General features: G+C 38.8%; 6 protein-coding genes across 7 annotated transcripts; 5 read left to right on the top strand and 1 right to left on the bottom strand.

The window, feature by feature from the left end:
• The first annotated feature begins 1,899 nt into the window (after positions 1–1,899).
• Positions 1,900–5,452, top strand: LOC137885356 (GTPase IMAP family member 9-like). The gene is made up of 2 exons (XM_068727582.1): positions 1,900–1,988; positions 3,062–5,452. Exons 1-2 carry the CDS (start codon positions 1,973–1,975, stop codon positions 4,123–4,125), a joined length of 1,080 nt encoding a protein of 359 aa, XP_068583683.1. The 5' UTR covers positions 1,900–1,972; the 3' UTR covers positions 4,126–5,452.
• Positions 5,453–12,717: 7,265 nt separating this feature from the next.
• Positions 12,718–16,270, top strand: LOC137885377 (GTPase IMAP family member 9-like). Its single transcript, XM_068727614.1, has 2 exons — positions 12,718–12,806; positions 13,880–16,270. The coding sequence occupies exons 1-2, from the start codon at positions 12,791–12,793 to the stop codon at positions 14,941–14,943; spliced, it is 1,080 nt and encodes a 359-aa protein (XP_068583715.1). The 5' UTR covers positions 12,718–12,790; the 3' UTR covers positions 14,944–16,270.
• A 7,253-nt stretch (positions 16,271–23,523) lies between these two features.
• LOC137885348 (GTPase IMAP family member 9-like) lies at positions 23,524–27,076 on the top strand. Its single transcript, XM_068727572.1, has 2 exons — positions 23,524–23,612; positions 24,686–27,076. The coding sequence occupies exons 1-2, from the start codon at positions 23,597–23,599 to the stop codon at positions 25,747–25,749; spliced, it is 1,080 nt and encodes a 359-aa protein (XP_068583673.1). The 5' UTR covers positions 23,524–23,596; the 3' UTR covers positions 25,750–27,076.
• A 7,291-nt stretch (positions 27,077–34,367) lies between these two features.
• On the top strand, positions 34,368–37,919 carry LOC137885361 (GTPase IMAP family member 9-like). Its single transcript, XM_068727586.1, has 2 exons — positions 34,368–34,456; positions 35,530–37,919. The coding sequence occupies exons 1-2, from the start codon at positions 34,441–34,443 to the stop codon at positions 36,591–36,593; spliced, it is 1,080 nt and encodes a 359-aa protein (XP_068583687.1). The 5' UTR covers positions 34,368–34,440; the 3' UTR covers positions 36,594–37,919.
• Positions 37,920–38,127: 208 nt separating this feature from the next.
• Positions 38,128–47,559, top strand: LOC137885263 (adipose secreted signaling protein). 2 transcript variants are annotated; one of them, XM_068727454.1, is made up of 6 exons: positions 38,128–38,301; positions 39,920–39,992; positions 40,775–40,911; positions 41,252–41,405; positions 43,662–43,787; positions 44,458–47,559. In XM_068727454.1, the coding sequence occupies exons 2-6, from the start codon at positions 39,974–39,976 to the stop codon at positions 44,556–44,558; spliced, it is 537 nt and encodes a 178-aa protein (XP_068583555.1). In that variant the 5' UTR covers positions 38,128–38,301; positions 39,920–39,973; the 3' UTR covers positions 44,559–47,559. The 2 variants fall into 2 exon arrangements, with proteins under 2 accessions (XP_068583555.1, XP_068583556.1); XM_068727455.1 differs by having other exon boundaries at positions 39,915–39,992.
• A 991-nt stretch (positions 47,560–48,550) lies between these two features.
• On the bottom strand, positions 48,551–64,577 carry btr01 (bloodthirsty-related gene family, member 1). The gene is made up of 11 exons (XM_068727028.1): positions 64,433–64,577; positions 58,791–59,310; positions 55,781–55,961; positions 55,336–55,431; positions 54,746–54,835; positions 54,448–54,591; positions 52,986–53,133; positions 52,637–52,681; positions 52,475–52,501; positions 52,185–52,360; positions 48,551–50,083 (listed from the first exon to the last, which is right to left on the bottom strand). The coding sequence occupies exons 2-11, from the start codon at positions 59,297–59,299 to the stop codon at positions 49,715–49,717; spliced, it is 1,785 nt and encodes a 594-aa protein (XP_068583129.1). The 5' UTR covers positions 59,300–59,310; positions 64,433–64,577; the 3' UTR covers positions 48,551–49,714.
• Between the last annotated feature and the right edge of the window lie 7,512 nt (positions 64,578–72,089).

Raw genomic sequence — 72,089 nt, 5'->3', positions numbered from 1 at the left:
GTGATGTGTACATATATACATATACAGTATATATAAATACACACACACATATATATATATATATACATACATACATATATAAACATATATATTTTTATATATTTATATATATTTAAGACGCTGGGATTCAAAGCGTGTTGTTTTATCTATGCTTGTCTTTTGGTTTTGCACCTTCAAAACCTCCAGAGCACATATACCACACATCCAGCTTGCATTGTCGATATTGCTAACTTAAACACTCCTGAGCCAGTTTGGGACAAATATTATTTCTATGAATGGATCCAGTCTTTGAGGGTATGATCTTCTGTGCATATGTATATGCAGTCACTTACGACTGGGAAAACTAAATCCCTTTTGAAATAACAAACAGGTACATGTGTCTATGCAATAGGATACATTTGAGGCTGAAGTCCAATGTGCTTTTTCAAGGTCTCTTTATCTAAATGAGGCTCTAAGTCAAAGTACCAGCACTGAAAGCTGATGAGAGCATCTTTAATATCTGTAAGCTTGAAATGAAAGAAATGAAAAAAGCTCCATAATGGTCTCATGTTGAAATATAGACCGAATAGAGTTCTGCTCAGGCTAAAGGCGGTAAAAGCTTGAATGAGGATAATGTACTTTACAAAAGCTTATGAGTATGTAGAGCATTCTTATGAGTATCTAGAGCATTAATTACACAGTTAAAACGGGTGATATGAAAATTATAATTCATTCATTCATTTATTCTTCCACACAGAACAAGATAATGAGGAGCTGAGTATAATGATGGTGGGGAAGACTGAAATTGGGAAGAGTGCCATTGGAAACACCATTCTGGGACGAAAGTGCTTTAAATCGAAGTTCAGTGGAACGTCTATGACTGTAAACTGTTCCAAGGCCGAAGCTGAGTACAATGTCAGAGCAATATGTCCTCCGTGTGAATGTGTTGAATTGACTAAACCTTAAGCACTAACGCACCAAAGCACTAAAGAACCTAAAGATTTACTGTCTTGTAAGTCTCTCTTTTTCTCTTTTCTCAAATTTGAACAGTAATTTCTAATCATCTCTATTGATGCACTTTCTGGTTAATGTGGTTAATACATTTTGAAAGGCACTTTGAATTGTCTTTGTGTATAGTATGTCATATTAAAATTAACTTGCCTCACAATGTCTTACAGCCCTGCCCTATGAATCATGTCATTCTTGTTAATCGTTGTATAATTTATTACATAAGTCGATGAACAAGTTAAAGTCCAAAATATCACGTGGAATTTCAGAGAACTGCTGCCTTTTCCTGTGCCGCTTTAAAGAAGTGCTGCCATTTCTTGTAAATGCTCAGGGAGGGGTGACCAATGTTTGTTCAGGTAACGGCTGAATTCAAACAGAAAATACAAGTCAAACAACAGTGGGAACTTGTAAAAGAAAGTTAAGTTATAGGAAATACTGTGACAAATAAGCCAGCATGTGGTCATCGAGAAACACTTTTCTACACACAAGTTCCATATTTATCTGGGATATAGTAAATCATTATCATGACTGTATGCATAGTTAAATTATTGTCTTTTTTCTCAATATTCATGGATGTGTTTTGCAAAGGGATCAAGGTTTAAAACATTTGAAAGTACTCTTTAAAAAGTATACTACACTAAAGCTCTAGTAATAACTTAATGTGTTATTTGTTAGGCTTATAGTAATACTAAGGCTTATAGTAATACTATATTGATTAATTCATCTAGAATAACTAATGTCTCTTGCTTTCTTTGTTAAGACAAGACTACGTATACTTATCCAAAATGATTAAAGACAATATTGTATTTAGCATATTCTTATTTATTAAAAATCATTCCATAACCGAAACCTCCATAAAAAGCTTTAGTTTCCCTTTCTATTTGGGAGTGTGGTTTAGTACATATAGGGTTGTTCTAACAGAGGAGACACATTCTGAACTGTCTGAACTTCAGCTGCAGTATCTACTCCACTCTTTAACCCAAACATGGCCATAAACCTAGGTAAGTCAGAAACTGTATCTATGTTTTAAAGTACAATAATTGTTTGGTGATATAGCAGTGCTCACTGCTGAATCTAATTTTATGAAATGTTCCTCTGTACCTCCTATAAACTAATACTGTGTTAGACTTACTTGGAGGAACTGCAAATATAGTTTTCTGACTTTAGTACCAAGAATATAACTTCATTTAAATTCTGGAATTCTTCTTTTCCCTTAAAATCATGATTTCGTCATTACTAGAAAATTAAAAAAAAATGTTATCCATAGTTAAGTCACATGAATGCAGTTTTTGTTCTTAAGAATCTGAGTCAAAAGTTGATTTGTTCTGTTTTTTGGTAGGGAGGTTGAATTGTCTTTTGAAGGGAGGTTCATTACATTACATTATGGTCATTTAGCAGATGCTTTTAACCAAAGTGATGTACAATTCAGTATCTATCTACACACCGTAGACGCAGCTATGGGAGCAATTTTGGGGTTAAGTGTCTTGCTCAAGGACACATTGACATGAGACTAGTGGAGCAGGCGCCAAGGATTGAACCACTGACCCTCTGATTGAAAGGTGGCCCTGCTCTCCACTTAGCCACGGTCACCCCCCCCGGTTAAGTTGAGCTTTTTCTTTGACTTATTAAGTGATGTGACTGACAAACAATTTTATTAGTAACATTTTTATTTTATCAAGAATTTTTTTTTTTATTTTTAAAATCTTAGACACCCTCAAAGAAATGTGTCAGTCTGGATATGTGGACAGGTTTCCACCTTGCAGTTCCACTTTCAGCTGACAGAGGGGGTAGTTTAAAAGACCTGCTGTCTCTTCCTGTAAGTGATGAACTGAACAGTATATGGAAGCCACATTAGATGATGGAGAGAAAGCCAGATGAGAACATTTATTTGTCTCAAATGAAAGTCTGCAACAAATGTTGGAAATTGGAACCTGCAACAAACTCCTTTATTGGCTCTGTCAAAGCAGCAGAATGGATTCTTCTGTTCTCCTATATATGTACAAGTTGCATTGAGTACAACGTGTGTACAACCTGATGTAGAGTCTTATTCAGTGTCACTCATTCTTCTACACAGGAAGCAGCAGAAAAAATGATGAGGAGCTGAGGATAGTGATGGTGGGGAAGACTGGAATTGGGAAGAGTGCCACTGGAAACACCATTCTGGGACGAAATTGCTTTGAATCAAAGTTCAGTGGAAAGTCTATGACTGTAGACTGTTCCAAGGGCGAAGCTGTGGTGGGGGGACAAAGGGTTGCTGTTATCGACACCCCAGGCCTCTTTGACACCAGGTTTGACAAGGATAAAACATCTAAAGATCTCAGCCAGTGCATCTCTTATGCTGCTCCTGGACCGCATGTGTTCCTGGTGGTCATCAGGCTGGGCAGATACACTGAAGAGGAAAAGCAGACAGTGCAGAAAATTCAAGAAATCTTTGGCCAGACTGCAGACACATACAGCATGGTCCTCTTTACTCATGGTGACAACCTTGAAGACACATCTATTGAGGACTTCTTGAAGGATTGTTCAGACCTGCAGGAACTTGTAGACAGATGTAATGGCCAGTACCATGTCTTCAATAATAAGCTGGAGGGTCGCTTTCAGGTCACTGAGCTGCTCCAGAAGATCAGAAATGTAGCCCAGAAGAACGGAGGAAGCCACTACACCAACGAGATGTTCCAAGAGGCAGAAAGGGCAATCGAAAAGGAGCAACAACGCATCCTCAAAGAGAAAGAAGAGCAAATACACAAAGAGAAAGAGAAACTGGAGAGGAAAATACAGGAAAAATATGAAGAAGAGATGAAGAAAATTAATAAACAACTCCAGGCTGAGAGAGAGAGGGAGAGAAAAAAGGGAGAGGAGGAAATCAAGAGGAAGAAGCAGATGATGGATGATGACAGAGTGAGGGAGATGAAAGAGAGAGAAGCAGAGAGAAAGAGAGATAGAGAGGAGAGAGAAAAGGAGATGGCAAACATGATGAATAAAATGAAGGAACAGCGTGACAGAGAACTGAGAAAAGAAAGAGAAAAGTTGCAGGCAAAGCATGAGAAAGAGGCCAGAGAGGAAGCTGAGGAGAATAATTCATTTATTGATGACATAATTAACGGAATCAAAAATGCTTGGAACAGTCTCTGGTCTTGATTTCTTAGGCCGTTAAACTACAGAGTAACCCTCCAGAAGCTAACACATACAGGAATATATGAAACAAAAATGATTTCATCCACATAACTATAATCTACATTTCCCTTTTTTAATTATCAGAATGAATGATAATGAAGATAATGTTGTCAAGCTAAGTCACACATGATTTTTTTGAATGTGGTTTTAGGAGGTAAGAAATACGCATATTAACTTAATTATTTAAAAGATCATATCAAAACTGAAGTAACAGTCAAAGCATTCTTTTCACAAGTTATGTAAAGCTGTAAGTGTTCATATGCTAAACTGATCTAGTAATAAACATTATATAATAAACAATGTGGCTCAGTAGGAGCTCTGCACAAACTTATGAATTAAAAAGTATAAATTAGGTCTAATTAGACTGTTCACACAGGAACTTTAACTAAGCCCCGTTTCCTCTAAAATCATATCTTAAATTAGACAAATTGTCTCATGAATGTGATTTGAAGTTGTCCCGTGAATGAGATTTTGAAGGGTTTTAATTTTGAAATGCTACATCAGAATGTCCTGGCTCTCTCTGAGTCACACCTTGAGGTGGTCTGCTATTAAGGCACTTTTGCATTGGCTTCACTTTTCAGAACCGGAGGTTGCTGCCTGGTCTTGCTTTTTTTCTTTTTTTTCTCCACAGACTTAAAGAGGTGAAGTCCTGCCCCTTCTGGTAGACCACAATGGGACCTTATTTAGGAAAAAGTATGTATGTAGTCAATGGCAAGAGTAAAATGAGGATTTGATCCTCTTTGAATTGTGCCATGAATTACAAATATGTTTGACTATTGTAAAAATATTGAAGGACAAGACTGTAAAAAAAGTAATTAGAATGACAAACACAAAATGCAACATGGAAAGTAACAAAAAGCAAACACGGAAATTGATGATTATTCTGATTTCATGAAAACTGAACAAATGCTGATTATGGGTTATGTACGTTTTAATCAAAAAAAATGAAAATACAGAAATACCATTCGTTTTTTTGTTTTATATAATGCATAGACTGTATAAGGAGATGCAGAGTAAACGTGTTCACCCTTTCTACCAGTAGATGGCAGTATAAGTGTTAGATGGCAGTATTTAGTTGTGTCTTTATTAATTATCAAGGTTATTGATACAGATGTATTTAATGCTGTTTATTTGATCTGATACTTGATATTGATGGCTAATTTGCAACCTAGTTTTGTACATCATGTATTTACTTGTTATTGTTATGTCATTTTAGAACCAAACATTCCTACATGGAAGAGTGAGCATGTGTTGATCATGAGGCAATAAATAATGACAATTGAACAATAAAGAGACGTTTGGTTTGTTCCTTTTAAACACTAAGCATAATTTACCTCATTGATTTATTTGTCACACTTAAATCCTGAATCGAATGGTTGAACAGAGGTCAAAGATATAACGTTGGTCAAAAGCTGTGGTACAAATAAAATTATTTCACTCTAGACACGGATGCCATGCGCGTGTCCGCCGAGAAAACACATGCCCGCGCAAAAGAAAGACGTCTGAGCCTTCTCTCCGATTGGTCAGCGCAGTGACCTTCATTGTGGCAGCGCTTCAGCGGGACAGATCTTGGTGCTGTGAGGGGACAGACGGCGTGTCCCCATGGTTTTATGAAAAGATGAATGTATTCATGTAGAGAGGCTCCTCCAACGTCCGGCACATCGAACTCAGCGGTACGTATTGGCCATATGATTGATCTCATTTCACTGCACCTTTGAGAGACGCTCGTGTGTCTGTGCTTTGACCGGTCGAGACACTTTCATATTTTTGTCAGTGCGTACCAGTATGGCTCATTCTAACATTATGCGACCACGCCTTAAGTGCGATGTGCTCAAACAGGTCACGTGCAGTTGAGAAGGAGGGATGCTCGTGCGTTGTGAGCAGAGGTGTAGCCATGAAGGAGACATCCTCCTCGCTAAACTGTAGACTATGAAGGGACTCTGTTTGAGGCCCAGGCCCCTTACTTTGGTCCAAGTGAATTAGGAGTGTTCATGTCATTTATTTTCATAGTGGTTAAAACAATCACAAATGTAAGGAGAACAAGAAAAGCTGTCAGTGATATGTATTGACATAAAATGTTCACAAATACCTTTTGGAGCTAGAAGTACCATTATATGAAAAAAATCTTAACTTGATAAAGAATGCATTATTGCAGGATCTAAATGGCATTTCATCCCATATGCTATTTACAAAATAAGAGGTTTGTCTTTCTTATTACAGTTCCTCACCATCTAGTCACCCACAGACTGTAAGCTAAAAATGATTTCACATCATAAAGACATCATTTTCTATTTTCTTTTAAAAACTTAACAAGAACAACCATTATCTGATCTGTTGACCATGAGCAGTTAAGGACTTGCTTTAGGACACCTTCAGTGTGGCAATGAGCAAGTGATGCTCTTTCACTTTCCTGACCTCTGATTCTGTAAAGTGAAGCCGATGCTTGATGTATTAAACTTGCATTCTCTCTACTGACCATCAGGGGGCGACTCCTCTGGTTCTATAGAAGTCTATGAGAAAATGATTACTTCTCACTTGATTTATTACCTCAGTAAACATTGTAAACATGAGTTTTTACCAGTGACGTGCGGTGAGATTCGTGGCTGGTGAGGCACTGACACTACATAAGTCAGATTTACAAATATATGAACCCAATAGAGAAGCTTAAATCACCATTCAATTGGCAGGTTGCACATTGACTACTGGTTGTTTTTCATATCAGCATTCTTTACACACACATAGGTAAGGTACATATTTGATTCCACTGGGAGCGTTTCAGTAGCGGAGGCCCACTACTGATGGAAACACTGCACTGGTTCTATGTGGAGAGAACAGTTAGGCACCGTGTGGCTGCAGGGCCATTAACACATGTAAAAACATTGTTTTCGATTCTATTTAATTGACTAACAGTAGCTACAGGGGCAATATTTATACAATTAATAAAGATGATTTACTTCCTACATTTTTATAGCAGTTGACCTGCATGTGTGTGTGTCTGTGTGTGTGTGTGTGTGTGTGTGTGTGTGTGTGTGTGTGTGTGTGTGTGTGTGTGTGTGAGAGAGAGAGAAAGAGAGAATGAGAGAGAAAGAAGCTGATATCTGTTGCTTTGGGGGATTTAAAGGAAGAAATGGTTGTCATTTAAATTCTTTATTTTTGCACTTCAGTTTGCAGCACTTTCCTTTTACTTAACGGTGCTTTATTTAAATCTGTCCTACTGGTGTTTGTAATGTGTGTGTGTGTGTGTGTGTGTGTGTGTGTGTGTGTGTGTGTGTGTGTGTGTGTGTGTGTGTGTGTGTGCTTCTGGCCCAACAAACTACACACCTTTCATCCTTTGACACCCACTCCCCCTCACATGTACCTTGTGTGTTTACATGTGCATTTTGATGACACAGATGTAACTTAAAAGTGGTATGTGAAGCAGGTATGCATATTTATTGTACAGATCATTCCACACACTGTGTGTGTATGTGCTTTTGAACAAAGGGTAGAGTGACAGATACTTGCAGGATAACTTTTTCATCCCGTCATTTCTGATGTTAAACCAATTCTCGCTTCATTTCCATGTTATGTTCTTCTATACAGCGGGGAACCTACGGGCAATAATCTGGTAATAAACAAATATGGTTGTGCACAATCTTCTGTGCTGTTTGTATTTTATTCATCCATGCCACATATCTACCAAAAATCACAACATACACCTGAACTGTAACTCATAAGCCAGATAAATGTGTGAATAAAATATGTTTTTGATCAGTTTCAGGTATTGGCATGAAAAAATGAAAAAAATGTCTTCTTCTTTTCATCAAACAACACACCCTTTGGGCCCTTTCATATGGAAAACACCACCAACAATAATAGGATTGTATTAAGATTCAAAAAATAAATTGTGTTACCATGACAACTTTACCAACTTTTTAAAATCTTAATAATAAATAAACTAAATGTAGGTATATTTTGATGGTGGTAGCTGGATAAAAAATTACAGAATCGCTGCAGTGTTCTCAAAATGACAAAGTACAGTTATTTTTTTTTGGAAACATAGAGTACATGCCATGCTTTAGAGAATCAAAGCTTAACAGAAGCGGTGAGAAAATGTGTGCTCCAGCAGGCACTTTAGTCTACACACAGTCTACCGTCATTCCTAGTGATCATTAGCTCTAGCAACTCTCATTTCTACTGTCAGGAGCTGATACCACTAAGACCTATTTCTAAGATATGACTTGTGATCTTTTCTACCCTCATTCAAAGCCGCCAGCAGCTCTGCAGCCACGTAACACGTAACAGCTGTACACATAACAATTTGAAATTTGTCTACAGGTTTACAAATCCAACATAAAAAAACAATATTTAGCAACAAGCAAAAAATGAATTAATGTTTAGATAGGGCATTCCTTGACATTTTAAAGAAGTCGTTCTGGTTATTAAAATGTAATTCTGCTCATGGAAAAATATATTCATCATTTATATCTTTTTTACTGTCTCTAATATTGTCCAAAGACCCTGTTCCAAAGTCTGTCCCACCATTCTCACATGGTGTTAAAACATGACTTCAACGGCTTAACAGTGCAGCAACATCTGTACATTTAGGCCGTCACACCCCCGCTTTAACTGAAGTTTCAGTTTCATTGTGATGTCCACTGTATAAATATTTAGTAGGTGTGGTTTGCTGAATAGAGCCATGACAAAGAGAAGCAGCAGAAAGACTCTGAACTGGAGCAGTGCCTGCACTCTGTAGCCCAAACATGGCCTACAATACTACCATGATATCACTACTGTCATTTTCAGGTACATACTCTTATCTTTGGGTCAGCTAGAACATGCTTTAATGTTCCAAGGACACATTTTTGCCCCCTGCTGTCTGAAATGCTCTGTTTTAGTCTTTAAGGTACATTTGTGAGAGAGCCCACAGAGCCCAAGAAGAAAACATTGTTTTTAGAGAAACAGAGGTAACGTGTTAGCATGTAGCAGAGTATATGTCATGTTAACACTTACAGTAACTATCAGGATTTTGGGGGTGGAAGGTACAACATGAAATAATAGGAAATGTGAAATATTAGTCAAGTAATTCTTTGTGGAAAAGAGACAAACTTACAAAAGTAATCAAAGTTGAGTAAAGTGACGACTGTCCCCATGTGTTATCCTGACTTCTCATCATTACTGTATGTCAGTGACACTAATCATGATGAGACAGTAGACTTTATCCTGTGTCAACATAACTGAAAGTGGAATTACTGATCTTACAACGTAACTTACTGACTTCCATGTCAGCAGCTACTCTGAGGACTGTAGTCCATGTTTCACAGAGTAATTTAGATCTTTTCACTTGAAGTTTGGACTTGTCAGTTGTTGCTAGGCTTGGGGAGTACCGAATTATATGGAACGCCAGTACATGATTAGGATACAAAAAATCTGTTACAGTAACAGAAAAAAAACGTAATCAGATTACCAATACATTTGGTAAAAATGGGGATAACAATTTCAAAAATTAAAAAAATAGAGGTGGGTGGTGTGACCCATGTTATCACAAAGCAGGATGGTTTGCACACTTTTAATTACATTTCTTTTTGCTGAGAAGTATCCCAGCTCATTTCTATCGTAGGAAATGAGCCTTTCATCAACAACATTTATGCGGTCAAATAGAGACAGACTAGCAGCAATCTAACATCTCTAAAAAAAATGATCTTGCCAATTTTTCAATCATAGACAGACATTCAAAGCTTCTTTCGAAAATTTAAATTAAAGGCTTTAAATGGGGGGGGGGGGGGGGGGGGGAGGCCTTTGGTACAGCTCTACAAATTAGCATTAAATGGATGCTGCTGCTGATGTTAACATCCAGCAACACTAGTGGGCCAAATGATTCAAGAGCTTGAATGGTGACAACATTTTCACAGCTGGAAGGCAGAACTTGTACTGTACTGTGTTGTTGAAATGAAATTTCAGCATGATTTTTTCTTTTCTCTTTATTTACATTTTTGGTATTGATAAAATCCCCAAATTACGGAGATAATCAGATAACATTACTAGTATATTGTGATACTTGGATCAGGTAATTGATTAAATTTTTCAACAGGTAATTTGTAATTGTATTGGAATACACTTTAAAGTAATCCATCGAACCCCGGTTATTACCATATTTATGCTGTGTAATGTTTGTCAAACTCACAGATATATGTTTGATAACCTTTCAAAATTCTGTAGAGAATATTGTATAATTCATATTTTCATCGATCAACATATAATAAAGTTTGAATGTAAAACAGAGAAATGTTTTGTGTTACTTACAGTCACTATTTACTACCTGTTGTAAAGGGTTAGGTTTTCATAGTCAGGATGTAAATTGTTGTTTTTTTACCCTCCTATCAATTATGTTTTTCATATCACCTGTTTTAACTGTGTAATTACAGAAAGCCTTTTTGAAGGAACATGTTATATTTCTCTAACACCACAGGAGCCTTTAAACATTTAAAAATGACCAAAACCTTTAAAAAAAAAAAAGCTCTTTATTCATAGTAATGAAAAAAATAAAGTATAAATTGGGTGTACATAATCAACAAAGCAGCAAAGTCATAACTTTTAGATAAACTCTTATGGGACTCTCAGGTCACAGTGGTCCAGGAACACCTCAAACAGGAGCATAATCACACAGATTCAATGTGATGTGTACATATATACATATACAGTATATATAAATACACACACACATATATATATATATATATATACATACATACATATATAAACATATATATTTTTATATATTTATATATATTTAAGACGCTGGGATTCAAAGCGTGTTGTTTTATCTATGCTTGTCTTTTGGTTTTGCACCTTCAAAACCTCCAGAGCACATATACCACACATCCAGCTTGCATTGTCGATATTGCTAACTTAAACACTCCTGAGCCAGTTTGGGACAAATATTATTTCTATGAATGGATCCAGTCTTTGAGGGTATGATCTTCTGTGCATATGTATATGCAGTCACTTACGACTGGGAAAACTAAATCCCTTTTGAAATAACAAACAGGTACATGTGTCTATGCAATAGGATACATTTGAGGCTGAAGTCCAATGTGCTTTTTCAAGGTCTCTTTATCTAAATGAGGCTCTAAGTCAAAGTACCAGCACTGAAAGCTGATGAGAGCATCTTTAATATCTGTAAGCTTGAAATGAAAGAAATGAAAAAAGCTCCATAATGGTCTCATGTTGAAATATAGACCGAATAGAGTTCTGCTCAGGCTAAAGGCGGTAAAAGCTTGAATGAGGATAATGTACTTTACAAAAGCTTATGAGTATGTAGAGCATTCTTATGAGTATCTAGAGCATTAATTACACAGTTAAAACGGGTGATATGAAAATTATAATTCATTCATTCATTTATTCTTCCACACAGAACAAGATAATGAGGAGCTGAGTATAATGATGGTGGGGAAGACTGAAATTGGGAAGAGTGCCATTGGAAACACCATTCTGGGACGAAAGTGCTTTAAATCGAAGTTCAGTGGAACGTCTATGACTGTAAACTGTTCCAAGGCCGAAGCTGAGTACAATGTCAGAGCAATATGTCCTCCGTGTGAATGTGTTGAATTGACTAAACCTTAAGCACTAACGCACCAAAGCACTAAAGAACCTAAAGATTTACTGTCTTGTAAGTCTCTCTTTTTCTCTTTTCTCAAATTTGAACAGTAATTTCTAATCATCTCTATTGATGCACTTTCTGGTTAATGTGGTTAATACATTTTGAAAGGCACTTTGAATTGTCTTTGTGTATAGTATGTCATATTAAAATTAACTTGCCTCACAATGTCTTACAGCCCTGCCCTATGAATCATGTCATTCTTGTTAATCGTTGTATAATTTATTACATAAGTCGATGAACAAGTTAAAGTCCAAAATATCACGTGGAATTTCAGAGAACTGCTGCCTTTTCCTGTGCCGCTTTAAAGAAGTGCTGCCATTTCTTGTAAATGCTCAGGGAGGGGTGACCAATGTTTGTTCAGGTAACGGCTGAATTCAAACAGAAAATACAAGTCAAACAACAGTGGGAACTTGTAAAAGAAAGTTAAGTTATAGGAAATACTGTGACAAATAAGCCAGCATGTGGTCATCGAGAAACACTTTTCTACACACAAGTTCCATATTTATCTGGGATATAGTAAATCATTATCATGACTGTATGCATAGTTAAATTATTGTCTTTTTTCTCAATATTCATGGATGTGTTTTGCAAAGGGATCAAGGTTTAAAACATTTGAAAGTACTCTTTAAAAAGTATACTACACTAAAGCTCTAGTAATAACTTAATGTGTTATTTGTTAGGCTTATAGTAATACTAAGGCTTATAGTAATACTATATTGATTAATTCATCTAGAATAACTAATGTCTCTTGCTTTCTTTGTTAAGACAAGATTACGTATACTTATCCAAAATGATTAAAGACAATATTGTATTTAGCATATTCTTATTTATTAAAAATCATTCCATAACCGAAACCTCCATAAAAAGCTTTAGTTTCCCTTTCTATTTGGGAGTGTGGTTTAGTACATATAGGGTTGTTCTAACAGAGGAGACACATTCTGAACTGTCTGAACTTCAGCTGCAGTATCTACTCCACTCTTTAACCCAAACATGGCCATAAACCTAGGTAACTCAGAAACTGTATCTATGTTTTAAAGTACAATAATTGTTTGGTGATATAGCAGTGCTCACTGCTGAATCTAATTTTATGAAATGTTCCTCTGTACCTCCTATAAACTAATACTGTGTTAGACTTACTTGGAGGAACTGCAAATATAGTTTTCTGACTTTAGTACCAAGAATATAACTTCATTTAAATTCTGGAATTCTTCTTTTCCCTTAAAATCATGATTTCGTCATTACTAGAAAATTAAAAAAAAATGTTATCCATAGTTAAGTCACATGAATGCAGTTTTTGTTCTTAAGAATCCGAGTCAAAAGTTGATTTGTTCTGTTTTTTGGTAGGGAGGTTGAATTGTCTTTTGAAGGGAGGTTCATTACATTACATTATGGTCATTTAGCAGATGCTTTTAACCAAAGTGATGTACAATTCAGTATCTATCTACACACTGTAGATGCAGCTATGGGAGCAATTTTGGGGTTAAGTGTCTTGCTCAAGGACACATTGACATGAGACTAGTGGAGCAGGTGCCAAGGATTGAACCACTGACCCTCTGATTGAAGGGTGGCCCTGCTCTCCACTTAGCCACGGTCACCCCCCCCGGTTAAGTTGAGCTTTTTCTTTGACTTATTAAGTGATGTGACTGACAAACAATTTTATTAGTAACATTTTTATTTTATCAAGAATTTTTTTTTTTATTTTTAAAATCTTAGACACCCTCAAAGAAATGTGTCAGTCTGGATATGTGGACAGGTTTCCACCTTGCAGTTCCACTTTCAGCTGACAGAGGGGGTAGTTTAAAAGACCTGCTGTCTCTTCCTGTAAGTGATGAACTGAACAGTATATGGAAGCCACATTAGATGATGGAGAGAAAGCCAGATGAGAACATTTATTTGTCTCAAATGAAAGTCTGCAACAAATGTTGGAAATTGGAACCTGCAACAAACTCCTTTATTGGCTCTGTCAAAGCAGCAGAATGGATTCTTCTGTTCTCCTATATATGTACAAGTTGCATTGAGTACAACGTGTGTACAACCTGATGTAGAGTCTTATTCAGTGTCACTCATTCTTCTACACAGGAAGCAGCAGAAAAAATGATGAGGAGCTGAGGATAGTGATGGTGGGGAAGACTGGAATTGGGAAGAGTGCCACTGGAAACACCATTCTGGGACGAAATTGCTTTGAATCAAAGTTCAGTGGAAAGTCTATGACTGTAGACTGTTCCAAGGGCGAAGCTGTGGTGGGGGGACAAAGGGTTGCTGTTATCGACACCCCAGGCCTCTTTGACACCAGGTTTGACAAGGATAAAACATCTAAAGATCTCAGCCAGTGCATCTCTTATGCTGCTCCTGGACCGCATGTGTTCCTGGTGGTCATCAGGCTGGGCAGATACACTGAAGAGGAAAAGCAGACAGTGCAGAAAATTCAAGAAATCTTTGGCCAGACTGCAGACACATACAGCATGGTCCTCTTTACTCATGGTGACAACCTTGAAGACACATCTATTGAGGACTTCTTGAAGGATTGTTCAGACCTGCAGGAACTTGTAGACAGATGTAATGGCCAGTACCATGTCTTCAATAATAAGCTGGAGGGTCGCTTTCAGGTCACTGAGCTGCTCCAGAAGATCAGAAATGTAGCCCAGAAGAACGGAGGAAGCCACTACACCAACGAGATGTTCCAAGAGGCAGAAAGGGCAATCGAAAAGGAGCAACAACGCATCCTCAAAGAGAAAGAAGAGCAAATACACAAAGAGAAAGAGAAACTGGAGAGGAAAATACAGGAAAAATATGAAGAAGAGATGAAGAAAATTAATAAACAACTCCAGGCTGAGAGAGAGAGGGAGAGAAAAAAGGGAGAGGAGGAAATCAAGAGGAAGAAGCAGATGATGGATGATGACAGAGTGAGGGAGATGAAAGAGAGAGAAGCAGAGAGAAAGAGAGATAGAGAGGAGAGAGAAAAGGAGATGGCAAACATGATGAATAAAATGAAGGAACAGCGTGACAGAGAACTGAGAAAAGAAAGAGAAAAGTTGCAGGCAAAGCATGAGAAAGAGGCCAGAGAGGAAGCTGAGGAGAATAATTCATTTATTGATGACATAATTAACGGAATCAAAAATGCTTGGAACAGTCTCTGGTCTTGATTTCTTAAGCCGTTAAACTACAGAGTAACCCTCCAGAAGCTAACACATACAGGAATATATGAAACAAAAATGATTTCATCCACATAACTATAATCTACATTTCCCTTTTTTAATTATCAGAATGAATGATAATGAAGATAATGTTGTCAAGCTAAGTCACACATGATTTTTTTGAATGTGGTTTTGGGAGGTAAGAAATACGCATATTAACTTAATTATTTAAAAGATCATATCAAAACTGAAGTAACAGTCAAAGCATTCTTTTCACAAGTTATGTAAAGCTGTAAGTGTTCATATGCTAAACTGATCTAGTAATAAACATTATATAATAAACAATGTGGCTCAGTAGGAGCTCTGCACAAACTTATGAATTAAAAAGTATAAATTAGGTCTAATTAGACTGTTCACACAGGAACTTTAACTAAGCCCCGTTTCCTCTAAAATCATATCTTAAATTAGACAAATTGTCTCATGAATGTGATTTGAAGTTGTCCCGTGAATGAGATTTTGAAGGGTTTTAATTTTGAAATGCTACATCAGAATGTCCTGGCTCTCTCTGAGTCACACCTTGAGGTGGTCTGCTATTAAGGCACTTTTGCATTGGCTTCACTTTTCAGAACCGGAGGTTGCTGCCTGGTCTTGCTTTTTTTCTTTTTTTTCTCCACAGACTTAAAGAGGTGAAGTCCTGCCCCTTCTGGTAGACCACAATGGGACCTTATTTAGGAAAAAGTATGTATGTAGTCAATGGCAAGAGTAAAATGAGGATTTGATCCTCTTTGAATTGTGCCATGAATTACAAATATGTTTGACTATTGTAAAAATATTGAAGGACAAGACTGTAAAAAAAGTAATTAGAATGACAAACACAAAATGCAACATGGAAAGTAACAAAAAGCAAACACGGAAATTGATGATTATTCTGATTTCATGAAAACTGAACAAATGCTGATTATGGGTTATGTACGTTTTAATCGAAAAAAATGAAAATACAGAAATACCATTCGTTTTTTTGTTTTATATAATGCATAGACTGTATAAGGAGATGCAGAGTAAACGTGTTCACCCTTTCTACCAGTAGATGGCAGTATAAGTGTTAGATGGCAGTATTTAGTTGTGTCTTTATTAATTATCAAGGTTATTGATACAGATGTATTTAATGCTGTTTATTTGATCTGATACTTGATATTGATGGCTAATTTGCAACCTAGTTTTGTACATCATGTATTTACTTGTTATTGTTATGTCATTTTAGAACCAAACATTCCTACATGGAAGAGTGAGCATGTGTTGATCATGAGGCAATAAATAATGACAATTGAACAATAAAGAGACGTTTGGTTTGTTCCTTTTAAACACTAAGCATAATTTACCTCATTGATTTATTTGTCACACTTAAATCCTGAATCGAATGGTTGAACAGAGGTCAAAGATATAACGTTGGTCAAAAGCTGTGGTACAAATAAAATTATTTCACTCTAGACACGGATGCCATGCGCGTGTCCGCCGAGAAAACACATGCCCGCGCAAAAGAAAGACGTCTGAGCCTTCTCTCCGATTGGTCAGCGCAGTGACCTTCATTGTGGCAGCGCTTCAGCGGGACAGATCTTGGTGCTGTGAGGGGACAGACGGCGTGTCCCCATGGTTTTATGAAAAGATGAATGTATTCATGTAGAGAGGCTCCTCCAACGTCCGGCACATCGAACTCAGCGGTACGTATTGGCCATATGATTGATCTCATTTCACTGCACCTTTGAGAGACGCTCGTGTGTCTGTGCTTTGACCGGTCGAGACACTTTCATATTTTTGTCAGTGCGTACCAGTATGGCTCATTCTAACATTATGCGACCACGCCTTAAGTGCGATGTGCTCAAACAGGTCACGTGCAGTTGAGAAGGAGGGATGCTCGTGCGTTGTGAGCAGAGGTGTAGCCATGAAGGAGACATCCTCCTCGCTAAACTGTAGACTATGAAGGGACTCTGTTTGAGGCCCAGGCCCCTTACTTTGGTCCAAGTGAATTAGGAGTGTTCATGTCATTTATTTTCATAGTGGTTAAAACAATCACAAATGTAAGGAGAACAAGAAAAGCTGTCAGTGATATGTATTGACATAAAATGTTCACAAATACCTTTTGGAGCTAGAAGTACCATTATATGAAAAAAATCTTAACTTGATAAAGAATGCATTATTGCAGGATCTAAATGGCATTTCATCCCATATGCTATTTACAAAATAAGAGGTTTGTCTTTCTTATTACAGTTCCTCACCATCTAGTCACCCACAGACTGTAAGCTAAAAATGATTTCACATCATAAAGACATCATTTTCTATTTTCTTTTAAAAACTTAACAAGAACAACCATTATCTGATCTGTTGACCATGAGCAGTTAAGGACTTGCTTTAGGACACCTTCAGTGTGGCAATGAGCAAGTGATGCTCTTTCACTTTCCTGACCTCTGATTCTGTAAAGTGAAGCCGATGCTTGATGTATTAAACTTGCATTCTCTCTACTGACCATCAGGGGGCGACTCCTCTGGTTCTATAGAAGTCTATGAGAAAATGATTACTTCTCACTTGATTTATTACCTCAGTAAACATTGTAAACATGAGTTTTTACCAGTGACGTGCGGTGAGATTCGTGGCTGGTGAGGCACTGACACTACATAAGTCAGATTTACAAATATATGAACCCAATAGAGAAGCTTAAATCACCATTCAATTGGCAGGTTGCACATTGACTACTGGTTGTTTTTCATATCAGCATTCTTTACACACACATAGGTAAGGTACATATTTGATTCCACTGGGAGCGTTTCAGTAGCGGAGGCCCACTACTGATGGAAACACTGCACTGGTTCTATGTGGAGAGAACAGTTAGGCACCGTGTGGCTGCAGGGCCATTAACACATGTAAAAACATTGTTTTCGATTCTATTTAATTGACTAACAGTAGCTACAGGGGCAATATTTATACAATTAATAAAGATGATTTACTTCCTACATTTTTATAGCAGTTGACCTGCATGTGTGTGTGTCTGTGTGTGTGTGTGTGTGTGTGTGTGTGTGTGTGTGTGTGTGTGTGTGTGTGTGTGTGTGAGAGAGAGAGAAAGAGAGAATGAGAGAGAAAGAAGCTGATATCTGTTGCTTTGGGGGATTTAAAGGAAGAAATGGTTGTCATTTAAATTCTTTATTTTTGCACTTCAGTTTGCAGCACTTTCCTTTTACTTAACGGTGCTTTATTTAAATCTGTCCTACTGGTGTTTGTAATGTGTGTGTGTGTGTGTGTGTGTGTGTGTGTGTGTGTGTGTGTGTGTGTGTGTGTGTGTGCTTCTGGCCCAACAAACTACACACCTTTCATCCTTTGACACCCACTCCCCCTCACATGTACCTTGTGTGTTTACATGTGCATTTTGATGACACAGATGTAACTTAAAAGTGGTATGTGAAGCAGGTATGCATATTTATTGTACAGATCATTCCACACACTGTGTGTGTATGTGCTTTTGAACAAAGGGTAGAGTGACAGATACTTGCAGGATAACTTTTTCATCCCGTCATTTCTGATGTTAAACCAATTCTCGCTTCATTTCCATGTTATGTTCTTCTATACAGCGGGGAACCTACGGGCAATAATCTGGTAATAAACAAATATGGTTGTGCACAATCTTCTGTGCTGTTTGTATTTTATTCATCCATGCCACATATCTACCAAAAATCACAACATACACCTGAACTGTAACTCATAAGCCAGATAAATGTGTGAATAAAATATGTTTTTGATCAGTTTCAGGTATTGGCATGAAAAAATGAAAAAAATGTCTTCTTCTTTTCATCAAACAACACACCCTTTGGGCCCTTTCATATGGAAAACACCACCAACAATAATAGGATTGTATTAAGATTCAAAAAATAAATTGTGTTACCATGACAACTTTACCAACTTTTTAAAATCTTAATAATAAATAAACTAAATGTAGGTATATTTTGATGGTGGTAGCTGGATAAAAAATTACAGAATCGCTGCAGTGTTCTCAAAATGACAAAGTACAGTTATTTTTTTTTGGAAACATAGAGTACATGCCATGCTTTAGAGAATCAAAGCTTAACAGAAGCGGTGAGAAAATGTGTGCTCCAGCAGGCACTTTAGTCTACACACAGTCTACCGTCATTCCTAGTGATCATTAGCTCTAGCAACTCTCATTTCTACTGTCAGGAGCTGATACCACTAAGACCTATTTCTAAGATATGACTTGTGATCTTTTCTACCCTCATTCAAAGCCGCCAGCAGCTCTGCAGCCACGTAACACGTAACAGCTGTACACATAACAATTTGAAATTTGTCTACAGGTTTACAAATCCAACATAAAAAAACAATATTTAGCAACAAGCAAAAAATGAATTAATGTTTAGATAGGGCATTCCTTGACATTTTAAAGAAGTCGTTCTGGTTATTAAAATGTAATTCTGCTCATGGAAAAATATATTCATCATTTATATCTTTTTTACTGTCTCTAATATTGTCCAAAGACCCTGTTCCAAAGTCTGTCCCACCATTCTCACATGGTGTTAAAACATGACTTCAACGGCTTAACAGTGCAGCAACATCTGTACATTTAGGCCGTCACACCCCCGCTTTAACTGAAGTTTCAGTTTCACTGTGATGTCCACTGTATAAATATTTAGTAGGTGTGGTTTGCTGAATAGAGCCATGACAAAGAGAAGCAGCAGAAAGACTCTGAACTGGAGCAGTGCCTGCACTCTGTAGCCCAAACATGGCCTACAATACTACCATGATATCACTACTGTCATTTTCAGGTACATACTCTTATCTTTGGGTCAGCTAGAACATGCTTTAATGTTCCAAGGACACATTTTTGCCCCCTGCTGTCTGAAATGCTCTGTTTTAGTCTTTAAGGTACATTTGTGAGAGAGCCCACAGAGCCCAAGAAGAAAACATTGTTTTTAGAGAAACAGAGGTAACGTGTTAGCATGTAGCAGAGTATATGTCATGTTAACACTTACAGTAACTATCAGGATTTTGGGGGTGGAAGGTACAACATGAAATAATAGGAAATGTGAAATATTAGTCAAGTAATTCTTTGTGGAAAAGAGACAAACTTACAAAAGTAATCAAAGTTGAGTAAAGTGACGACTGTCCCCATGTGTTATCCTGACTTCTCATCATTACTGTATGTCAGTGACACTAATCATGATGAGACAGTAGACTTTATCCTGTGTCAACATAACTGAAAGTGGAATTACTGATCTTACAACGTAACTTACTGACTTCCATGTCAGCAGCTACTCTGAGGACTGTAGTCCATGTTTCACAGAGTAATTTAGATCTTTTCACTTGAAGTTTGGACTTGTCAGTTGTTGCTAGGCTTGGGGAGTACCGAATTATATGGAACGCCAGTACATGATTAGGATACAAAAAATCTGTTACAGTAACAGAAAAAAAACGTAATCAGATTACCAATACATTTGTTAAAAATGGGGATAACAATTTCAAAAATTAAAAAAATAGAGGTGGGTGGTGTGACCCATGTTATCACAAAGCAGGATGGTTTGCACACTTTTAATTACATTTCTTTTTGCTGAGAAGTATCCCAGCTCATTTCTATCGTAGGAAATGAGCCTTTCATCAACAACATTTATGCGGTCAAATAGAGACAGACTAGCAGCAATCTAACATCTCTAAAAAAAATGATCTTGCCAATTTTTCAATCATAGACAGACATTCAAAGCTTCTTTCGAAAATTTAAATTAAAGGCTTTAAATGGGGGGGGGGGGGGGGGGGGGGCCTTTGGTACAGCTCTACAAATTAGCATTAAATGGATGCTGCTGCTGATGTTAACATCCAGCAACACTAGTGGGCCAAATGATTCAAGAGCTTGAATGGTGACAACATTTTCACAGCTGGAAGGCAGAACTTGTACTGTACTGTGTTGTTGAAATGAAATTTCAGCATGATTTTTTCTTTTCTCTTTATTTACATTTTTGGTATTGATAAAATCCCCAAATTACGGAGATAATCAGATAACATTACTAGTATATTGTGATACTTGGATCAGGTAATTGATTAAATTTTTCAACAGGTAATTTGTAATTGTATTGGAATACACTTTAAAGTAATCCATCGAACCCCGGTTATTACCATATTTATGCTGTGTAATGTTTGTCAAACTCACAGATATATGTTTGATAACCTTTCAAAATTCTGTAGAGAATATTGTATAATTCATATTTTCATCAATCAACATATAATAAAGTTTGAATGTAAAACAGAGAAATGTTTTGTGTTACTTACAGTCACTATTTACTACCTGTTGTAAAGGGTTAGGTTTTCATAGTCAGGATGTAAATTGTTGTTTTTTTACCCTCCTATCAATTATGTTTTTCATATCACCTGTTTTAACTGTGTAATTACAGAAAGCCTTTTTGAAGGAACATGTTATATTTCTCTAACACCACAGGAGCCTTTAAACATTTAAAAATGACCAAAACCTTTAAAAAAAAAAAAGCTCTTTATTCATAGTAATGAAAAAAATAAAGTATAAATTGGGTGTACATAATCAACAAAGCAGCAAAGTCATAACTTTTAGATAAACTCTTATGGGACTCTCAGGTCACAGTGGTCCAGGAACACCTCAAACAGGAGCATAATCACACAGATTCAATGTGATGTGTACATATATACATATACAGTATATATAAATACACACACACATATATATATATATATATATACATACATACATATATAAACATATATATTTTTATATATTTATATATATTTAAGACGCTGGGATTCAAAGCGTGTTGTTTTATCTATGCTTGTCTTTTGGTTTTGCACCTTCAAAACCTCCAGAGCACATATACCACACATCCAGCTTGCATTGTCGATATTGCTAACTTAAACACTCCTGAGCCAGTTTGGGACAAATATTATTTCTATGAATGGATCCAGTCTTTGAGGGTATGATCTTCTGTGCATATGTATATGCAGTCACTTACGACTGGGAAAACTAAATCCCTTTTGAAATAACAAACAGGTACATGTGTCTATGCAATAGGATACATTTGAGGCTGAAGTCCAATGTGCTTTTTCAAGGTCTCTTTATCTAAATGAGGCTCTAAGTCAAAGTACCAGCACTGAAAGCTGATGAGAGCATCTTTAATATCTGTAAGCTTGAAATGAAAGAAATGAAAAAAGCTCCATAATGGTCTCATGTTGAAATATAGACCGAATAGAGTTCTGCTCAGGCTAAAGGCGGTAAAAGCTTGAATGAGGATAATGTACTTTACAAAAGCTTATGAGTATGTAGAGCATTCTTATGAGTATCTAGAGCATTAATTACACAGTTAAAACGGGTGATATGAAAATTATAATTCATTCATTCATTTATTCTTCCACACAGAACAAGATAATGAGGAGCTGAGTATAATGATGGTGGGGAAGACTGAAATTGGGAAGAGTGCCATTGGAAACACCATTCTGGGACGAAAGTGCTTTAAATCGAAGTTCAGTGGAACGTCTATGACTGTAAACTGTTCCAAGGCCGAAGCTGAGTACAATGTCAGAGCAATATGTCCTCCGTGTGAATGTGTTGAATTGACTAAACCTTAAGCACTAACGCACCAAAGCACTAAAGAACCTAAAGATTTACTGTCTTGTAAGTCTCTCTTTTTCTCTTTTCTCAAATTTGAACAGTAATTTCTAATCATCTCTATTGATGCACTTTCTGGTTAATGTGGTTAATACATTTTGAAAGGCACTTTGAATTGTCTTTGTGTATAGTATGTCATATTAAAATTAACTTGCCTCACAATGTCTTACAGCCCTGCCCTATGAATCATGTCATTCTTGTTAATCGTTGTATAATTTATTACATAAGTCGATGAACAAGTTAAAGTCCAAAATATCACGTGGAATTTCAGAGAACTGCTGCCTTTTCCTGTGCCGCTTTAAAGAAGTGCTGCCATTTCTTGTAAATGCTCAGGGAGGGGTGACCAATGTTTGTTCAGGTAACGGCTGAATTCAAACAGAAAATACAAGTCAAACAACAGTGGGAACTTGTAAAAGAAAGTTAAGTTATAGGAAATACTGTGACAAATAAGCCAGCATGTGGTCATCGAGAAACACTTTTCTACACACAAGTTCCATATTTATCTGGGATATAGTAAATCATTATCATGACTGTATGCATAGTTAAATTATTGTCTTTTTTCTCAATATTCATGGATGTGTTTTGCAAAGGGATCAAGGTTTAAAACATTTGAAAGTACTCTTTAAAAAGTATACTACACTAAAGCTCTAGTAATAACTTAATGTGTTATTTGTTAGGCTTATAGTAATACTAAGGCTTATAGTAATACTATATTGATTAATTCATCTAGAATAACTAATGTCTCTTGCTTTCTTTGTTAAGACAAGACTACGTATACTTATCCAAAATGATTAAAGACAATATTGTATTTAGCATATTCTTATTTATTAAAAATCATTCCATAACCGAAACCTCCATAAAAAGCTTTAGTTTCCCTTTCTATTTGGGAGTGTGGTTTAGTACATATAGGGTTGTTCTAACAGAGGAGACACATTCTGAACTGTCTGAACTTCAGCTGCAGTATCTACTCCACTCTTTAACCCAAACATGGCCATAAACCTAGGTAAGTCAGAAACTGTATCTATGTTTTAAAGTACAATAATTGTTTGGTGATATAGCAGTGCTCACTGCTGAATCTAATTTTATGAAATGTTCCTCTGTACCTCCTATAAACTAATACTGTGTTAGACTTACTTGGAGGAACTGCAAATATAGTTTTCTGACTTTAGTACCAAGAATATAACTTCATTTAAATTCTGGAATTCTTCTTTTCCCTTAAAATCATGATTTCGTCATTACTAGAAAATTAAAAAAAAATGTTATCCATAGTTAAGTCACATGAATGCAGTTTTTGTTCTTAAGAATCTGAGTCAAAAGTTGATTTGTTCTGTTTTTTGGTAGGGAGGTTGAATTGTCTTTTGAAGGGAGGTTCATTACATTACATTATGGTCATTTAGCAGATGCTTTTAACCAAAGTGATGTACAATTCAGTATCTATCTACACACCGTAGACGCAGCTATGGGAGCAATTTTGGGGTTAAGTGTCTTGCTCAAGGACACATTGACATGAGACTAGTGGAGCAGGCGCCAAGGATTGAACCACTGACCCTCTGATTGAAAGGTGGCCCTGCTCTCCACTTAGCCACGGTCACCCCCCCCGGTTAAGTTGAGCTTTTTCTTTGACTTATTAAGTGATGTGACTGACAAACAATTTTATTAGTAACATTTTTATTTTATCAAGAATTTTTTTTTTTATTTTTAAAATCTTAGACACCCTCAAAGAAATGTGTCAGTCTGGATATGTGGACAGGTTTCCACCTTGCAGTTCCACTTTCAGCTGACAGAGGGGGTAGTTTAAAAGACCTGCTGTCTCTTCCTGTAAGTGATGAACTGAACAGTATATGGAAGCCACATTAGATGATGGAGAGAAAGCCAGATGAGAACATTTATTTGTCTCAAATGAAAGTCTGCAACAAATGTTGGAAATTGGAACCTGCAACAAACTCCTTTATTGGCTCTGTCAAAGCAGCAGAATGGATTCTTCTGTTCTCCTATATATGTACAAGTTGCATTGAGTACAACGTGTGTACAACCTGATGTAGAGTCTTATTCAGTGTCACTCATTCTTCTACACAGGAAGCAGCAGAAAAAATGATGAGGAGCTGAGGATAGTGATGGTGGGGAAGACTGGAATTGGGAAGAGTGCCACTGGAAACACCATTCTGGGACGAAATTGCTTTGAATCAAAGTTCAGTGGAAAGTCTATGACTGTAGACTGTTCCAAGGGCGAAGCTGTGGTGGGGGGACAAAGGGTTGCTGTTATCGACACCCCAGGCCTCTTTGACACCAGGTTTGACAAGGATAAAACATCTAAAGATCTCAGCCAGTGCATCTCTTATGCTGCTCCTGGACCGCATGTGTTCCTGGTGGTCATCAGGCTGGGCAGATACACTGAAGAGGAAAAGCAGACAGTGCAGAAAATTCAAGAAATCTTTGGCCAGACTGCAGACACATACAGCATGGTCCTCTTTACTCATGGTGACAACCTTGAAGACACATCTATTGAGGACTTCTTGAAGGATTGTTCAGACCTGCAGGAACTTGTAGACAGATGTAATGGCCAGTACCATGTCTTCAATAATAAGCTGGAGGGTCGCTTTCAGGTCACTGAGCTGCTCCAGAAGATCAGAAATGTAGCCCAGAAGAACGGAGGAAGCCACTACACCAACGAGATGTTCCAAGAGGCAGAAAGGGCAATCGAAAAGGAGCAACAACGCATCCTCAAAGAGAAAGAAGAGCAAATACACAAAGAGAAAGAGAAACTGGAGAGGAAAATACAGGAAAAATATGAAGAAGAGATGAAGAAAATTAATAAACAACTCCAGGCTGAGAGAGAGAGGGAGAGAAAAAAGGGAGAGGAGGAAATCAAGAGGAAGAAGCAGATGATGGATGATGACAGAGTGAGGGAGATGAAAGAGAGAGAAGCAGAGAGAAAGAGAGATAGAGAGGAGAGAGAAAAGGAGATGGCAAACATGATGAATAAAATGAAGGAACAGCGTGACAGAGAACTGAGAAAAGAAAGAGAAAAGTTGCAGGCAAAGCATGAGAAAGAGGCCAGAGAGGAAGCTGAGGAGAATAATTCATTTATTGATGACATAATTAACGGAATCAAAAATGCTTGGAACAGTCTCTGGTCTTGATTTCTTAGGCCGTTAAACTACAGAGTAACCCTCCAGAAGCTAACACATACAGGAATATATGAAACAAAAATGATTTCATCCACATAACTATAATCTACATTTCCCTTTTTTAATTATCAGAATGAATGATAATGAAGATAATGTTGTCAAGCTAAGTCACACATGATTTTTTTGAATGTGGTTTTAGGAGGTAAGAAATACGCATATTAACTTAATTATTTAAAAGATCATATCAAAACTGAAGTAACAGTCAAAGCATTCTTTTCACAAGTTATGTAAAGCTGTAAGTGTTCATATGCTAAACTGATCTAGTAATAAACATTATATAATAAACAATGTGGCTCAGTAGGAGCTCTGCACAAACTTATGAATTAAAAAGTATAAATTAGGTCTAATTAGACTGTTCACACAGGAACTTTAACTAAGCCCCGTTTCCTCTAAAATCATATCTTAAATTAGACAAATTGTCTCATGAATGTGATTTGAAGTTGTCCCGTGAATGAGATTTTGAAGGGTTTTAATTTTGAAATGCTACATCAGAATGTCCTGGCTCTCTCTGAGTCACACCTTGAGGTGGTCTGCTATTAAGGCACTTTTGCATTGGCTTCACTTTTCAGAACCGGAGGTTGCTGCCTGGTCTTGCTTTTTTTCTTTTTTTTCTCCACAGACTTAAAGAGGTGAAGTCCTGCCCCTTCTGGTAGACCACAATGGGACCTTATTTAGGAAAAAGTATGTATGTAGTCAATGGCAAGAGTAAAATGAGGATTTGATCCTCTTTGAATTGTGCCATGAATTACAAATATGTTTGACTATTGTAAAAATATTGAAGGACAAGACTGTAAAAAAAGTAATTAGAATGACAAACACAAAATGCAACATGGAAAGTAACAAAAAGCAAACACGGAAATTGATGATTATTCTGATTTCATGAAAACTGAACAAATGCTGATTATGGGTTATGTACGTTTTAATCGAAAAAAATGAAAATACAGAAATACCATTCGTTTTTTTGTTTTATAAAATGCATAGACTGTATAAGGAGATGCAGAGTAAACGTGTTCACCCTTTCTACCAGTAGATGGCAGTATAAGTGTTAGATGGCAGTATTTAGTTGTGTCTTTATTAATTATCAAGGTTATTGATACAGATGTATTTAATGCTGTTTATTTGATCTGATACTTGATATTGATGGCTAATTTGCAACCTAGTTTTGTACATCATGTATTTACTTGTTATTGTTATGTCATTTTAGAACCAAACATTCCTACATGGAAGAGTGAGCATGTGTTGATCATGAGGCAATAAATAATGACAATTGAACAATAAAGAGACGTTTGGTTTGTTCCTTTTAAACACTAAGCATAATTTACCTCATTGATTTATTTGTCACACTTAAATCCTGAATCGAATGGTTGAACAGAGGTCAAAGATATAACGTTGGTCAAAAGCTGTGGTACAAATAAAATTATTTCACTCTAGACACGGATGCCATGCGCGTGTCCGCCGAGAAAACACATGCCCGCGCAAAAGAAAGACGTCTGAGCCTTCTCTCCGATTGGTCAGCGCAGTGACCTTCATTGTGGCAGCGCTTCAGCGGGACAGATCTTGGTGCTGTGAGGGGACAGACGGCGTGTCCCCATGGTTTTATGAAAAGATGAATGTATTCATGTAGAGAGGCTCCTCCAACGTCCGGCACATCGAACTCAGCGGTACGTATTGGCCATATGATTGATCTCATTTCACTGCACCTTTGAGAGACGCTCGTGTGTCTGTGCTTTGACCGGTCGAGACACTTTCATATTTTTGTCAGTGCGTACCAGTATGGCTCATTCTAACATTATGCGACCACGCCTTAAGTGCGATGTGCTCAAACAGGTCACGTGCAGTTGAGAAGGAGGGATGCTCGTGCGTTGTGAGCAGAGGTGTAGCCATGAAGGAGACATCCTCCTCGCTAAACTGTAGACTATGAAGGGACTCTGTTTGAGGCCCAGGCCCCTTACTTTGGTCCAAGTGAATTAGGAGTGTTCATGTCATTTATTTTCATAGTGGTTAAAACAATCACAAATGTAAGGAGAACAAGAAAAGCTGTCAGTGATATGTATTGACATAAAATGTTCACAAATACCTTTTGGAGCTAGAAGTACCATTATATGAAAAAAATCTTAACTTGATAAAGAATGCATTATTGCAGGATCTAAATGGCATTTCATCCCATATGCTATTTACAAAATAAGAGGTTTGTCTTTCTTATTACAGTTCCTCACCATCTAGTCACCCACAGACTGTAAGCTAAAAATGATTTCACATCATAAAGACATCATTTTCTATTTTCTTTTAAAAACTTAACAAGAACAACCATTATCTGATCTGTTGACCATGAGCAGTTAAGGACTTGCTTTAGGACACCTTCAGTGTGGCAATGAGCAAGTGATGCTCTTTCACTTTCCTGACCTCTGATTCTGTAAAGTGAAGCCGATGCTTGATGTATTAAACTTGCATTCTCTCTACTGACCATCAGGGGGCGACTCCTCTGGTTCTATAGAAGTCTATGAGAAAATGATTACTTCTCACTTGATTTATTACCTCAGTAAACATTGTAAACATGAGTTTTTACCAGTGACGTGCGGTGAGATTCGTGGCTGGTGAGGCACTGACACTACATAAGTCAGATTTACAAATATATGAACCCAATAGAGAAGCTTAAATCACCATTCAATTGGCAGGTTGCACATTGACTACTGGTTGTTTTTCATATCAGCATTCTTTACACACACATAGGTAAGGTACATATTTGATTCCACCGGGAGCGTTTCAGTAGCGGAGGCCCACTACTGATGGAAACACTGCACTGGTTCTATGTGGAGAGAACAGTTAGGCACCGTGTGGCTGCAGGGCCATTAACACATGTAAAAACACTGTTTTCGATTCTATTTAATTGACTAACAGTAGCTACAGGGGCAATATTTATACAATTAATAAAGATGATTTACTTCCTACATTTTTATAGCAGTTGACCTGCATGTGTGTGTGTCTGTGTGTGTGTGTGTGTGTGTGTGTGTGTGTGTGTGTGTGTGTCTGTGTGTGTGTGTGTGTGTGTGTGTGTGTGTGTGTGTGTGTGTGTGTGTGTGTGAGAGAGAGAGAGAAAGAGAGAATGAGAGAGAAAGAAGCTGATATCTGTTGCTTTGGGGGATTTAAAGGAAGAAATGGTTGTCATTTAAATTCTTTATTTTTGCACTTCAGTTTGCAGCACTTTCCTTTTACTTAACGGTGCTTTATTTAAATCTGTCCTACTGGTGTTTGTAATGTGTGTGTGTGTGTGTGTGTGTGTGTGTGTGTGTGTGTGTGTGTGTGTGTGTGTGTGTGTGTGTGCTTCTGGCCCAACAAACTACACACCTTTCATCCTTTGACACCCACTCCCCCTCACATGTACCTTGTGTGTTTACATGTGCATTTTGATGACACAGATGTAACTTAAAAGTGGTATGTGAAGCAGGTATGCATATTTATTGTACAGATCATTCCACACACTGTGTGTGTATGTGCTTTTGAACAAAGGGTAGAGTGACAGATACTTGCAGGATAACTTTTTCATCCCGTCATTTCTGATGTTAAACCAATTCTCGCTTCATTTCCATGTTATGTTCTTCTATACAGCGGGGAACCTACGGGCAATAATCTGGTAATAAACAAATATGGTTGTGCACAATCTTCTGTGCTGTTTGTATTTTATTCATCCATGCCACATATCTACCAAAAATCACAACATACACCTGAACTGTAACTCATAAGCCAGATAAATGTGTGAATAAAATATGTTTTTGATCAGTTTCAGGTATTGGCATGAAAAAATGAAAAAAATGTCTTCTTCTTTTCATCAAACAACACACCCTTTGGGCCCTTTCATATGGAAAACACTACCAACAATAATAGGATTGTATTAAGATTCAAAAAATAAATTGTGTTACCATGACAACTTTACCAACTTTTTAAAATCTTAATAATAAATAAACTAAATGTAGGTATATTTTGATGGTGGTAGCTGGATAAAAAATTACAGAATCGCTGCAGTGTTCTCAAAATGACAAAGTACAGTTATTTTTTTTTGGAAACATAGAGTACATGCCATGCTTTAGAGAATCAAAGCTTAACAGAAGCGGTGAGAAAATGTGTGCTCCAGCAGGCACTTTAGTCTACACACAGTCTACCGTCATTCCTAGTGATCATTAGCTCTAGCAACTCTCATTTCTACTGTCAGGAGCTGATACCACTAAGACCTATTTCTAAGATATGACTTGTGATCTTTTCTACCCTCATTCAAAGCCGCCAGCAGCTCTGCAGCCACGTAACACGTAACAGCTGTACACATAACAATTTGAAATTTGTCTACAGGTTTACAAATCCAACATAAAAAAACAATATTTAGCAACAAGCAAAAAATGAATTAATGTTTAGATAGGGCATTCCTTGACATTTTAAAGAAGTCGTTCTGGTTATTAAAATGTAATTCTGCTCATGGAAAAATATATTCATCATTTATATCTTTTTTACTGTCTCTAATATTGTCCAAAGACCCTGTTCCAAAGTCTGTCCCACCATTCTCACATGGTGTTAAAACATGACTTCAACGGCTTAACAGTGCAGCAACATCTGTACATTTAGGCCGTCACACCCCCGCTTTAACTGAAGTTTCAGTTTCACTGTGATGTCCACTGTATAAATATTTAGTAGGTGTGGTTTGCTGAATAGAGCCATGACAAAGAGAAGCAGCAGAAAGACTCTGAACTGGAGCAGTGCCTGCACTCTGTAGCCCAAACATGGCCTACAATACTACCATGATATCACTACTGTCATTTTCAGGTACATACTCTTATCTTTGGGTCAGCTAGAACATGCTTTAATGTTCCAAGGACACATTTTTGCCCCCTGCTGTCTGAAATGCTCTGTTTTAGTCTTTAAGGTACATTTGTGAGAGAGCCCACAGAGCCCAAGAAGAAAACATTGTTTTTAGAGAAACAGAGGTAACGTGTTAGCATGTAGCAGAGTATATGTCATGTTAACACTTACAGTAACTATCAGGATTTTGGGGGTGGAAGGTACAACATGAAATAATAGGAAATGTGAAATATTAGTCAAGTAATTCTTTGTGGAAAAGAGACAAACTTACAAAAGTAATCAAAGTTGAGTAAAGTGACGACTGTCCCCATGTGTTATCCTGACTTCTCATCATTACTGTATGTCAGTGACACTAATCATGATGAGACAGTAGACTTTATCCTGTGTCAACATAACTGAAAGTGGAATTACTGATCTTACAACGTAACTTACTGACTTCCATGTCAGCAGCTACTCTGAGGACTGTAGTCCATGTTTCACAGAGTAATTTAGATCTTTTCACTTGAAGTTTGGACTTGTCAGTTGTTGCTAGGCTTGGGGAGTACCGAATTATATGGAACGCCAGTACATGATTAGGATACAAAAAATCTGTTACAGTAACAGAAAAAAAACGTAATCAGATTACCAATACATTTGTTAAAAATGGGGATAACAATTTCAAAAATTAAAAAAATAGAGGTGGGTGGTGTGACCCATGTTATCACAAAGCAGGATGGTTTGCACACTTTTAATTACATTTCTTTTTGCTGAGAAGTATCCCAGCTCATTTCTATCGTAGGAAATGAGCCTTTCATCAACAACATTTATGCGGTCAAATAGAGACAGACTAGCAGCAATCTAACATCTCTAAAAAAAATGATCTTGTCAATTTTTCAATCATAGACAGACATTCAAAGCTTCTTTCGAAAATTTAAATTAAAGGCTTTAAATGGGGGGGGGGGAGGCCTTTGGTACAGCTCTACAAATTAGCATTAAATGGATGCTGCTGCTGATGTTAACATCCAGCAACACTAGTGGGCCAAATGATTCAAGAGCTTGAATGGTGACAACATTTTCACAGCTGGAAGGCAGAACTTGTACTGTACTGTGTTGTTGAAATGAAATTTCAGCATGATTTTTTCTTTTCTCTTTATTTACATTTTTGGTATTGATAAAATCCCCAAATTACGGAGATAATCAGATAACATTACTAGTATATTGTGATACTTGGATCAGGTAATTGATTAAATTTTTCAACAGGTAATTTGTAATTGTATTGGAATACACTTTAAAGTAATCCATCGAACCCCGGTTATTACCATATTTATGCTGTGTAATGTTTGTCAAACTCACAGATATATGTTTGATAACCTTTCAAAATTCTGTAGAGAATATTGTATAATTCATATTTTCATCAATCAACATATAATAAAGTTTGAATGTAAAACAGAGAAATGTTTTGTGTTACTTACAGTCACTATTTACTACCTGTTGTAAAGGGTTAGGTTTTCATAGTCAGGATGTAAATTGTTGTTTTTTTACCCTCCTATCAATTATGTTTTTCATATCACCTGTTTTAACTGTGTAATTACAGAAAGCCTTTTTGAAGGAACATGTTATATTTCTCTAACACCACAGGAGCCTTTAAACATTTAAAAATGACCAAAACCTTTAAAAAAAAAAAAGCTCTTTATTCATAGTAATGAAAAAAATAAAGTATAAATTGGGTGTACATAATCAACAAAGCAGCAAAGTCATAACTTTTAGATAAACTCTTATGGGACTCTCAGGTCACAGTGGTCCAGGAACACCTCAAACAGGAGCATAATCACACAGATTCAATGTGATGTGTACATATATACATATACAGTATATATAAATACACACACACATATATATATATATATATATACATACATACATATATAAACATATATATTTTTATATATTTATATATATTTAAGACGCTGGGATTCAAAGCGTGTTGTTTTATCTATGCTTGTCTTTTGGTTTTGCACCTTCAAAACCTCCAGAGCACATATACCACACATCCAGCTTGCATTGTCGATATTGCTAACTTAAACACTCCTGAGCCAGTTTGGGACAAATATTATTTCTATGAATGGATCCAGTCTTTGAGGGTATGATCTTCTGTGCATATGTATATGCAGTCACTTACGACTGGGAAAACTAAATCCCTTTTGAAATAACAAACAGGTACATGTGTCTATGCAATAGGATACATTTGAGGCTGAAGTCCAATGTGCTTTTTCAAGGTCTCTTTATCTAAATGAGGCTCTAAGTCAAAGTACCAGCACTGAAAGCTGATGAGAGCATCTTTAATATCTGTAAGCTTGAAATGAAAGAAATGAAAAAAGCTCCATAATGGTCTCATGTTGAAATATAGACCGAATAGAGTTCTGCTCAGGCTAAAGGCGGTAAAAGCTTGAATGAGGATAATGTACTTTACAAAAGCTTATGAGTATGTAGAGCATTCTTATGAGTATCTAGAGCATTAATTACACAGTTAAAACGGGTGATATGAAAATTATAATTCATTCATTCATTTATTCTTCCACACAGAACAAGATAATGAGGAGCTGAGTATAATGATGGTGGGGAAGACTGAAATTGGGAAGAGTGCCATTGGAAACACCATTCTGGGACGAAAGTGCTTTAAATCGAAGTTCAGTGGAACGTCTATGACTGTAAACTGTTCCAAGGCCGAAGCTGAGTACAATGTCAGAGCAATATGTCCTCCGTGTGAATGTGTTGAATTGACTAAACCTTAAGCACTAACGCACCAAAGCACTAAAGAACCTAAAGATTTACTGTCTTGTAAGTCTCTCTTTTTCTCTTTTCTCAAATTTGAACAGTAATTTCTAATCATCTCTATTGATGCACTTTCTGGTTAATGTGGTTAATACATTTTGAAAGGCACTTTGAATTGTCTTTGTGTATAGTATGTCATATTAAAATTAACTTGCCTCACAATGTCTTACAGCCCTGCCCTATGAATCATGTCATTCTTGTTAATCGTTGTATAATTTATTACATAAGTCGATGAACAAGTTAAAGTCCAAAATATCACGTGGAATTTCAGAGAACTGCTGCCTTTTCCTGTGCCGCTTTAAAGAAGTGCTGCCATTTCTTGTAAATGCTCAGGGAGGGGTGACCAATGTTTGTTCAGGTAACGGCTGAATTCAAACAGAAAATACAAGTCAAACAACAGTGGGAACTTGTAAAAGAAAGTTAAGTTATAGGAAATACTGTGACAAATAAGCCAGCATGTGGTCATCGAGAAACACTTTTCTACACACAAGTTCCATATTTATCTGGGATATAGTAAATCATTATCATGACTGTATGCATAGTTAAATTATTGTCTTTTTTCTCAATATTCATGGATGTGTTTTGCAAAGGGATCAAGGTTTAAAACATTTGAAAGTACTCTTTAAAAAGTATACTACACTAAAGCTCTAGTAATAACTTAATGTGTTATTTGTTAGGCTTATAGTAATACTAAGGCTTATAGTAATACTATATTGATTAATTCATCTAGAATAACTAATGTCTCTTGCTTTCTTTGTTAAGACAAGACTACGTATACTTATCCAAAATGATTAAAGACAATATTGTATTTAGCATATTCTTATTTATTAAAAATCATTCCATAACCGAAACCTCCATAAAAAGCTTTAGTTTCCCTTTCTATTTGGGAGTGTGGTTTAGTACATATAGGGTTGTTCTAACAGAGGAGACACATTCTGAACTGTCTGAACTTCAGCTGCAGTATCTACTCCACTCTTTAACCCAAACATGGCCATAAACCTAGGTAAGTCAGAAACTGTATCTATGTTTTAAAGTACAATAATTGTTTGGTGATATAGCAGTGCTCACTGCTGAATCTAATTTTATGAAATGTTCCTCTGTACCTCCTATAAACTAATACTGTGTTAGACTTACTTGGAGGAACTGCAAATATAGTTTTCTGACTTTAGTACCAAGAATATAACTTCATTTAAATTCTGGAATTCTTCTTTTCCCTTAAAATCATGATTTCGTCATTACTAGAAAATTAAAAAAAAATGTTATCCATAGTTAAGTCACATGAATGCAGTTTTTGTTCTTAAGAATCCGAGTCAAAAGTTGATTTGTTCTGTTTTTTGGTAGGGAGGTTGAATTGTCTTTTGAAGGGAGGTTCATTACATTACATTATGGTCATTTAGCAGATGCTTTTAACCAAAGTGATGTACAATTCAGTATCTATCTACACACCGTAGATGCAGCTATGGGAGCAATTTTGGGGTTAAGTGTCTTGCTCAAGGACACATTGACATGAGACTAGTGGAGCAGGTGCCAAGGATTGAACCACTGACCCTCTGATTGAAAGGTGGCCCTGCTCTCCACTTAGCCACGGTCACCCCCCCCGGGTTAAGTTGAGCTTTTTCTTTGACTTATTAAGTGATGTGACTGACAAACAATTTTATTAGTAACATTTTTATTTTATCAAGAATTTTTTTTTTATTTTTAAAATCTTAGACACCCTCAAAGAAATGTGTCAGTCTGGATATGTGGACAGGTTTCCACCTTGCAGTTCCACTTTCAGCTGACAGAGGGGGTAGTTTAAAAGACCTGCTGTCTCTTCCTGTAAGTGATGAACTGAACAGTATATGGAAGCCACATTAGATGATGGAGAGAAAGCCAGATGAGAACATGTATTTGTCTCAAATGAAAGTCTGCAACAAATGTTGGAAATTGGAACCTGCAACAAACTCCTTTATTGGCTCTGTCAAAGCAGCAGAATGGATTCTTCTGTTCTCCTATATATGTACAAGTTGCATTGAGTACAACGTGTGTACAACCTGATGTAGAGTCTTATTCAGTGTCACTCATTCTTCTACACAGGAAGCAGCAGAAAAAATGATGAGGAGCTGAGGATAGTGATGGTGGGGAAGACTGGAATTGGGAAGAGTGCCACTGGAAACACCATTCTGGGACGAAATTGCTTTGAATCAAAGTTCAGTGGAAAGTCTATGACTGTAGACTGTTCCAAGGGCGAAGCTGTGGTGGGGGGACAAAGGGTTGCTGTTATCGACACCCCAGGCCTCTTTGACACCAGGTTTGACAAGGATAAAACATCTAAAGATCTCAGCCAGTGCATCTCTTATGCTGCTCCTGGACCGCATGTGTTCCTGGTGGTCATCAGGCTGGGCAGATACACTGAAGAGGAAAAGCAGACAGTGCAGAAAATTCAAGAAATCTTTGGCCAGACTGCAGACACATACAGCATGGTCCTCTTTACTCATGGTGACAACCTTGAAGACACATCTATTGAGGACTTCTTGAAGGATTGTTCAGACCTGCAGGAACTTGTAGACAGATGTAATGGCCAGTACCATGTCTTCAATAATAAGCTGGAGGGTCGCTTTCAGGTCACTGAGCTGCTCCAGAAGATCAGAAATGTAGCCCAGAAGAACGGAGGAAGCCACTACACCAACGAGATGTTCCAAGAGGCAGAAAGGGCAATCGAAAAGGAGCAACAACGCATCCTCAAAGAGAAAGAAGAGCAAATACACAAAGAGAAAGAGAAACTGGAGAGGAAAATACAGGAAAAATATGAAGAAGAGATGAAGAAAATTAATAAACAACTCCAGGCTGAGAGAGAGAGGGAGAGAAAAAAGGGAGAGGAGGAAATCAAGAGGAAGAAGCAGATGATGGATGATGACAGAGTGAGGGAGATGAAAGAGAGAGAAGCAGAGAGAAAGAGAGATAGAGAGGAGAGAGAAAAGGAGATGGCAAACATGATGAATAAAATGAAGGAACAGCGTGACAGAGAACTGAGAAAAGAAAGAGAAAAGTTGCAGGCAAAGCATGAGAAAGAGGCCAGAGAGGAAGCTGAGGAGAATAATTCATTTATTGATGACATAATTAACGGAATCAAAAATGCTTGGAACAGTCTCTGGTCTTGATTTCTTAGGCCGTTAAACTACAGAGTAACCCTCCAGAAGCTAACACATACAGGAATATATGAAACAAAAATGATTTCATCCACATAACTATAATCTACATTTCCCTTTTTTAATTATCAGAATGAATGATAATGAAGATAATGTTGTCAAGCTAAGTCACACATGATTTTTTTGAATGTGGTTTTAGGAGGTAAGAAATACGCATATTAACTTAATTATTTAAAAGATCATATCAAAACTGAAGTAACAGTCAAAGCATTCTTTTCACAAGTTATGTAAAGCTGTAAGTGTTCATATGCTAAACTGATCTAGTAATAAACATTATATAATAAACAATGTGGCTCAGTAGGAGCTCTGCACAAACTTATGAATTAAAAAGTATAAATTAGGTCTAATTAGACTGTTCACACAGGAACTTTAACTAAGCCCCGTTTCCTCTAAAATCATATCTTAAATTAGACAAATTGTCTCATGAATGTGATTTGAAGTTGTCCCGTGAATGAGATTTTGAAGGGTTTTAATTTTGAAATGCTACATCAGAATGTCCTGGCTCTCTCTGAGTCACACCTTGAGGTGGTCTGCTATTAAGGCACTTTTGCATTGGCTTCACTTTTCAGAACCGGAGGTTGCTGCCTGGTCTTGCTTTTTTTCTTTTTTTTTCCACAGACTTAAAGAGGTGAAGTCCTGCCCCTTCTGGTAGACCACAATGGGACCTTATTTAGGAAAAAGTATGTATGTAGTCAATGGCAAGAGTAAAATGAGGATTTGATCCTCTTTGAATTGTGCCATGAATTACAAATATGTTTGACTATTGTAAAAATATTGAAGGACAAGACTGTAAAAAAAGTAATTAGAATGACAAACACAAAATGCAACATGGAAAGTAACAAAAAGCAAACACGGAAATTGATGATTATTCTGATTTCATGAAAACTGAACAACTGCTGATTATGGGTTATGTACGTTTTAATCGAAAAAAATGAAAATACAGAAATACCATTCGTTTTTTTGTTTTATATAATGCATAGACTGTATAAGGAGACGCAGAGTAAACGTGTTCACCCTTTCTACCAGTAGATGGCAGTATAAGTGTTAGATGGCAGTATTTAGTTGTGTCTTTATTAATTATCAAGGTTATTGATACAGATGTATTTAATGCTGTTTATTTGATCTGATACTTGATATTGATGGCTAATTTGCAACCTAGTTTTGTACATCATGTATTTACTTGTTATTGTTATGTCATTTTAGAACCAAACATTCCTACATGGAAGAGTGAGCATGTGTTGATCATGAGGCAATAAATAATGACAATTGAACAATAAAGAGACGTTTGGTTTGTTCCTTTTAAACACTAAGCATAATTTACCTCATTGATTTATTTGTCACACTTAAATCCTGAATCGAATGGTTGAACAGAGGTCAAAGATATAACGTTGGTCAAAAGCTGTGGTACAAATAAAATTATTTCACTCTAGACACGGATGCCATGCGCGTGTCCGCCGAGAAAGCACATGCCCGCGCAAAAGAAAGACGTCTGAGCCTTCTCTCCGATTGGTCAGCGCAGTGACCTTCATTGTGGCAGCGCTTCAGCGGGACAGATCTTGGTGCTGTGAGGGGACAGACGGCGTGTCCCCATGGTTTTATGAAAAGATGAATGTATTCATGTAGAGAGGCTCCTCCAACGTCCGGCACATCGAACTCAGCGGTACGTATTGGCCATATGATTGATCTCATTTCACTGCACCTTTGAGAGACGCTCGTGTGTCTGTGCTTTGACCGGTCGAGACACTTTCATATTTTTGTCAGTGCGTACCAGTATGGCTCATTCTAACATTATGCGACCACGCCTTAAGTGCGATGTGCTCAAACAGGTCACGTGCAGTTGAGAAGGAGGGATGCTCGTGCGTTGTGAGCAGAGGTGTAGCCATGAAGGAGACATCCTCCTCGCTAAACTGTAGACTATGAAGGGACTCTGTTTGAGGCCCAGGCCCCTTACTTTGGTCCAAGTGAATTAGGAGTGTTCATGTCATTTATTTTCATAGTGGTTAAAACAATCACAAATGTAAGGAGAACAAGAAAAGCTGTCAGTGATATGTATTGACATAAAATGTTCACAAATACCTTTTGGAGCTAGAAGTACCATTATATGAAAAAAATCTTAACTTGATAAAAAATGCATTATTGCAGGATCTAAATGGCATTTCATCCCATATGCTATTTACAAAATAAGAGGTTTGTCTTTCTTATTACAGTTCCTCACCATCTAGTCACCCACAGACTGTAAGCTAAAAATGATTTCACATCATAAAGACATCATTTTCTATTTTCTTTTAAAAACTTAACAAGAACAACCATAATCTGATCTGTTGACCATGAGCAGTTAAGGACTTGCTTTAGGACACCTTCAGTGTGGCAATGAGCAAGTGATGCTCTTTCACTTTCCTGACCTCTGATTCTGTAAAGTGAAGCCGATGCTTGATGTATTAAACTTGCATTCTCTCTACTGACCATCAGGGGGCGACTCCTCTGGTTCTATAGAAGTCTATGAGAAAATGATTACTTCTCACTTGATTTATTACCTCAGTAAACATTGTAAACATGAGTTTTTACCAGTGACGTGCGGTGAGATTCGTGGCTGGTGAGGCACTGACACTACATAAGTCAGATTTACAAATATATGAACCCAATAGAGAAGCTTAAATCACCATTCAATTGGCAGGTTGCACATTGACTACTGGTTGTTTTTCATATCAGCATTCTTTACACACACATAGGTAAGGTACATATTTGATTCCACCGGGAGCGTTTCAGAAGCGGAGCGCTCGCGGACGCCACCCGCGAAAATTGTGAGATTCCAGTACCTATTCTATGTAAAGAAAGGACATATAATGAAAGTGTCTACAGATATTACAGTGGTGACAAACAATGAGAAAGCAAAAGGCACGCGCTCAACCCAGTTAGTGAGGGATTCACAATCTGAGGTGAGGCACAGCTCATCACTGCCTCACCTCACGTGTCTCCTCTGTTTGAACAGGACATGCGCTAATTCAGCGATTTTGATTACAAAAATGCTTGAAATGATTGGAATCATACAGAAATGACATTTATACCACAGATCAGTAGAGAAATATTAATGTTTATTTTATTTTAGCATTATTTGTTTTTTACTTGTCATGATGACAAGTGAGGCACCTGCCTCCCCTGACCGCACGTCCCTGGTTTTTACTGTAGTACACTATGAACTGTCAGACCTCACAGGCATGGCCCTGTCTCTCTCTGTTGTCCTCTCTTGTCTTTGTCTGTCCTCATACTCTGGAGGTCAGTGATGACATCTCTCAGGCATTGTCTGACACTTCCCAATTCCTAAACGCATTACCATGGCAACAGGAAGAAAAGGTAGGTTTGACACTGTGTGTGTGTGTGTGTGTGTGTGTGTGTGTGTGTGTGTGTGTGTGTGTGTGTGTGTGTGTGTGTGTGTGAATGCTACAGTTGACTGGCTGTAGTTTGGCCTTCATACAGTTATTTGACATCTGGAAGCCTAGCAGGTGTACTTGAGACATTGTATGCAGGGATCCACAGGAAACAGTGGAAAAAGGGTTCCCAAACATGTCAGTGATAATACACAGAAATAAGCAGCGGAGCTGTAGAATGATGGCTCCTTTCCTTCATTTCTGTTTCACTTTGTCATTACTTTAGACTTTGTGTAGATTGTTGTCCAAAGTATGACCAGACTGCACCACCACAAAAGAGTCAGAAGTCACAGATTGAGCACTTTGTCCTCAAAGCATTTGTATCTGTGTTTAATGATGTAACACACCCTCTAGCCTCCCTTTATTAGACTCACAACACGGGGCAACGGTTTACTGTGCAGCTCCTTATAGTAGCATACTACAGAACAACATTTTCTCAGATCACTTATAATGTTTTAAATTCATCATGTCAACAGTGAGTGGGGGAGATAATTCAGAGGTTCATTTATTGAGATGTTTCTGTTGACTTAAATCTGCTCTCCTTCATCTCTGTTTGCATCTTCAGTTTTAAAAAACATACACAATGCTGTTTTTGCTTTGTTGCAGATAGTTCCTCGTATTTAGCCATTATTCTTAATCACATCATCATAATTGTTCCTGCCTTGGTTGCCAGATGATTTAAACTCTGTATTTCCACTCTGTCACCAGGCTCCACCTCTAAGGCCGGTGGGGTGCATTTCCCTGACGACGACGAGCCCCCCGGCTCTCCAACACGGAGAGACGACGAGTCAAACCTCTGCACTCTCGTTGCTATCCTAGAGAAAGATGGCAGCTACTTGGTCAAGGTGTGTCCATGTGTGAGGGTGTGAGTACATGGAACCAGAGGGGCTGTTTCAAGGCCTGTCAAAATAATGTGACAATGTGAGAGGGATCACTCATAGTGATTAACCTACAGAGAATTATCAGCGAACAGAGAATTATCAGCTGAATCTGCTGCTCCCCTTAAAAAAAGCTTTTTTAGCTTCAGCTCACTGTGTAACTTTCCGCCTGCAACTTCACTGTTGGGTCACTGTCGGCGCTCTCATAGTGTTGTTTTCAGCCACAGCAGACAGCTGTTTCCAGCATGTTAGCCCCTTAAACGTTCTCCTTTACTCTTGGCCTCTACTCCGTCGTTCCTCTCTCCAGGCTGGTTTCCTGAAGAGCCACCACTGCTATGAGGTTGTCTTCACCGTCCCAGATGTCCCCACTCTGGGCAAAGAGCTCTCTTGTCTTCCTTCCTCCTCACCAACTCGGAGGTTCCCCAACCTACGGGTCCATCGTATTAACTCCACACTGGAGGGTAAGTCCAGGCATACAGAACAGTGTACCGCCTTTCTTAAGGAGGCAGGATCTTTGAAAATCAGAGAGTCTGAATGTGTGACGGTTGTGATCTCATGAATGGATGAGTGAATGGTTGGTTGTGGTATGGAAGTCTACACCACTTTGGTTTTCTGCCTTTGGTCTACCATGATGGCTTGCCAGACTGGCTGTATGCATCGTGCTGATTGGCTCGTTGTGCAGTCTATCTTTCTGCCTCTCTTCAGGATTATTCTGTTTCCCCCTTTCTGCAGAGTCTTCTCTCAATTGATCTTGTGGAGGACACAGACCTTAAAACTCTGTAGTCATCAGGCAGTAACCAAGAGCCTGTGCATTAGTAGCAGTTCTAATTACAACACACTCAGATCCATAAACACAAAGGGGAATATGAGCTGACCTCTGGGGTTCTAGACTCGCCTTTTTTTAGAACCACATGCAAGTTTACAGTTAGATTACTGACGTGATCAATGGTTGCCGGTATTGTAATTGGGCCAATGATTTCGGATGGCTCACCACCAGCTTATCAGTTACTGGAGCCAGAAAATGCAGAGCTAAGCAAAAAGATGGAGCCTGGGTGGAGCTAAGGAGGAATGCCACCATGGCTTAGTGTGAAAGTCCAGCACTGCTGTCAGTTTAGCAAAATCTTTGTAGTCTCTTTGGGATGGCAGTGTTGGCCAGTGAGTCCAACACTTTTGTCCAAACTGAAATATCTCAACAACTATCAGATGGGTAGAGCAGGAGGAAGAGGATGAAGCCTACTGACTTTGGTGATCTCCTGGCCAGCATCACCAGCTCTTACCCTGTGAGATATGCACAGATTGTGTACAGACATTAATGGTTCCCAGACAATTCATCCACAAAGAGCCATCATCAGGTTACAATTTTAATTGATCCAATACTTTGGTGATAGATAAACTGCTGAGGCTGATCTAGCTTAGCTTATTGCAGATACAGCTGTATCACTGTATGTCAGCCGATACAGATGGGGCAAACTAGGTTTGATATAACTGAGATCATTTCAAATAATTGTACATAGAGACCAGAGAATGTTGAGAAGCTGATTTCTCACTGTGAGCATGTTGGCATGCTTACAGTAGCATTTAGCTCAAAGCACCGTTGTGTCCATGTACAGAGCCGCTCACATGGCTGTAGACTCTTGAATTGACTACTTTTCCCTCTTTGGTATTTCACTACACAGTATCGGTACGGTTATCAATATTCACTAGATATTACAGTGCATTGTGGGAGACAAGTGTCTTCAAACAGAAAAAATACATGACCACGTGAATAATGATTCCAGACACAGCCTTAATCTTGGAAAAATATGAGGTTTGCTCACGTAGCTGTGGGCAGGTTGCATGGTAGCTCCTGTCATCAGTGTATGAATGAGTGTGAATGAGTGTATTACAATTCTTTCAAAGCTCTTTGAGTCGGCGGCGCTATACAAGTACAGTCCATTTACCATTCACCTGAGGGGGTGGTCCAGATGCATTGTGGGTTTATAGGACACGTACTGCTCCCTCCAGCACGCATCCTCAGGAGGTGCTATAGAGAGCTGAAATCCTGCACCCTTGCCGAGCCCAACTGCTCCGCTAGTAAATGTGTGAATAGCCTTCACACACTGAGTGTGTTTTTTTTGTGCCATTATTTCCCACGTCAATATTATTTTTCAAACTATTGTTATCATCATAGTACTTTAACTCTGAATGCAGTATTTAGCTTTGTGAGCTTTCACACTGCAAGTTAAGGCATCAACCAATCACATTTTGTGAAATGGACATATTCAAAACACACTATAGTGTACAACAACAGGCAGACTGTGTAGTCCGGCAAACTTTAGTACTCCTTTCAAGGCAGACATATTTGCAGCCAAGTATTTTGTGTTATTTGTGTGATTTATTCGTCAGGCCTGCGGTGTGTAAAGGCCTTAACTGTAGTTGTTCAATATGTGTCGAATGTAGAATATATATATTTAATTACATCTGAAGATGCCTAGCCTTCCTAAGGGACTTAATGAAGTCTGTGCATCAAATATGTACCATGCAGTTCAGAAGACACTGTTTTGATGCAGAGCTGAGGAAGCAATATACTGCACAGACAAATAAGGTTTCAAAGTGCATCTGAAGCACCAGTAGAAAATACATGGGTCTCTTATCCTACCCTTATGTCTTTCCTTGATAAGACGCAACTGAAGTATAAGTAAATGTCTATGTTGATGAATCCTCTTCCTCTCTTAAAGGAGGAGTAAAGGTAACGTGTGAGTACAGGACTCACCAGGAGGGGGTGCTGCAGGAGGAGATCACTCTGGTAACCAGAGGGAGAAAAGGCAGCAGTCTGAAGGTCAGATTCCAGGCCAAGGTCATTGGTATGTGCTAGCACACGCACACACACACACACACACACACACACACACACACACACACACACACACACACACACTGAGTTTGATTTCCTGAGAAGTTTCTGTCGCTGTTTTCATTAACCCAAAGCTTTGTAGAGTTGCCTGTTCACAGTGGATGGTTACACTGTTAGATCTGACAAAAAAGACTTGAAGTATTTGTGAGGATTTAGGAACTAATACCCACATGTATGAACACTGAGTCCAACACATAAGGAGGAGGTTGATGTGCTGGAGGGAGCAGAGTGATAGGTCTGTTTCACAGAGGACATTTTGACATGTTACAATAGGAAAAGCACAGGTGTCAAAAATAAAATGGATGACTGAATTCAGTTTAGCTGCTTCAGTTTCAGGGTCCTGGTGTTGTGCATGCTGGCTCACTGTCACACTGTCATGGTTTACTGGGACACTTGAATGGAACAGAGCCATCAGTAAGTTAAGTGACACCTGACCTGACCAAAAAAACAAATATTTGAATGTTTTCTCTGGTAAGTGGCCATGCTCTAAGCTCCATAATACAACCAGCAGTGTCCTGATACAGAAAGTAACGGACAAAGACTGTATTAACTCAGCTGTAATACCAGGAGTGAACACAAACTCTCCCATTGCCCTCATCTCTTTCTCTCCCTCTGTACAGACCCACATCACGGGACTCCCATGCTGCTGGAGGGGGTGAGGTGTCTGGATGCTCAGAAACACACCCACAGAAAGCACAGCAGCGACCGTGAGAGGATATGATCAAAATGATACACACATATAATGGATATGTGTCTACCACCGTGTTATTCAGATTCTGGGTCAGGGCCCAACACCAAATTAGAAACCACTTTATTGGACTGGGAAATAATGGGTTTGTGATGCTATGTTTTGCTATTGTGGCATTTCTAAATAGTTGTCAGAAAATGAGAACCTGTCAAAAACAGTGTCATATAAAATATGTGCTTGATGATGAGGCTCTTCCACAAAAAAAGATTAAATACCAGTCTGCAGCTCTGGATGGACCTTTATCAGTTCAGATAGCCAGGAGCCTCTGTTGGTGGAGGTGCAGCCACCAGCACTTAACAGGAGCCAGCTTACACATCACACACACACACACACACACACACACACACACACACACACACACACACACACACACACACACACACACACATCAAGCCACAGGAAAAGTAAAAGTCATGATCAGCACCACACATACAGTAATAGACTGTAAAGTAACTGAAAATAAAAACATTATAATTTTACAGCAGCCCAACCAAGAAAAACTCAGATGTTCTCATAATGTCCCCGTTCATCAAAATGTCAGTGGTGGTTTCACAAGTGATCAAAGGCAGTCATTTTTCTGTTAGAGACTTGAAGGCTTCAAAGACAGCTGGCCTGGAGTCACTCACATGTCTGAGGTCTTCTCTTATGTTGACTACTTGCAGCCAGTAAGCTTGAAATGCATAAAAAGTCAAATCTCAATATAGAGTTAGCTCAAATCTACAAGATGTAGCTAGCAGGGTTTGTGCAGGATGACATACTGTTTCCCATGGCGTCCACCAAATATCTTACTGCATCTCATTATTGCACCAATACTATTGTCATTGTAGAAGGAGAATTGATTTGACTTTAGTGACAACATTCAAGTGCACTGTGGCAACATGGCACTGTTTGCAATAAGAGGCACTTGACTGCTCAGCAGCTTTCTTGATAAACAGTCCACCCTTTACTATCAGGTGACATGACGGTATGTTATTCATGTACTTCTAAGTAGCCATATATGAAAAGATTTCCATAGAACCGCACTGTCTGTTTTATGTATTTTAATTGTGGCTGGAAATGTAACGTGTAAAATATAATATGTATAATTTAACGTTAAACAGCACGAAAATATTTTTGATGTGTCATCTTAATAAGCAGAAAGTATTATCCAAAAACTTGACTGATTGTGTTGTAGAACAGAATCTGAACAGAAAAGACAAACAGTTTATCTCTGGGCAGGAAATGCCATTACTGGTATCTTTTATTATTATATTATATTTTATACCTAAGGAGTACTTTACATTTTCTGCTTAGTCAAAAAATATTTATTTGCCTTACGCATCTTTTCTGACATCAGCATAGCCTTCTTCATGTGTATTATGACAGCTTACATCAAATATTACAATAAGTTTGCCCCTTTATTTGCATGATTAATATTGTATGTCACAAAGTGTAACCAATTCAACTGTCCCGACCAAATAACGAAGACATTTTAACTTCTGAAAAAGTGTTTCAGTTATTTATTACATAAGTAGACCGAATTATTGGTGTGTTGTGTGATTTGAATATCACCAAGATAATGTATTTATTCCTGGTAAATCAACTCCATGCTAACATTTTAGCATACACTCTTCTGGGTGATAGACTGCATGCTAATCTGTTAGCATACAGTAGTGATTGTTTTAGGTCTCAATAGTGCTGCAGGGATGACATATATTTGTAGGCCAACAGGAAGTTAGCATCACCCTGGTTCCCTCAAGGAGGCCATGGAGATATTTCCATTGGATTTTGGATTATTGCAGAAAATAATCTCTGTATCATAAACGTTTATGAAGGTTTTCTTCAGCAAGATCATTTTCACAAATGAGCACCACTTTTATGATTTTTGAAGCATGAACAAAATCAGCAGACATAAAAAGCTAACGTTAGGCTATAAAGGAACTACAACACGGTCACATGACTTCACTTCTCCACCACTAAGCTAAAGAAGGATGAGGGAACTGGAGGTGCAAAAATGTTGACTTATTTCCTGTTTTAACTGGAAAGAGTGCATTTTTTTAATCACAAGTAGTGACATTTATTTAGACTAGAAGACATGACCTAATGAATATGTAACCTACTAAATATACCGTAGCAAGCTATAATGACAACTGTCCCCCCAAAAATGTAGCTGATTGCATCACATAGTTTTCAGATGACCAGTTAGCAGCTGGCCCATTAGCGGCAGCGGCTGATTGTACTAGTCAGAGGCTGCTCAGCTCCAAACTATGATGTGCTTAAAAGCTGTTCACCATTATAGCTCTGAGTCAAAACCTCCAGGATTTATGTCCGTTTAGTAGTTTGACTGTCAGTCTGCAAATCTAACAGCTACGCTAGCTCAAGCAGAGAGAGAACAGAGCTGTCAACAGTATCATTAGGGTCCTCCAACAGATTACTGTTGGACTAAGGTAGGACAACTAAGTTATCAATGAATATGGCATCACCTTTGACCATTGACGAGTCAATTATACCAGTACTACATTAGCAGTGTACTACTACATCATACTTACTAAACATAAGATCAGATGGTCAGTTTTTGTTTTTGTCACTAGTCAAGTTTATTTGGCCTTAGAAGTTGGAAGTTTTTATTGATAATAATTGCAATTTAAATCACAATATTTTTTCCCTCAAATTGTTCAACCCAAGTGGCCGTTTAGCAAAGCTTAGCTAAGGCTAGTATGCTTCATATAGTAACACCAGTGGCCTGTTACTCAACATGAATGTTTACTGGAAGTGTTGGAGCTCCAATGCTTCTGATCTAAAGACACATTAACGACTAAACATGACAGGTGTGAAGACATTTCCTGTTTGTTTAGACATTGTTGATGGTGGAAGTGCTGCTGTATGTGGTGCTCTGACTGTGACCTGTCACCATATGTTTGTGTCCTTATGCACTTGTGCCCATCAAGACAATACCATTTGTTCACTTGATGTCAATAAAGTATCCTCTCACATGTGTACTGTACAAGTTCATGCCCTTTTCTGTTTCATTTAGTAAATGTCTCTGCCATAGGTGCTTCTTATATCTTCTGATGCTTCTTGTGGATTCAACAATTTTTCTGACGTCAGATATGTCAAAAATAAATAGACATTCACTGCCTTAAATGTTTTTTAATCGAATATCAACTTGGACAGACATATTATAAAAAGTATAAAGTCATGATGCATAGTTTACTGTGTAATATCCATGTTAGACCAGAGCAATGGTATAACCAACGTTACTGCCTCAATGTTAGCATAGGAAATCTGACTGACCCTTAGCTATAACCTCCTTTTTCTCATAATTGCTTACAATGAGGGAATCGTATTTGGACAGATTTGATTCTTGTCTGGTTTATATATACATTATCAACTATATATTTTGCTTACCACCGAAAGTGATGTTTGTAAAATGGTTTCACTTGCATAATATTACTCAGCAACTTATTTAGATGAAATTGATGCATCAAATTCATGTGCAATGTAACTTTTAACCAGCTGGGCCATAGAGGGATTCTAGTACCTATGCTCTATGGGCCCAAAAACATGGACACCAGAGGAAGCCTGAAAACATTTTTGGCGTACGTGTTAACTTGGATAAATGGGTTCCATCTTTGATTCTGTCATGTTCTCAAAAAACATCCATGGTGTAAACATGCTATCTGTTGCCATGTATGCTATGCTGTTAACATGTGACTAGTAGCTTTGAACCTCCATCAAATGTTTTTGATTTGTAGTGTGTCATAAGATTTGGAGCCTCACAGCGCATGCTTTCACTCAGCCTAAAAGCATTTTCTTGTTGCCCTGGGTTTCAGCAGAGAGTCTCTGTGCTCCAGTGTGTCTTAATACTTGGAATTTCTCAGGACTAAATAAGACCAAACCTGAAGAATCTGAATGTTGGAACAGAAATATTGCCTATCTGCCAATATTTTGACATTGGCTCATAAAACAACCTCATCAGTGACACCTTATCGTAAAATAAGTTAACAAATGGCCTACTCATTATCTACTCCACTGGGATGGGCATTTCAAGCACACTATAAAGAAGGGAAAACGTGTTTTTACAAAACAAGACCTGAACATGAACCATCCCTACCGATCCCCAACCTGAGGGTCCCGACTCCCACTAGGGCTCACCAAAGTTTCACTGGAGATCTTGATTTAAAGGGGTGTAAGCAGTTGGCCTATCTCTCAGCATTTCATTCTTTTCTGTGAAGAAAATTGAATGAAATTGTTATTATTAAGGGTTGGATTATTATTTAATAAGGTATAAACAGTATGGAGGACCTAAACACAAGGTCTATTTAGTAAATAAAATTTAAAAAAACATAATACAGTCAGAGAATTGTATTAAAAGTTACTAAAAATGAAAACTAATCTTTGATGCAACATTCACAGGAAATTATCTGTTCAAAATTCATTATTAATTGTAAAGTTTACCTTTGTTGTGCTATACTCTTATTGAATAAAATATTATATTAAATATCAATAAAAAAAGTTACTTAGTCAGGGGTTTCCAGTTTAATCAATGATAGAAAAGGGGTCCCTTAAAGTAGAAATTCAATTTTCACCCTTTTAGATCATGTTCCCCATCATATTGTGCACCTATTTAAAAATATATGCAATAAAATGGCCTCATGTTGGTACAACAAAATCAATTTCTTCATATTTTTAAATCAATCAATCAATCAATTTTGAATCAGCTTTTCTTCTTAAAACAAAATATGATGTGTGCTTATGTAAGCTGGTACCAACCAATTTCAATCAATAACATTGTGACATCCATCAATCAATCTGCAATTTTTAGTGATGAAGGAGGTCTGTGGAGCCACAGTCCTCTGTAGCTCCTTATCATGCTACATTCTAAGCCCGCCCACTTTGTCGCACTCCAATCAAATGTGAAAGATTCTATTTCAATGCCTCTTGTAACTGTACACCGCTCAAATATTCTGTTTCACTGGGGCTTTACAGAAAAAAGGTTGGGAACCACTGCTCTATTGCGATGAAGGAATGAATGCAGATGTGACCACATCTGTTCCAAAGGTATGCTTGTGCATCTCAGTCTTCTTCCAACATACATGGACACATGTGGAGGCTCATTAGTGAAGATGTCCTTAACTTGTTGGCTCAGTTCATTCTGTCTTTGCAACAGGACAAATGATCAGTGGAGCCTCATTCCGTCCTGATTTATTGGTACAGGGGCTGAAGAACGCATGGATGGTGTCAGAAAAATGATCTGTGAACGTATAGATGAGCAACCTGGCCTCCACGTTGTAGAAGGATACCAGACCTTTATCATAATCCACATAGATTCCAATCCGGGAGGGTCTGAGACTGACTGACAGGTTGGTTGAGGGTTCTGTTCGGAAGGCGTACTCGGTCCGATCCCGCAGGCTGAGGAACCAGTAGCCATGGGCGGGGCTTACGGTGATTTTGCCTTTCCGGTTAACGGACCGACTTGCCACTCCCAGGTCCCAGTCAGTCTTTGCTCCCACCTCCACCTAGAAGAAGGCAGTGAGGTACAGTTTACTGGTGGAGTGCAGACTCTCCATCAGGGTGAGTTCAATGTTAAATTGCAATGAAACTAGTGCAGTGCCCGTTCAAAACATGCACAGTCAGAACTGAATGTTTGGCCTGAGGTGTTACTGCTGACAGCTTTCTGGAGCACTTCTCATACAAACAACTTCACACTCAACACTTCCTTGGGTCCTCGGCAATACACCTGCCATGACATAGTTGTGTTAAAGTCAAGGCTACTCAGAAGCTACTCAGAACCACCGGTGAAATAAACTTAATGTCCAAATAGTCGCTTGCTTTGACATAACCTCCGTGGTTATAAAGTAGAGCATGGATTTAATGAGTGGAGGTATTTGGCTGGCGGTAAATGTTAGTATGGCAAACATTTACACTACTTTAGTTGGAGTGGCTCTGTTAGTGTAGGCTAGCTGCTCGTGCTTGTTGATTTCAGGGAGTTCAGCAAGTACATCAAGCATCCAACAGCAAAAGTGAACTGCAGTCAATGAGCCGCTGTCTGATTGCTGCAGACCCCTGAAGCTCCGCCCCTACTGCCACACAGAGCGCTGTGTGCTTGTTTGTTCAAAGTTTTGTCATACTAAACGTGTCATGTGTCAAAATTGCATCAAATTTGCTAAAGCACTACACGGGGTCCCCAGGAATACACCCATCAAGTGTGAAGTGGATCAGATGAGCAGTTGTGGATATGCGAAGGACACACAGACAGACAGACAGACAGACAGACACACAGACAGACAGAGATTCCTCGCTTTTATAATTAGTTTAAATCTGGACATCAGATGGAATGATGGCATTTCCTCAGTCTCAGTCTGACAGCAGTTGAGAACAATTTCACATTGTGAACCTAGCCTTCCCTTCTGATTTACCAACCCAACAGATGAGGATGAGCATGTGCTTGACAATTTCCCAAATGTTTTGGTATGATTTTTTAAGCCTCAATGGGGAAGATTTTGATTTGTGTGTGCTGATGATGCTGAACCATCTCATGAAAGCCTGTACCTTTCCTTGAACTCAGAGAACACTAGCTGTATCATTGTAACACTTGCAGAGAAACTCACCAGCATGGTTAGTTATCTAGGTGGGACTACAGGCACTGAGGGCTTCTGTTAACACTCAAATCGTGTTGTTGTCCACTACAGAAGACAGTTAGCAAACACTCTCTCCATCAGCTCAGCTGCTTCATCTAACTTTCTTTTATCACTAAGCAGAAAAATCCTCCAGAGTTATTTAAACATTTTGTATCTATTTTACATGAGTGTACTTTAATTATAACATTTGAATTCAATATAAATGCTGAAAGTTCACTAATTTCTTGTGCATTTTATCAGGTGTTCTATACTCTTATTTTCATGCATTGAATATAATATAAAATATCCATAAAATGTCACTGTCAGTTTACTAAATGATAGTAAATGGGTTCATTAAAGTTGAGATGCAATTTTTACTCTTTAAGATCACATTCTCCATTATATTGTGCACCATGTAAAATTAATTTCTTGGCATTTTTAAATAAAAATTTGAATCATCTTTTCTTCCTGTAAAACAAAATATGACGTGTGCTTATATAAGCTGGTACCAATTTCAACCAATAACATGACATCCATCACTCAATCTGCAATTTTTAGTGACAAAGGAGGTGTGTGTGGAGTCACAGTCCTCTGTAGCTCCTTATCATGCTACATGTTCACTCATTCCTGTTTTTCATAAAAACAATGATGGTGTCATATTCTGCTTACTGCTTATAGGCCTAAAGCTTCTGTGATAGTTAATGCAATGTGAAATGCTTACAGCCTACAGTTTAGCCATCATGCTGTTGACCACTACTTTTCGTCATGTTGTCCTCATCTGCTGGACTAGACCAGTGCAGATGACCGACTAACATTGTGGTAATAGATAGGTGTGTCCTACCAGGCAAGATGTAAACAGGAAGAAGTTGTATAAAGCAGGAGTTCAAAGTACCGCCTCCGATTGATAATACAGCTTTGTGGTTGGTGAGATGCCGCAGATGGGTCCTCTGTGGACGACCGCCATCGACACGTTTACAGCTTCACATTGTGTCCCACCTACCTCCCAGTAATGCCGTCCTGAGTTGAAGCCCTGGCGGGCGAGCACACACACCACCCGGTCAAAGCGCTTCGGGTTGTCAGGTACCGACTGATTGCGATCTCCACAGTGCACCTGCCTCCCATCTGCTGAGATGATGAGACGTTGGTGGGCTGTGTTGGCGTCTAAAGTGATGTCGTCTGACAGATTGAGAGAGAGTGATGGTTGGTGATTAAACTACCAATGAAAATAGCACTCTGTAAGACAAGTGAGTTAAAATGACATTAAAGCAGAAATTATTTTTTAACACTAACCTGCATATTCTTGTACCCTCCTAATCTCTGCAAAGAAAAGAGAATATATTTACTTTATTTATATTTATTTTGACACTTTCTCATTGATTTGTTGAATTTAAAAGGATCAGAAAAAAGTTGAACTACATAACATTTTGTGCTGATAGCTCATCAGAATCTTACTTGGGTTGGGCCTGGGTGCAGACTGGTCCAACAAGGATTGCTGGCCTGTAGATTAGGGAAAAGAACATTTGTTTTACACTGCTGTTTGGATTTTGTCCAGTTCGGCCTTAAATCTAAGCTCCAATTCTGAATGAGACATATTAAAACAAAAATATATGGAATATTTTTTGTCTTTTACCACAGTGGGAAACATGATGGTACTGCTACGGTACAGTTGGTCCATTTGGTTCTAAGCTTCACAGTAAAAAATTAAGGAGAATCCACCCATGGTCTTGGTCTTTTTTAATCAAATGTTTCCCTTAAATTCAACATCTTTACTTGACTACTCTTGGTCTGAATAAAGACTTACAGGCTTTGGGCAGTTTCTGCATCTGTTCTCCAAAGTGCTCCATCATTTGATTGACAGTCCTGAGAATCACCCCTGAGGTCAGCTGAGACCCTACAGAGACACTGGACCAGTCCTTAGCTTGTGGAGGGGTGGACAGTGCAGGGAACTTCTGCAGGTAGAAGAAATGTCAAAAACACATGTGGCTTCAACAGGCTTAAAGAAATACATCTGCATTGGTTAACATTATCTCAAAATCCCTCTATCAGCTGGTGGATCATTCACTGGGTCCTCCATGTTAACAGTGTAACACATACTATTGGGAGCCAGTAGACAGACATTTGTTGAGACCTGATAACAGAGAGTAAGAGTGAACCATGGATATTTTGTCTTGGCAAACTTAAAGTGGTCTAATAAAAACCATAGCAGAGGATACAGGGTTCCGAGAGACCCTATTACAGAAAGATAACACACTTCAGTGTGTAAGGTCTATAAAACTGAAAACAATACGAACAAATAATAGAAACAGAAATATTTTAGCAGCCCAGTTGCCAGGAAAATTTTACATTTCTGCAAACCACGGATACGCTGAACGTCAACATTTTTGCATTGGGTCAGAGTAGTAATGTAGTTTATCAAGTGACCATTATTGAAAGTTACGTGGCATGAAAATGACATGTTATAATAACGAGTATACCAAGAGGGGAAGTCCACTCAGTGCAAATTGGAGGGATGGGTCAAACAAACACAGGACTTTCACCCAGGGGACTCCTGTTTGTGTCTCGTGTGAAACCAAAAGTCAATGTTGACTTTACTATTCTTACATAATGTTGTTGAGGCTCTTACACTTGAGACATAATGCTACGTAAAAAAATTCTAGTGGTGTTACGTTGTTATGGTTGTTGGTACCATATTGTAGCAGTCTGACCACCTCCAAGAGCTTATTAGCAGGACAACATGTGAGGCCTATTTGACTGGTAAACAGAATAAGGAATTAGTCGCCCTTCAAAGCATAGCTGGAATAGCTACACTAGAATGTGACGGACATTATATTATGGAAATATTTCATGTTTCACTTTTACAAGGGAAAGGGTTCAAGGATCAGGACAATCTTGTCGTTGGACTGATCTTGGTTAAAATGTCTTTTTCCAACAGAAATAACCTGGCTTGTCTTATATTCTGGCCAATACGGTAATACATGTGGGGAGGCAGGAACTACAGCCCAGAAACCAAAACTATTTTTAGGTTGCCTTCATTAAAATGCAAACAAAGGTCCTGGGTTTCTACAGAAGTTTCTTGGAAAAGTTGCTGCAGTGGAAAAGGTAACTCAGATTCTTCACACTCCCTAATCCCTGCTGCCAACAAGTTTCTGGATTTAAAGACTAAATTTAAAATGAACTAGTGGATTAATTATTGAATGCATAACTAGTGGACACCTGCTTATTTATTAATGTATTTTTTGTGTTATCTTGTTATTCATTGGTACCCTGAGAAACAGTATGTAGTCTTCAGACAGAGCCAGCTGGCTCAGTGATGAACTCCTCTTCTTTAGCTCAGCGATCTCCTCCTCCAGCTCCCTCAGCAGGCCCTGAGCTCTGTGCTCAGCTGCACGCTGAGTCATCTCTACCACCTGGGGGTAACAGATGCCATGGGGCTTAGTTAATATACCTCATAATGCTCCTCCTCTGTTAATAAGCAGAGGACTTGCCTACTTTTATTTGAGTGAAAACAGAAAAGATGTTGAGTTTTTGTCCAGAGATTCTCTCTATATTGGTGTTATTTACCTCCACGACTTCAGATTGGCAGCGCTCCAAACTGGAAATCAGCTTGGAAAACATGCAAACAGTTCCATCTGTCTCTCTCTCAGCAGCAGCCTAAATAAACAATAAAGAGCAATAGATGTGAGTTGTTTAAAGACACTCATTGGAAGTTTGTCAAATCAGCAACTTCTTTAAGCCCATGAACAAACTGTGTTGAGGATATTGACTGGAAACCACTGATAAAGAGTGCTTGGGGGGTGAGTGAACTGTTATTAGGATCCCAAAGTGTATAGCTCCACCTCTGCCAGTTTGCTCAATATTAATTACAGCACATGTCGCATACTGGCAAAGATCTGTAGGTCCCAATCTGACACTATTTATTTTATGGCAGTCTGATCAGGCAGCACCTGTACACCTCTCATACTCCAAGATAAATCTGGACTTAAACTTGATCTGTTTCTTTAAATACATCTGCTCTGAATGAGTGAGCTCCTCTCCAGTTGTCAGGACGGACAGTCTAGTGCCAATTCTGCTATTTCTTAAATGTGTCTGCAATCTTAAAAGAGAACTGACCCTGAAAAAGGATCCACCTTGGTGCAGAAGGAAAAACTCACCTGTATTTCTCGTAAGGAGTTGTGTATCTCCACCACTTTCCTCTCTCTCACACAGATGAGATTCTTCAGCTCCAGCTCTGCATTACCTAACTGGGACTGGAGAAGAGAGCAAGCACACCTTTACTCAGGAGTAGCGTTACTGTCTATGACTAATCGCCAGCCTTGTCCCAGGCCAGTCACATGTTCTATGCCAGATGCACCTACAGTACCCTAACACAAGTGAGTGGGATGCACAAACTTTTATAGATTAGAATTGGCTGCAAACTGTTTTTGGATTCAATTAGATGTTGCCAAAGCCACAAATGTTTTAATCTTTAATACAACCTCAATGAAACAATCTTTTAGAACAATCTTGAAAAATAACGGTCAATCACTCTTCCCATAATGCAATAAAAACATAATTTTTGTCCCCAGTTAGATAACGCTCCCTAAGTGAAACCAATACCTTCTTGATGTGCCACTCTCTCTTGGCAGGAATGACATTGTGTCCTCGGTGCTCTCCTGTCTCCACACAGATGCAGCAGACGCAGGTGTTATCAGTACGACAGAAGAACTCGAGACCTTTCGGGTGGATGGGACACAGAGGCACATTGGGGGAGGAGTCACTGGGACTGCTCAGAGTGTACCTGTGTCGTAACATTAGAGCAGAGACGTGGAAATTGAATCAGTATCTAATTTAAGCATAACTTCACCCCCATGTCTGAGCCGAAGTCCAACCATAATTTCATAATTAAAAAAAATGCAAAAATGTTCTGCTCATTTTCTGTAACCAGGGTAATGTTAGCATGAAAACATGGTGTAATTAGCAAGCTAACATTAGATAGCTAACTATCCATTCGCTAAATGAGAAAGATATAACATCTTGTCGCACTGTAGTAAAGCACATATTGGGCATGTCAAGTCAATGTCTCTGCTACACTCACATGACATACTCTCAGTGCAACTCACTTCCCACACACCCTTTTAATCATGGCGGTGTATTTAAGCTGCCAGTGTACTGCTCTAGGAGTGACCCCGAACAGTCGACTATTTTACGATTCGATTAAGGAGCCTGATTCAACTGCCGATCTCACAGTCAAATAGTTGCAATGATGGGAGAATGTGATCATAAAACAGAGTATCATTCATAATTAACAACATGGTTATTTCAAAATCAAAGAATAAGTGACATTTATTTCAGAGCGCTCACATAACAACGTAGCACTATTAGAGCGCTAGATATTTAGCTTGGATCTCTCTCTCTCTCCGATTGATTGACCCTTCACCGGCATGCCGTCTCTCTTCTGTCTGTGGACAACACTCGACTCAAAGTTCTATTTACAACGATGAAAAGCAAGCAGGATGAAACAGTGCCTGTAATAAAACAGAGCTGTCCATTATTCTTAAACAACAGCTAAGGGATGGTAAAGTGTATCTCGGTAAAATCTTGTTCAATAATGCTGTTGTTTTTATTATCTTCTATACTATAGATACCTAAAGCATTAACAGAAGGGGATCAATGATATAGGCAAGACTTGACAAATCGGGTTGGACTAATTCTTAATACCCCTACTCTGCTGGGTCTACGTACCTGTGTAACAGAGTTGAAAAGTTGAAAAATGGGACAACTATGTCATCTGCTGTTGTAAATTTGTACCTGAGTAGCAATAGGAAAGAATTATGGAGGATCAAAGCAATGGAGGATTTGCTACTTGGTAGTCTCTCTGAAAAATACACATAGAAATGGCACTAGATTGATATGGTTGCATATCATTTATCTTAGAATAAATTGTTGTTAAAGTTGAAGAATTCAATTGTTTCATGTGTTTTATTACCAGCATAGCTAGCTAATAATAACATGATGCTGTCTTTCCAGACAGAACATGTGCTGTTTGTCCACAAGGGATGACCATCTGCTCTTTTAGACTTTGTCATAGATGCAGATGTGAAATAAACCTGCTGTTATCACAAGCCTGACAGTCTCTGGGAGATTCATTTAGATAGGAGACCTCTCACAGAGATCACACCTGCTGCCACGCTGCTCCCCCGAAAGGAGGATTCAATTAAATCAAATTAATTTTCAGATTTATCAATAATGCAAATAATTGTCAGTTGCGGCCCTATTATACTATTATGGGCAAATGTCATCCACACCTGGTGCCTTGCCGTTGAAGATTACCTCAGAGACCTCTGCCAGGGATAGTGAGGCTTCACACTGTTGTTTACTCCTTGACCTTCTACTTCTACACTTTTTATTTTATGATCCTATGACCTCTAGCACCACCCTCAGAATAAATGTTACAGGTAATTTTTGTGTTGGGTATGTTGTTGGTTCTATCGGGCAATTTCTATGGTAGCACATGTACATGCTGCGGCCAATAGCTCTCATGAATTTTGGTAAATTTTTGTCATTATTTGTTGTTTTTTGTGTTAATCACGGCAATGGCATATGACAGAATACATTCATCAACATCTGAAAAGGAAGCGTGTGGTTTGGATGAAGTGCAGCAGACTGTGAGACGATCACAGCCCCCGGCCGTCCAACCAGCCAGACCTGCTGGACCAAACGACACCAAACTGCCCCAGGGAGGAGAGGGAGGAGAGGGAGGAGAGGGAGGAGAGGGAGGAGAGCCGAGATGGAAGCAAAGCAAACAGCTAGGACCTGCGGCTACTCCACTACCCAGCCTACTGCTGGCTGTCTGATTTCCGGTCACAGAAAAATAAGATGAATGAAAGCAGTGGAAGGTTGTAACTGTTGAGCCCACATCTTCACAGAGACCTGGATCCATCGATCCATTGTGGTCCAGGATCAAGCAGCACTTGATGGGCGGACAGCAGGACAGAAATCAGGACTCCGGGAATTTCGGGAGCAGGATCACTCCTCAACCATACCACTTCCTGCATATCCATAAATACCCGCCTAACCCGCTCCTCCTGGTCCGCTCTTGTATTCGGTATCCCTCCCTGTTTTTTCTCCTCCTCTCCCTTTCTCTCTTCTCCTCTCCTCTACGTAGGGTCCTGAGGGGGTTCGGCATGCCCGGGTGCTACTGCGGATTCCCTATCAAACTCCCCACAACTCATTCGGCCAACCGGACAAGCTACACAAAGTTCAAGCCTCGCATCTCATTCACGTTTACCTTCACTAAATCTGTTACACGCTTCTATTTGATGGTGTGGTCCTTGCTAGCGAATGACAGTACATTATCTTTGAATCCTTGAATACTGCCTTAAAGGTCCCCTAGCAAATCCTGAACCCAGATTACACTTTTCTTTGTCTCAGCATGTTTTCTGTTAATTTAGCACACCCAACATCATACCATCAATGTGTCAGTTTAAAAAAAAGTGTGGTTAATTTGTGGCACTATTATACTACAATTACTCACTAACCATTACTATTGTAGTAATACCCTTTTCTGCGGAGCGTTAAAGATAAGTCAAACCTATTTCAATGTAGTCTAAGGAATGTAGTTTGTCACCTGCGGGGAGGTGAGTAGGGTGGAGGTGGGTCAAGGTGCTCACTGTTGGGGCTTTGAGGTTGAGGGTCATTGGGGTAGGAGGGAGGAAACCCAGGAGTCGGCAGCTGCTGAAAACGAGTCATCATTTCAGTAAAGATGGTCTCTGGCATCTCTCCTGGCCTCTGGGCTGGAGACAGGGCCAGGTGGTGATGATGTGAATTTGGACCCTCCACTCCTCCTCCTTCTCTTCCATCCATTGGCACTCCAGCATTGGCCATCTGCTTGAACTGTTCAGTGATTTCCTTCAGGGTTCGGTTGATATGGAGCTCTGGCCGCTTGCGAAAGGACTCCTTGCAGAGGGGACACTGGTAGAACTTGGCGCCTCCTCCTCCGTCCCAGTAGGAGGAGATGCAGGCCTGGCAGAAGCTGTGGCCGCATGGTGTTGAGACTGGGTTGTTGAACACCTCAAGACAGATCGAGCAGGAGAACTGGTCTTCAGATAGAAAGGCCGCAGGCAGCGCCATAGTCATCCAATGTGAAGCTGTATGAGAGATAGAAAGAAATTAGAAAGAAATACGAAGGAAATACGTAATTCAAGATATTTAAAACCCTAATGACAGACATACAATTTTTATCTGCTCATTGTTGTGTTTTGGTTGTGAGAGATCATTAAACCTGATGCATTAAAAGAAAAGGTTCTTTACTTGCAGGCATTGTAAAAAAACAACTCAATCAGGTTCCTATGGTAATGTGAAATACAGTGGAATCAGATGTACTCACATGAAAAGGCCTGGCTTTCTGTCTACACTCCCAATCTACATATTTACATTTACTAAGGCAGCAGCTGATTACACAATCAATCACTGACAGTACCACTACAGAATATTTCAGGAAAAAACACATTCATTTCAGTGCAGAAAATATATTTTTCTTAATTGCTTACTTTCTCTACATCTTGGGGAATTGGACATGCTAATAGTTAGCTAATAGTTTCCTTTGTCCAGATTTTGAGATTTCCATCTCTGAGATGTTTTCCTCCACCCTGATACAATGGAGGTCAATGGTTTAGTTTGTGGTGCTCAAACCAATGAGAAATGGCATTTTTCAACATGTCCTGATTACTCTTGGTAATGTACAGACTTTGGGTTATTGAAGTGCTAATGTATTAGTCCTAATACACTGCCTTTACCACATCCATATCCAGTTATTATCCATGATACTCTTTATGCAAAGGGTAGGAGTAAAGACATATCATATTATTAAATCCACTATGAATCAACAGTGGAAAAACATTAGTTGTTTGTTTACTTTCTATTTGAGCAAATACGGCTCTGGAAAGTTTAGAATATCATCCAGCCTTGGAGCTGCTAAATGTTCTTGTTTCTTACCGTCGGAATAATACGAGCCATGCATGGTTACTCAACATACAGTGATCTATTACCAGACAGTGAGGTGGTTTAGTTCCCATGCTGTGATTGGAGTTTGGTGAATTTAACTTAATCCGAATCCTTAATTTGAACCCTTGGCCTCACCCAAAACACATTTTACTTCTAACTTGACCCATAAACGGCTTCAATTGTTGGAGTGAGTGTAACAACAGCCACACATCAAGCAGCACTGTTAGAAGCATTGTACTCCTCTCAGGTAGAACGTCAGTCTATCTGATCGAGTGTGTGCCTCCTGCACTTAAACACACCCATGCTCACATACACATTAAAATAATACTAGTGAGTAGTTTCGCAAGATCAGGAAATTCAGGTTTGGTTGGAACAGTTAGACTCCGCCTGCTGACCGTGAGGTCATTATTAAAATGTTCAATATGGCAACAAACAACCGCAAGTCAGCTACCAGACTGCTTCCTTAAAAGATACATCTGGTGATATTCTATATTTTTCTGACTGACAACAACAGACCAAAACCAACACTGAGTAACAAGTACTGTGTGTAGATCAAAGCCGGATAAATCTCTTCTTCCTGTGAGCCATATTAAAAACATATCAGTGAGCCTCACTGTTGCATTGGCTGACATGTTCTTTCATTACCATAAACACACACACTAATGCACTATTTTGTCCTGTTTGAATACCATTTGTTTAAAACTACAGTGCTCTCGCTTCGGGTTCTCGGCAGTAAGTGGGGAGGGAGTTGTGGGGAGGAGTGTTTACAGTACGGTGGGCTGAGGATTGCATCGCTGCTGTTTGCAGATGATGTGGTCCTGATGTCTTCATCGGGCTGTGACCTCCAGCACTCACTGGATCGGTTCGCAGCTGAGTGTGAAACGGTTGGTATGAGAATCAGCACCTCTAAATCTGAGGCCATGGCTCTCAGCAGGAAACCGGTGGATTGCCCACTCCAGGTAGGGAATGAGTCCTTACCCCAAGTGAAGGAGTTCAAGTACCTCGGGATCTTGTTGACGAGTGAGGGAACAATGGAACGTGAGATTGGCCGGAGAATCGGAGCAGCTGGGGCGGTATTGCAGTTGCTCTACCGCACCGTTGTGACGAAAAGAGAGCTGAGCCGCAAGGCAAAGCTCTCTATCTACCGGGCAATCTTTGTTCCTACCCTCACCTATGGTCATGTGGACTGGGTCATGACTGAAAGAATTAGATCGCGGGTACAATGGGTTTCCTCAGGAGGGTGGCTGGCATCTCCCTTAGAGATTGGGTGAGAAGTTCGGTCATCCGTGAGGGACTCGGAGTAGAGTCGCTGCTCCTTTGCGTGGAAAGGAGCCAGTTGAGGTGGTTCGGGCCTCTGGTGAGGATGCCACCTGGGATCCAGGCATGACCAGCTGGGAGGAGACCCCGAGGGAGGCCCAGGACCAGGTGGAGGGACTATATCTCCAAACTGGCCTGGGAGCACCTCGGGATCCCCCAGTCAGAGCTGGCTGATGTGGCTCGGGAAAGGGAAGTTTGGGGTCCCCTGCTGGAGCTGTTGTCCCCTGCTGGAGCTGTTGCCCCCGCGACCCAATCCCGGATAAGCAGTTGAGGATGAGATGAGATGAGATAAAACTACAGTGATCAGCCATTTAGGAACATACTGGATCTTTAAAAAAAATTAAACTACAAACTTGTGAGCCATTTTTAAAGATTTACATCTTTAGTATGAACAATTAGACTTATGTATGAGTGCCATGACAACCACATGGCTCTGACATAGCGTCGCTATCAGTGTTCTATACTAAACCTCGAGCTGGTTTCAGGTGTTAATATGATTCAACTTCCTCCAGTTGTTGGAAGAAGAAAGTAATGAGTAACTTATATCCTACATCCTGATTTTACACATAATTTAGATAATTTTGCTCGACATACTAAATCACTATGAGTACCCCTTTAATTGTTCATTTTAGTGGTTATTTAGTATTCTTTCATAATCGGTCACTATTTTTCACAACCATTTCTTTTACTACTCAACTTTGCAATGATTTGGAATAGTTAATGACTTATGGGACACCTGTTATTTGCCATGTTGGTGTCAGCTGCAGTGTCTGCACAATCAGCTGTTTATTTAGCAGCTAAATGCTGAGTCATAGATATACTTGGTAAGAAGTTTAATTGCTAGATTAGTTTAATTATGTGTCTGTCTCTCTGTGTCTGCTTGATGTTTGTAGAAAGCACACACACACACACACACACACACACACACACACACACACACACACACACACACACACACACACACACACACACATCATTTGTACTGCTACCTGTTATTGTATCTGATCTGTCCCTTAACTTCTACCCTAACACTAATCTGCTAAAATGAATCCTAATTTAACTCACAACTAAGCCTGTACGAATCTGAAGAAGGGATCCAACATTTAGCATTCTATTACTGAGGATTAGAATACATGCACACACACAAGCAGCTGTAGTACACATAGTGCCAGTATTTAGAGTTTAGAGTGAGACACATCTGGCTCATAGTAGAGCGGGTCCAATTGGAAGATTGGGAGTTCGATCCTCCAGTCTATGTCGATGTATCCTAGGGCATGACACTTAACCTGCAAACTGTATGAATGGATGTGAATGTAGTCAATTCACCATTTTGGAGCCACTTGTTTCAATGCTGCAGACCAAGATTTAATTTGTACTGAAATTCTTACATTTCTATCCTTTCCACTTCTCTTCTTAGTATTTATCTTCTTAGTATATATCTCTTCTTAGGAATTCACTTTCACATGCATCTGTGGGCAAATACTGATACACAAACTTTTTCCAGTTTTCCAAAGTAAGTCTGTTGCTCCTGATCCTGCCATTTGGAAAACAGTCGACCAATCAGAGATCTGTAGGATTATGAACAGGGGTGTCAGGTGCCTACATAGCCGCCTAGCTACATTCATGACAAATAGCGAGAGTCATATGGCCACAAGTGTGAATGAGATCCGAGTGGCTGTATAAGTTGTACAACTCTCAAATCACATTTTCTACCACAGCTTCCATGTTGACTAAGAATGATGCATACATAACAAAACAATCAAAACACTCAAACCTACCGCAAATAGGCTAACATGAACAGAGTTCAGTGAAAGGAAGTCTTATTATCAGGTCAGGTTCAACCTTGGTCCAGAACTCTGAAAGGCTCTGAATTTAAATGTGTTTGGATTCTATGGAAAAGTTGCACATTTTTAAGTAACAATCAAACATTTTAAGAAATACCTGCAAGCAGTTTTACAGAGTCCGATGAGGACGTATACATTTTCTCTCTGTGCGTTTGAGTGCAGGGGCACCTTGAGTTCTATCCAAACTGAACACCCCATACAACTACAGCTCAACTTTACACAGTGAATATAGCATTTCATTCAAAAGTGTGGTTACTTATACACCTTCACGTTGAGTGATTTTCACAACTCCCTGTCCTTTGTGAACTTACTCAATTGGATCTGAATGGAAGTTGGTGATCAGAGATGTGAGGTGCTGCTCCAGGGCTTGTCACATTTGAGACACATACTTGCTTTCTTTGTTCTCATGTGTCAGGTACAATTTGAGGTTATACAACGCAGCTCTACATCGCCTGTCAACAGTAGCACTCGGTACATTGTTGCATATTGAGACGTCAGTCATGGGTTGAGTTCTGCATGGTGAAACTGTAAAGCTACAATATAAACAGGCTCCAAATGCTATTGATAATGCCTCATACCCACGCCTGCATTGTCTGACATTCTGTTTGCATTACATTCATTTGGCAGATGCTTTTGTCCAAAGCCAGTGTGTTCAGCCTCCGTAGGAACAAGAGGTAGTTTCAATCTCCACTTACCCACCTTATCACATTCTTTCACACACTCACAATCACATCCTTCTAACAACAGAACAATGATCTAACACTAAAAATGGCTTTTAGCTGGACACATAACAAACACTGTGGTTAGCTTGAACCTTTTAACACCTTTTAACATGTTGTCCATGTGTTAATGATGAAGCTTTGAGTACTAGTACACAAATACTGTATACCTACAAAGGAACTCCTGCTATCTCACATACAGGAGTTACTTTGAGACAACAGTCAATGTTTTGGGGTTATTACACATGTACCACAGACTCTGTTTAGTCCATTAGCTTGGACTTGATGCTATCCTGCCATTAAAAAAGAGAACTTCATAATATAAGAGACAACATGTGAGACACACAGGTTCCACAGTGCTTCTGCTGTAGTTAGACAGGCCTTACCTTCTGTGAGGACTGAAGGGATTCAGGAGGAGATGTCAGTGGTAAACAGATGCAGCGTATTTCAAGACTTTCTCAGTGCCGACAGGCTCGCTCCTTCTCCACAGTCTTTTCTCCTCATATTAATCCAGTGTCTGCTCACCAGTTGTCACATTCCTCTCCTTTTGACTTCCTTCTTTCTGTTATTGTGCTGTTGACCCCCCCCCCCCCCCCCCCCCCCTCAAAGTTTATCCAATCCAACCTGCTCGACAGGTGCAGCGGTTAAAGGTATGCCTTTTTAACTCAGTCTCTACTTCTCTCTCTGCCCATACCTCTGCAGCACACTGACTCCTCTCTGCTCTTTTACTTTCTAGACAAGGCCAAAATGACATAACTGATGCATAACCTCATTATGACGCCACAGCTACGGGTTATTATTTGTTTTGTGTAAAAATAATTTTTACACACATGACAGGATGCTGCGTTATTAACGGACAATGCATATAGTCAAAATCAATGTAATTAATACAATGACAAGAACAAACTCACAAGAACCAGTCACATATATTTATATGACAACAAAGCATGACAAATCAATCTAGCAACACGGCGGTGCTAAAACACGTATTCATCCACACACTGAAGAGCACGAGCCATTCAAATATCATTTACATCAGGGGGAACAATATGAACCATATCATAAAAACGACACCATAGACAAACACAGTAGTAACGCTACTGCAGATGTAAAAACACAAAAGCAGTTCACTTACCTAAGCTGCTGTTCACTTAAAGACAAAGTCCATCCTCCTTTCTTTGATTACAAAGAGTTTAACACCGCGGTTGTACAGAACATCGGTTCAGTTCAGTTCCAGCAAGAGGTGATGACAGTCGAGCCTCCCCCACGTTAATGATGACATACTTGTAGACCAGCAAGAAGGCTCTGGCATGTCAAAGAATATGTCCAACATGTCAAACTAAAAATCTGATCGTGGCAATCAAGAATATCGTCCCCATTTAATCAGTGGCAGATGTTTTTACTTAGAGACAGGATGGGGGCGAAATCTGATTGGATAAAGGCTCTACTTAAAACAAGCTGTGCTGGAAGCGCAACAGAGGAAGACAGTAGCTGTGCATTGAGATAATAAGCTAATGGGAAAAAGAAATTAGAATACATACATATTTATGAAAAATAATGAAATGATGAAATAGCTATAACTTTGTGATTCTGTTTAGGCCAGCAGAGAAGTCCTTGCTGGCCCTGACGGCCAACCACTGCCACATCCTGACATATGCAGCAGCACTTCCTCTTTTTGACTCATCCGTCAAAACCGTCCCAACGTCCTGCTCTTATGAGGACACATACAACAGTTTACAAACACACACACCCAGTATGATCCCCAAACTTTCCAGTACTTTCTGTCAACAAACCCATTATTATAATCACATTACAGCTGTAGCTGTTAAATAACTTCATATTAATACACAATACATAAATGCATAAATGGACTATTAGATTATACGTTTTATTTTAATCATATATGCTCTCTGTTCTTTGGCCTGATCTTCTTAGTCCGTTCATTATTCCTTTAACTTCAGGGCAGCTCTTCTGGGATCTCAAACCTACTTGACAAGTTGCATTGAAAAGCAACACACAACATTGACACAATATAACTGTAGCACCTCTGGGCCTAACCAATAATAGCAATGAAGATACTAAGGCCTTGTTCACACTGCCAGCCCAAATCAGATTTTTTGACATTTCCAGATTGTGTCCAGATTGATTTTAGAAAGTCTGGACAGATTTTCAATCTGACACAAGTCATATTTAGAGGTGGTTTAAGATGTCATTCATAATAGATTTCTACAGATGCATCACTGTCCGGACAGCGCTGATGTAGCATAATATAGATTAGTGAGTCCCAAATGGGGATGATACCAGATCGGCACTAAAAGCGGCATCCTGCAACTCAACCTGCACAGAATTACCTGTTTGTGTCCCGCCCCTTCAACTATGGGACCTTATTTTAGATGAAACTACGTACATTAGTCAATGAGAGAGACAAATCACTTTTGATCCTATTTGAATTGAGCCGTGAATTAAACATATGAGGTTTGTAAATTTTTTGTAAAGCTGTTGAAGTATAGGACTGAAAATATATAGAAAGACTACAAACTCAAAAATGTCTCTCTGTGTGTGATTGTTACCAGGATGTACTCACTCAACAACAGGTCTCACTTTCTCTTCTACAACAAACCGTTAATGGACTGTGGAAACAAGAAGTGTTTTCTTATCTTGGTAGGAGTGCTCTCTATCACTCGTAGAATTTTCTCTTACCTAAGAGAAGAGCAAAAATAAGAAAACAATAAAATAACCCAAAAAGTCCTGGATACTAGCAAAAATAAGTGAAATTGTGTTCTTACATCTCTTCCTGCATGAGGCCCATAGTTACATTATGATGGCCTTATCATATATTGGGTGTTCGACAGTGTTAAGTCATATCTTGAAGATTATAAATACATCTCTTCAAAATGCCTTCAAAACAACCCTTACTAAAGAAACCAGCCTAGATGGTGATGCGTTGCCCAGTTGATGGCCCTTATCCAACCTTCCAAAAGATAGTTTCAGTGCAAATGAATTCGTTCTTAAAGGAAGATAATATCCTGGAGGAATTTCAATCATGCTTCAGAACACACCACTGCACTGAACTGCTCATACTAATATAATCAGCAACCTCTGACTGAATTCTGATGAAAACAAGGTTTCAATACTTGTCCATGATATCTTAATCATTCATCTGGAAGAGTTGGTTGGTCTCTCTGACTGTGTGTTAAACTGGTTCAAAACATACATCAGAGGGAAAAAGTTTTACATCAGTCTTGGAGAAACATGACATCTGTTTTGAGGTTGCACAAGGGAGCTGCCTGGGTTGTCATCTTTCACACTATTCAAGCTGCCACTCGGTGGCAGAGAGCAAAACATATTAATTTATCTGGAAAACTGTAAATCTCTGCTGAACCAGATGACGCTGCAGCTCTAAACTCCATTACTGCATGTCTTTTGGTAATAAAGAAATAGATGAGCAATCATTTCTTAAATTTAAACTAGGACAAAGAGAACAAAAAGAGAAAATGCTGTTTTATAATCTGAGGATTAAAAATCTGTTTCAGATCTGAGCTTCAAGTGCCACATCAACAAGGTGAGGAACAAATAATTTTTCCACCTTAGAAACAAAGCTAAAGTACGACCATTCATTAATCAAACAGAAGTCTAAAAACTGATACCCATACCTTTATATCAAGCCGACTCAATTACTGTAATGCCCTTTTTACTGGCCCCCCTAAAACAACCAAAGAGACTTCCGCTCATTCAAAACTCTGTAGCTTGCCTCTTTAGCAGAACCAAGAGGAGAGAGCACAGTAATCCAGGTCTAGCTGCTCTGAACTGGGTTGCAGGAGATTGTATCTGGGTCAAATAGATTTGCAGAATTTTTTCCATATTCTATTATTTAACATTGATATCTGCAGTACACCTTTGAGCCCCATGAGGGAGCCTGAATGTTTGTATCTGATCAATATAGTCTACTTTGAACATTGACTCTAATATGAAAGGCTAGCGTACATTTTCTTAGTTTTACTGAGGATGAAATGAAAACAATGAGATATCCTGTTAACTCTGCATAAATGCTTTTATTTGGTCTCATTTATTAAGTATCTAACATGTTCATATGTTTTCAACAGTACATGCATAAAATAAAGTTGTGATTTATCAAACATATGTCTCTTAGCATTGGTTAGTTTACCTGATCAAGATTATATAAATTGATAAGTGATGTGGTAATGGCAGGAAAAATTGTCAGAAACGTTCATTTAAGCTCAAATTCACTCTTCTTATGATTTATAGATAAGGCCCGTTGTCAACTGGGTCGTGATGATGTCATTTTTAAGAACACAGTGGAAGATACTGTTCTACTGTATGAAAACACAACGATTCTAGGATTCAGGTCATTATACACTAATGAAAACATAGTTATGAATATGATGTCCAATTTCTACTAATAGATCCCCAAATCCTTCACACAGGACCTTTAAGGTCCTCATATACAAAGACCTGAATGCCATTGTCAATTACAAAGATATAGAACACACTATCTATGGATATCAGGGAAGCCAGCTTGCTAAATACTTTTAATAAAAAGCTAAAAACATATCTCTCCATTTTAGCCTTCAACTAGCTATGACTTTCCTGTCACTATCATCAAATATCTATTTTCATGTGAAGCACTCAATGCATTTCCTTATTGTAAGGCCCTAGGAGCTGCATTTCTTGTATGAAAGGTGCTAATACTAATTAATTATTATTATTAATAATATTATTGCTATTGATTATTACCATTATGAACTGCAAATAAAAACTACCATTCTTCTTATATTGTGTTTGTATACACATACACACACACTCACTCACTCACTTACTCGCTCATTCATGCACGCACGCACGCGCACTCACTCACGCACGCACGCACGCACGCACGCACGCGCGCGCGCACACACACACACACACACACACACACACTCGCTCACTCGCATTCACGCACGCACACACTCACTCGCACTCACTCACGCACACGCACACACGTGCGCACACACGTGTACACACACGTACACATGCACACACGCACGCACTCACTCACACACGTACACTCACACGTACACATGTACGCACAGACACACGCACGCACACACACTTACGCACGTACACGTGCATACATACACACACACACACACACACACACACACACACACACACACACACACACACACACACACACACTATAGGATATTGGAGTTTATCTCTTACATGGCAGCTCTCCAGCCCTGCTGAGGAACAGAAAAGCCTGGGCTGAACTTCCAACAGTACAAAATGTGAACGCTATGGGCAACCACACAACTGGACTTACACTAAAGGTCAGAGGCAGTACAATGAATGGAAGCATATTAAAAACCAGCATCACCAACACCATGCAGACGATGTTGACAGCTCTCTTCTTCTGCTGGTTCCCCTCCTTCTTGTCCTGAGCCTCTTTACTTCCTGGGCTGGGCCTCCTCAGGATCCTGACAATGGACAGACTGCAGAAGAGTTCAATGAAGAGGGCGGGGGCCAGGAAAGCCGCTGAACACATGGATAACATATTGGCATTCGATGATAGGAAGACATTGGCGAGTCCAGAACCTACCAATCAGCAAAAAAACAATAAAGACTGCGTATGAATTCATGGGGTGGGATCCTTTACGTATTATGAGGTATATTGATATATTTGTGGTAAATCTTTTTTCTTTTTGTGCTTACATATAACAACCAGCCAAACAGCAGCAAGACAGGTACCCCTATACCTTAGTTGTTTGTATCTGAAGAAGAAGAAGAAGAAGAAGAAGAAGAAGAAGAAGAAGAAGAAGAAGAAGAAAAAGAAGAAGAAGAAGACAGGATTACTGTGATAATGAATGCATGATATATTTAAATCTAGAGTTCAGAGAAGTCAGCATTTGGCCTAAACGAACATGACTTATACAGCAACTACCACCAAGCAACCCTTATCAAACTGTCACCAGTAGAAGACGGTGGTTATACTGGTCACCTCCCAGTGGCTGACCCTGCAGACACACCCAGCAGTCAGGCTGCATCACGGTATGTTTATCACAAATGTTTATAGCACATTCTAAATAAGTTATTTAAGGATTATTATAGGATTTATTGTTGACTTACTTGAGAAGAGATACAAACAGTATCTATATCATTTGTTCCTAGTTGTCAGAAGATCTGCATTTTGACCTGCTACTTGAAGGTGCGATGTGTAACACCTGGCCACCTGCTCCAAACAAATAGGGGTCGACATTTCACCTCTACTGGCTCCATACAATCTACATTTACAGTCATCAGAAATAAAAAAGAAAAAAAGACAACTACAAACTAGCAGCAGGGCAAGAACTTAAAAAAAATGATAAAATCGCTGAAACAGCTGAGAGCCAGTCAAAATAACTACCATCTTAAAATCCTCATGAATGGGACGGACCGGTAGTTTACATGAGCCATCTGTGTGTTTACTGTGCTACTAACTGGAGCTGTACGGTCCGCGTACGTTTTGATAGTTTGCTTATTGGATTCCATCCAGAGTTTAGAAAACAACTCTAATTTTCATCCACCAAAGGGCTTTTTTTTTTTAATGTGTTACCACACTGCTATATCAGTTCAATTTAAAGAGCCCCTACTGTGCTCTTTTTCTAAATTTACTGTTACATGTTTACATGCGTTAATGCTCAAAAACCGCCTTGTCTTTCTCATCCTGGATGTCCTGCTGCACCTTTTCTCACCCTTTCTGTGAAACGCTAATGGAGCCGATTCAGGCTGCTCAGGAGCAGTGTTTCTGAGGGGAGGGTAACCCCCTTTGAGCGTGGACTTCAGCTTTACAACTCTACGGACCTTTTATATATACAAACATATATGTAACACACTAAAGGAAAGGGAAAAAGAGAAAAAGTATATTCTTAAATGGTGTTGATGAAGCTCCTACTGGACTGTCTTTAAAGTTTCAGTTACCTGATGAACACCATCGGATGAACCACAGCCAGATAGCGATCCACACAGACATGGCACTGGAACACGGCTCTTCCCACCACAGCCATACCATGGTAAAATTCTGTGAGAGAACCAAGAGAAGATACTTTGCACAACAGGCGGATCAGCGAAAGAAAAAAACACATGGAACACACAATTTCCATGGTTAGCAGGTTCAGAGTTAAAAGTTCAGATTCAATGAGACTCCGCTTCCCGGAGACTATCAGCCACAGAGCCCAGCAGTTGATTGGAATGCCAATCATGTGGTCGACAGAGCCAGTGAGAAAAAAATATATTTCTGGAGGGAAAGGATGTACTGAGGATTCATTGGCCATCTGTCCTTTTCTTTTTCTGAAGATCAAGAACCTAAAATAAAAAGCAGAGGACTCTTATATTGAAGAGAACAACAAGACAGTTTGTATTTTTGTATGAACTTATTTATTTAGTTCTCTTTTCAAGTAATTTCTTCCGATTTTGAAATGCATATATTATGAGTTTGTGACAATGGCTACGATACATGTGTGAAACATTGAAAAACAGGACTTCAAAAGTGTAATTTAAAAGATGCAAGAACTAATTTGATCAGAACAGAAATGGCTGAAGTTATTATCTTCTCATCTTGTGATTGTAATTGTTATTTATTTTTAATCACAGTTCACACACACTGCACTGCAGGGACTTTCTGAAAAAATAATTACAATAACAAGTAATAATAATACTACACAACAGATATCAATCATTGTTGAAATTGAAAATACTGACCTGTTGGACATAGGTGTCTCTCCTGTGTACAGTAGCTTACACCTGGTTCTATTCAAAACATGCAAGTAGTGTCATTCCAACCGTGACACTTTGCATGCCTGCTTTATTTGACTAATGGCTCACTTGTCCTACTTTGTGGACGCCTCTAAACAAAACATGGCAGGACTCTGAAGATACAGAACTAAATTATCAATACACAAATCATGACATGTGTTTTTTCTGTCCCGCTGTCATTGTCAATCATCTGAACCTCGACTTATTAAACAACCAGCCAGAGAAAAGTTACCATTGATACCGTTTGTTGTT

This window comes from Cebidichthys violaceus, unplaced genomic scaffold (assembly GCF_023349555.1).
Source record: "Cebidichthys violaceus isolate CVI_PGR_0920_01 unplaced genomic scaffold, fCebVio1.0.p SCAF_4, whole genome shotgun sequence".
Taxonomy (NCBI): Eukaryota; Metazoa; Chordata; class Actinopteri; order Perciformes; family Stichaeidae; genus Cebidichthys; species Cebidichthys violaceus.
This window is presented reverse-complemented; position numbering and strand designations above follow the sequence as displayed.

Bases quoted from the DNA above. Each gene is read 5' to 3' on its own strand.
- btr01 (XM_068727028.1), bottom strand. From the start codon at position 59,299: ATGACTATGGCGCTGCCTGCGGCCTTTCTATCTGAAGACCAGTTCTCC. The intron at 55,432-55,780 runs GTATTGGTTTCA...TCTCTTCTCCAG, and splicing joins GAGAGTGGCACATCAAGAAG to TCCCAGTTAGGTAATGCAGA. The intron at 52,502-52,636 runs GTAAGATTCTGA...TTTTCTTTGCAG, and splicing joins TGCACCCAGGCCCAACCCAA to AGATTAGGAGGGTACAAGAA.
- LOC137885263 (XM_068727454.1), top strand. The intron at 40,912-41,251 runs GTGTGTCCATGT...TCCTCTCTCCAG, and splicing joins ATGGCAGCTACTTGGTCAAG to GCTGGTTTCCTGAAGAGCCA. The intron at 41,406-43,661 runs GTAAGTCCAGGC...CCTCTCTTAAAG, and splicing joins TATTAACTCCACACTGGAGG to GAGGAGTAAAGGTAACGTGT.